Genomic DNA, 60,362 nt, shown 5'->3' with positions numbered 1-60,362 from the left:
TGGCTACATTCTGCCTGTGAGTCCATTCCTTCCTCATGTAGTGCATTTCCCTTGCTCGGCTATCCCACTCGCATAAGAAACACATGTATTTTGTATATCCTTGCTGCAGTCCCATTAAAAGGGCAACTACCTTCAAATCACCACAGAGGTGCCAGCTGTACTTGTTATACTCAATGGAATTCAGTAGCTGCCTTAAGTTATCGTATGTCTCTTTCATGTGGACAGCATACGCTACTGGAATAGATGGAAGAATGTTTCCATTGTGCAAAAGCACAGCCTTGAGACTCAGTTTCGAAGAGTCCACAAATAGTCTCCATTCTTGTGGGTCATGAGTGATTTTTAAAGCATTCATGAGGCCCTCAATATCGGAACAGAATATCAGATTACTTTCCTTTCTGAAGAAAGGCTCCAATTGCTGGTGGCGCTTTCGATATGCAGTAATTGTGACATCTTCTTCTAGAAGATTCCATTGTTGGAGTCTTGATCCTAGCAATTCTGCCTTGTTCTTTGATAAGTCCAAATCACGAATCAGGTCATTTAGTTCTTCCTGTGTTATTCTGTGTGGGGTTGATGATGCACCACAGTGAAAATCTGGATCACTGCATGCTGATGGACCAGGAGAAGAACAGGTCGACTCACCTTTGTCTTCGTCAGATGAATCAAGAGAATATTCTGCTGGAGGTTCTGGAATAGGAAGTCCCTCACCATGTGGAACTGGTCTCAATGCAGACGGAATGTTTGGGTAGACTATTCTCGACTTCTTTCGCTTCGTTATTCCGCCAGAAAGAGGAGGAACCAAGCAGAAGTAACAGTCATTTAGGTGGTTGCTTGGCTCTCTCCACACCATTGGGACTGCAAACGGCATTGATGACCTTTTGCAATTCAACCACTGTGAAAGCTGTGTTGTACATGTAGCACAGCATATATGCGGAGCCCAAGGCTTGTCTTGGTCACCAACCTTGCATCCGAAGTAAAGATGATATGCCTTCTTCACTTGAGAATTGATACTTTTCTTCTGGTTGGCAAATGTCACTTCCCCACAAATATAGCAAAAATTGTCCGCGGTATTAACACACTTTCGAGGCATTACTGTTCTTTATTGTACGTAAATGGATAAAATAATAAGTTTTATGTAACAGTAGCTTGAACTGTCTCGCACAACGTCTAAAATATTTTAAATGCTGAACCTATCTGATTGGGCTTTATATAGTACACTGCTTACGTCAGCTTCAGCAGCCGCCTGGCATTAGTATAATAGGCCTACACATGTATAGTACACTGCTGACGTCAACTTACTTCAGCAGCCGCATGGCATTAGTATTGCATTGCATCAGAAAATGATGCAATCAACTGTGGATGATGGTATTATGCAATGTTACATCATTATTCCGGATGTTGCTGCAGTCCTACTGGAGAAATTTACACAGTGAAACATAGAAAATGAGGTATATGAATATCTTCAAAACGAGAGCCAATACAAATTTTTCACGGTTATATTCGTGTTCGGCACACCAAAATACTACAGATTAGGGCCTTTTCAAGTCAGTAATGATTTCACTGTTGACCAGTGTAATTGGTGCTTGGAATTAGTATATATCACCTTTGATCTTCTATCAGATAAGGACAATAATAGTATACATCAACTTTAATCTTCTATCAGATAAGGACAATAATAGTATACATCAACTTTGATCTTCTATAAGATAAGGACAATAATAGTATACATCAACTTTGATCTTCTATCAGATAAGGATAATAATAGTATACATCAGCTTTGATCTTCTATCAGATAAGGACAATAATAGTATACATCAACTTTGGTCTTCTATAAGATAAGGACAATAATAGTATACATCAACTTTGATCTTCTATAAGATAAGGATAATTGGTGCTTGTAATTAGTGTACATGTATACCCATAATAATATTGATATTTTAGGTTTTGTTTTAGGGAATTATGCATCAAGACTGATAATGATTTTTAAAGGAAAAAATACCTTTGACCCATGTGAAATTTATTTGGAAGAAAACTATTTCTAGCTTGCATAGCTGTGAAATATATTTAAAAGAATGAAACTCAGAGCATTTAAAGCTGTAAAATTATTTGAAATATATACACTCCTGGCTTTTACAGCTTTGAAATTTATTTGGAAGAAAGAAGCTGAACAAATTGTACATGTTTTTAGATGATATCTGTATTTCCATTATCTGAAGTGGCCAAGTGTAATTAATAAAAAGCTGTATACATTTTTAAGGTAAAACTGGTAAAGAATCATTTTATATTTAAAACTCAAATAATATGTACAAATACAGTGCCAATTGAAGTCAAAACATCAGAAAATTAACTTATTTTTATTTTATCATGCAATTACATCATTTGTGCTATCATCTAAAAAAAATTCTCTTTTTTTATTTCAAGGATCTGTAATATCTATTTGTACACTTTAATTAATAAATGCTATGCTTACATGTAAACCATGCTAATTTCACTTATGGATTAATATTACTTCATGTGACATATAAACCATGCAAATAATACTTCTAGATCAATATTACTTCATGTCACATATAAACCATGCAAATAATACTTCTAGATCAATATTACTTCGTGTGACATGTAAACCATGGAAATAATACTTCTAGATCAATATTACTTCATGTCACATGTAAACCATGCAAATAATACTTCTCGATTAATATTACTTCATGTCACATGTAAACCATGCAAATAATACTTCTAGATCAATATTACTTCGTGTGACATGTAAACCATGGAAATAATACTTCTAGATCAATATTACTTCATGTCACATGTAAACCATGCAAATAATACTTCTAGATCAATATTACTTCATGTCACATGTAAACCATGGAAATAATACTTCTAGATCAATATTACTTCGTGTGACATGTAAACCATGGAAATAATACTTCTAGATCAATATTACTTCATGTCACATGTAAACCATGGAAATAATACTTCTAGATCAATATTACTTCGTGTGACATGTAAACCATGGAAATAATACTTCTAGATCAATATTACTTCATGTCACATGTAAACCATGGAAATAATACTTCTAGATCAATATTACTTCATGTCACATGTAAACCATGGAAATAATACTTCTAGATCAATATTACTTCGTATGACATGTAAACCATGGAAATAATACTTCTAGATCAATATTACTTCGTGTGACATGTAAACCATGGAAATAATACTTCTAGATCAATATTACTTCATGTCACATGTAAACCATGGAAATAATACTTCTAGATCAATATTACTTCATGTCACATGTAAACCATGCAAATAATACTTCTAAATCAGTATTACTGCATGTGACATGTAAACCATGCTAATAAAACTTAATGCATCAATGTAATTCATATTTTGCAGATTCAGATTCTAGATTGATATTATTTGGTTTAACATATATTCAGCTATTTTCAAAACATTAAAGTTGTCATGAAGGAGTTGAGATTTTTATTTCTACCTGACCATTTGTTTCTCAAGTGATTTTTCATGTGGTTTTTTTCCATAAATGATCATAATATTCTTTTTACAAATCATTCGTTTTTATACAGCAATGATCATGCCTTAATGGGACAGACATGTTAGTATAGATTCACTTAAAATGTGTTTTGCAATGCAGAGACTTTTACACAATTTTTAATGCTCTCAGTGATCTGTTTTGTATATTTACAAGATCAGAACTGATTCATCGGACTGATTTTAAGTGTACATTTTTGTAACATAACTTATACTCTGTTATCACAGTGTCAAGCATAGTGTCTTGTGCTGAGGAATGCAATATTATGGACAGTAAAGTACATTGTTTTCATATTTTTATTAAAAATTGGGAGTGGAACAAATGAAGTTCACAAGAGTGAAACACAACTTAGCATTATATTTTGCAATATATATGCCATTGATATACAGTGACAAATTACTCAGCTAATTTGACTGCCAATGAAATTAGTGTATTAGAGTTGCAAAAAGTAAGCAGTTACCCATAATTAAATGGTACAAGATATTACCTACAATTGGCACTTAACATTGTAAGATACTGATTACAATGGGCACTTGACATTGCAGGATATTGACTACAATGGACACTTACCATTGCAAGATATTGACTACAATGGACAATTACCATTGCAAGATATTGACTACAATAGACACTTAACATTGCAAGATATTGACCTTAATGGACACATACCATTGCAAGATATTGACTACAATGGACACATACCATTGCAAGATATTGACTACAATGGACACATACCATTGCAAGATATTGACTACAATGGACACTTACCATTGCAAGATATTGACCTTAATAGACACTTACCATTGCAAGATACTGACTACAATGGTCACTTGACATTGCAGGATATTGACTACAATAGACACATACCATTGCAAGATATTGACCTTAATGGACACATACCATTGCAAGATATTGACTACAATGGACACATACCATTGCAAGATATTGACCTTAATAGACACTTACCATTGCAAGATACTGACTACAATGGTCACTTGACATTGCAGGATATTGACTACAATAGACACTTACCATTGCAAGATATTGACTACAATGGGCACTTGACATTGCAGGATATTGACTACAATAGACACTTACCATTGCAAGATGTTGACTACAATGGACACATACCATTGCAAGATATTGACCTTAATGGACACTTACCATTGCAAGATATTGACTACAATGGTCACTTGACATTGCAAGATATTGACTACAATGGACACTTACCATTGCAAAATATTGATCTTAATGAACACTTACCATTGCAAGATATCGACTACAATGGACACAACATTGCAGGATATTGACTACAATGGACACTTGACATTGCAAGATATTGACTACAATGGGCACTTGACATTGCAGGATATTGACTACAATAGACACTTACCATTGCAAGATGTTGACTACAATGGACACAACATTGCAGGATATTGACTACAATAGACACTTACCATTGCAAGATATTGACTACAATGGGCACTTGACATTGCAGGATATTGACTACAATAGACACTTACCATTGCAAGATATTGACTACAATGGACACAACATTGCAGGATATTGACTACAATAGACACTTACCATTGCAAGATATCGACTACAATGGACACAACATTGCAGGATATTGACTACAATAGACACTTACCATTGCAAGATATTGACTACAATGGGCACTTGACATTGCAGGATATTGACTACAATAGACACTTACCATTGCAAGATGTTGACTACAATGGACACTTGACATTGCAAGATATTGACTACAATGGACACATACCATTGCAAGATATTGACCTTAATGGACACTTACCATTGCAAGATATTGACTACAATGGTCACTTGACATTGCAAGATATTGACTACAATGGACACTTACCATTGCAAAATATTGATCTTAATGAACACTTACCATTGCAAGATATCGACTACAATGGACACAACATTGCAGGATATTGACTACAATGGACACTTGACATTGCAAGATATTGACTACAATGGACACTTACCATTGCAAAATATTGATCTTAATGGACACTTACCATTGCAAAATATTGACTACAATGGACACTTACCATTGCAAGATATTGACTACAATGGACACTTACCATTGCAAGATATTGACTACAATGGACACTTAACATTGCAAGATATTGACTACAATGGTCACTTGACATTGCAAGATATTGACTACAATGGACACTTAACATTGCAAGATATTGACTACAAGTGGTACTTGACATTGCAAGATATTGACAGCAATGGACACTTAATGTTGAAAGATATTGACTACAGCTGACACTTAACATTGCAAGATACTGACTACAAGTGGCACTTGACATTGCAAGATATTGACTGCAATGGATACTTAATGTTGAAGGATACTGACTACAGCTGACACTTGACAATGCAAGATATTGACCACAGCTGACATTTAACATTGCAAGATATTGACTACAGCTGATACTTGACAATGCAAGATATTGACTACAATAGGCACTTAACATTGCAAGATATTGACTACAGTGGACATTTAACATTGCAAGATATTGACTACAATGGTCACTTGACATTGCAAGATATTGACTACAATGGGCACTTAACATTGCTTGTAAGATATTGGCTCCAGTTTGCACTTAACATTGCAAGATATTGGCTATAAGTTTGTGTTGGATAAAAGAGCACCTTGGGTATGCACCATGTGGTGGTCTCACATATCAGTGACACCTTACAACAGCCCTGGGTTTGCATGTAAACTTTAAAATGCTTTCATGTTTCATGTACTTTTCTTAATCTCACTGTTTATCCAGTCAGGCAGAAGCAATCAGGCAATATTCATTTCAGTTTCTAACTTAAGACTTAAGATTGTTATTCCATATCTGTCAGTCGTATCAATGACACCTTGCAAGAGTATGTATGTTATTCCATATCTGTCAGCCGTATCAATGACACCATGCAAGAGTATGCATGTTATTCCATATGTCAGCCGTATCAATGACACCTTGCAAGAGTATGCATGTTATTCCATATCTGTCACCTGTGTCAATGACACCTTGCAAGAGTATGCATGTTATTCCATATCTGTCGGCCGTATCAATGACACCTTGCAAGAGTATGCATGTTATTCCATATCTGCCAGCTGTATCAATGACACCTTGCAAGAGTATGCATGTTATTCCATATCTGTCAGCTGTATCAATGACATCTTGCAAGAGTATGCATGTTATTCCATATGTCAGCCGTATCAGTGACACCTTGCAAGAGTATGCATGTTATTCCATGTCAGCCGTATCAATGACACCTTGCAAGAGTATGCATGTTATTCCATATCTGTCAGCCGTATCAATGACACCTTGCAAGAGTATGCATGTTATTCCATATCTGTCAGCCGTATCAATGACACCTTGCAAGAGTATGCATGTTATTCCATATCTGTCAGCCGTATCAATGACACCTTGCAAGAATATGCATGTTATTCCATATCTGTCAGTCGTATCAATGACAACTTGCAAGAGTATGTATGTTATTCCATATCTGTCAGCCGTATCAATGACACCATGCAAGAGTATGCATGTTATTCCATATGTCACCCGTATCAATGACACCTTGCAAGAGTATGCATGTTATTCCATATCTGTCACCCGTATCAATGACACCTTGCAAGAGTATGCATGTTATTCCATATCTGTCACCCGTATCAATGACACCTTGCAAGAGTATGCATGTTATTCCATATCTGTCGGCCATATCAATGACACCTTGCAAGAGTATGCATGTTATTCCATATCTGCCAGCTGTATCAATGACACCTTGCAAGAGTATGCATGTTATTCCATATCTGTCAGCTGTATCAATGACATCTTGCAAGAGTATGCATGTTATTCCATATGTCAGCCGTATCAATGACACCTTGCAAGAGTATGCATGTTATTCCATGTCAGACGTATCAATGACACCTTGCAAGAGTATGCATGTTATTCCATATCTGTCAGCCGTATCAATGACACCTTGCAAGAGTATGCATGTTATTCCATAACTGTCAGCCGTATCAATGACACCTTGCAAGAATATGCATGTTATTCCATATCTGTCAAAAAGTTATTTAAATATAATACATTTTTAAGCACTTCCCAATAGTTGTCACTCAACTGAAATTAGTTGTATTCAATCATACCCGAAGGATTCAAAGGGAGATAATCCTAACAAGCATTTTGAGCCATGTATTTATACCGTTGCACTGAATATAAGGAACGTTTCATTTTAGGAGCTGATATTTATTCTGTCTGTGTAAATAGCCAACAGGTCAGGGTCAGTGTTATTAGTTCTTTTGATTATTCCTAACAATCTGCATATACCCAGATCTGCTTGCATTTGCAATTAAATATCAGGATCTATGTTGGTACATATTAGTCCTAACAAACTGCATATACCCAAATCTGCTGGTTCCTTATGCACTGGCAGATTTGGGTCCAAGCTCTTAGTTCTACTGGCTGCCTAGATCTACTGGCATATTAAGAATTACATATCAGAATCTGTATTGTTACAGATTAATCCTAAGAAACTGTATATACCAGGGGTGGGCAAAATACAGGCTGCATGCAGCCCGCCAAGGGCTTTCATGCGGCCCGCTAAGGGTTTTCATGCGGCCTAGGAACAAGTCATCATTCGCACTGACTCTGTTTATGTTACTCTGTTTATCAAATAAATGTGCTTCTTTTGAAGTTTAAGTTTTCAAATATTAACAACATATTAACAACTGAAAATTAAGTATGATGTTATTTAGAAAAACATTTTGTTTTTGCTATTTCAAATATTAATTATTTTACTTAAAGAACTATGCGGCCCGCGACAAGGTGTAAATTTGTGTACGAGGCACTTGCACTGGAAAGTTTGCCCACCTCTGGTATATACCCAAATCATCAGGCATATTAAGAATTACATATCAGGATCTGTATTGTGATAGATTAGTCATTAGAAACTGTTTATCCCCAAATCATCTGGCATATTATGCTGTGACTGATTTGGATTTATTGCACTTGGATCCGATTGACATTCAAATGTATGTGAAAGCTTCACCACTGATTTTACCTTATGGCTGAAATAGTTAATCATATCTCATCCCACCTTAAGGAGATAGATGTATTCCACCAAATCAGAAACTTTAGGTGGTTATCGATTACATAAGAATCAATGGTCACAATAAAGTAATGAATTAAAGAGAGAGAGATCTTCATTACATTATATTTAAGTTTACCTGTGAGATTAATTTGATTATACTTCATTGTCTTGGAAAAGATACGTTGCCATTACTCTAGTTCATGCACATATTTCTACACCTTTTATACCTTACCTGTGTATTTGATTTTTATATATGGTTTGATGTATTATTTGGTATAACTTGTCTTGCATTCCAGTGTGTTTTTTTTGTTTATGTCACTCAATATGAAATTGTTTTGTTTCTTTTAAACATTTACTATCATATTTAATTTTAAAAAATTGTACATTGAGTTAGAGGTTAACCATCTATGTTTAGAAGTTATTTTGTGGAACCTTATATCATTACGTGAAATTTGAACACATCATTCAGGTAGTGTTTCTTATTATAATTGAAGAAATAAAATTAACAGAATGCAATATACATAATAGTTACATCTGGTCATCATGTATTTAACAATGAGCCATGGCATCTCAGTTTGGTAGCGTGTTGGACATGGGTCACATTTTCAGTACCTGCCAGCTAGCTCCTTCAAAGAGTCCTTGCATAAGGCACTTAGCTCCATTTCTTTGGCACGATATCTAATGAATGCAGGGTTCCCACGCTTTTGGGAAAAAGTCGGGAAAAATGATAATTATTTTCCTGACAATGAAAAGTCCTTGCATTTCTCAAATATTGATGAAAGTCGGGGAAAAGCCCAGAAAGTTTCCGCCACCACTTGATGCCCAAAACAATCAAGTAATTGAGTCATATCTAAACTGATCGTGAATTAAATGTATCGAGTTCTAACCAGAATATTTGGAGAGTGTAGTATGAATCATTTAGTTGCTTTGCAATAAACATATATGCCGAGTTAATTCAAAAGCCCAGTGGAATCGATTCATCTTCAAAACTTTTATTGTTAAAATCAGCTCAATATCCATATCTTTCCTTACATGGAAGGTATGAAAACCAGTCTAGCATCACAAGAGGTCAACATGGTGGCAAAGCCTAGCCGCTCACCGCATGGCATCGCAAACTTTAAACATTATTAGATCGAGTGATGCATGCATGAAATCAATATTTTAATTACCTTTTTTTCAGAAATTGTGAGTATTAAAATTGTTATGTCTTTAATCTGCTGAAAGACAAAACTATGTTGTTGCTGAAATGTGACCTGGTACTCACGTTTTCCATTCCTAGTCACACGAGTACACAAATCTAACAACCCACATTTTCAAATGTTGTAGAGAAAAAGAAAAAAATTTTAAAAAATTAAATGAAAGTTGTATAACAGTTGTAGTAAAAATGCAAAAACAAAAAAGTTCTCCATATTTATATATTTCAAGAACAACTTCTGGAGTTTTGTTGTATCACGTGACTACCACATTGACATGTGGTCTCTGCTTGATAAATCAGACTGGCCAGATTGCTGGTTTTTACAAAAAGTATCTGACTTTCATTTAATATAATTGAATTTATGTAGAACAACATTATAAAGGAGTTTGTTGTTGATATAACTTGACTATTGGAATTCTGATGTTGTCATTTGAAATTCGTAAAGTCATGTGACTAGTAATGCAAATGCTGGGTCAGGTTTCAAATACGCCGTAGTTTCTTCTTGTCTGTCAGTGGATTAACGACATAACAATTATAATAGTTGCCATTTCTGGAAAATAAATCACTTTTTATCACTTTCATGCAGGTGTGAGTCGATATAAGTTTAAATTTTCTAGGCCCATTGTTAAGCGACTACCAGATGTCACTACCACAAGATGGCGGCAAATTCCAAATTTTCAATCCAGTTGCAATGACCCTACACCCCAACCTAAATGTCCAAATATGATAAATGGGGTGGGAATATTCAGAGGAAACTCGGATTAGAAAACGGATTGCTATTCATTTTAAGCCAAATTTATAGTCTAAATTGTTTGAAGTCTAAATTGTTTGAATCTTAGTGCTGAAATGAGATATTTTCATCCCTTGTGTTATATATTAAAAAACAATAGGATCCCTTGTATCAATACAGGTTTGGGGACTGGTTTAACAAATTACAAGAAGGCAAGGTGATTTTACAGAAAATTCAGTCCTTGTTTCTTCAACAGTGTATAAATTTTAAAGGTCTTTTTGTCAAAATTTAAATCAGCCCTTTTGAAAATGTTTTTTAAATGATGGATTTTTAACCAGATCGTCTTAAGGAGATTAGGTTGTTTGAAATATCTTGTTTGGGATTTTACTGGTACAGATAAATTCAGGGTTAAACTCTTTTTGTTACTAGACATGATTCTAATTATTTGCGTTTGTTTTTATTATATACTGTAAAAGGAAATATTACTTTCTATGAGACGCACATGTATATATATATTTATAGCTATAGAACTCTTTAGAATTAAAGGTATGAAAGGAAACAAAACATAATTTATGTTCATTATGTAGTTCCCACTTAGCAACATAATGCAGCAAAATAAAGACTTTTTATTCTGTACATTGAAATGACTTTACATGCTAATTTATAGGAATACAATCAAACTTGTTTTGTGTGATACATTTTGTGGTGTTGTACATAATCATCTTTTCTGGCTTCGAGGTTTTTGGAGAGTTTTGAAAGAGAAACATCTTTAGATTTAGAAAAAAAAAGTCTGTATTATAATCTAAAATGTTCTTTAAATCTATTCAGTAATGGTCATATGTGAACCTTGAAAAAAGTAATTTCAACAATATTAGATGAATATTCTTGACATTCTTTTACAACTGATATGTATTTGCCTCTGTTCATAAAGACTGTAAACAAAAGGGTAAAAATCTCTTATTTATTTTTTTATGTTCAAGTAAATATATTGCTTTGATCACAAAGTTGTGCATGTTAAAAATAATATTATCTTTAACTGCTTATACCATTGTGTCTATAGTTATTTGTTTGCTAGTTTATTTTTACAGCAAAAAAATTAAAAATCAAGTAAGACATGCATTTATTTATTTATTTATTCATTCATTTATACTCCGCATGATTCTCTATCATTGACCCAGAAATGACATTGTTATCTACAAAATTCACCTATGATCATTAAATAAAAGTAATGAAAAGCAAAGTGTGAAGCAATGGATGTACCCTGATGATGAAGTAATAAACTGATTATTTTATGCAATTTTTCATCCTATAAACAAAGGAAAAGAGGACTTCTGTGGAAATTGTTGCTGATTACTCCTGTAACCTATTTTCATAGATGCAGTGTTATGTTATACAACAGCTATGGTGAAGGAAAATATAAAGTTTTTTCTATAAGTCAGTTTCATCAGTATTTTAATTATGTAAATATATGTAAGAATAGATATTTAAAATGGCTATTTTTGACATTACAAATTACATGCTTTGAACACTCATAACTCCCAGTTTTTGCAATCTTTGAACAATTCTGACTTGAGAGAAAGAGAGAGATGAATTTGTCCAAATATTACAGTTCAGCATAACTTTAGAGTCCAGCATTGAACCTGCAGTACATATTAATTTCACAATACTTTGTTACAATGGTAAATATATTATCCCATTAGATCCTACTGTTTAATTTCTCATTTCTACCAATATCTTGCATGGTTACATGCATCTGTTATGATTTGAGTCCATCTTAATTTGGTGGTAGCAATTTCTGAGTCCAAAGGTACTAAATGGGAGTCTTGGTCCTCAGGCAAAAGATCAAGGAATATTTAGCCCCTGCAAGTTGTCCTATGATTCGATTTCTACTGTAATGGACCACTTGCATGAGGGATATCCACATAATCACAACTAAAATGGTGCTTTTTACAATATCTACTCACTTATAAACCTGGTCCAACTCAGAAAAATACATAGACCCTGACCTGGCGTTGCGTATTGTGCCGGCAGATTAGGGTCAGTGTATATATTCTTCTGATTACTCGTAACAAACTGAATAGATCCAGATTTGCTGCTTCATAAGTTTGCAGTTGGATTTGATCTATAAGTAAGTGTATATTGTACATTCCACCAGTTTCAGTTTAACATGCACCTTGTTATGAAAGCACTAACATGGTATTGTCTTTTATTCAAGCATTGTTATGCTGTCAACCTGAGCAAGATTGTGGGATGGTCTAAAATTGTACGATGATGAAATGTAAATTTTTCCAAGACAACTTAAAATATCTGCATACTGCTTTAACAGACACCGAATTTACTGACAGTAAATAACAATTTTCCCCATCCTTATAAAACTTTGTTTTTATAACCAAAGTATTTCTCATGTATATATGTATGTGGCAGAAATTTTAATGAACATTTTATACAAAGATAAATTATTGATTACTAATAAGAATGCATCTGTTTTCATTTTCAGTTTTTTGTAAGCTTAATTTGGGTATATAGCCATGTGTATAAACATGCTTGTGGGATGTAATGTTTTTAATAAGCTAAAGTTGAGTATTTAACCTTGTGTATTAATATGCTTGTGGGATCAAAAATAAAATACATGGTCACAATTATCACCTGGCTTTTCTTGTCATTTTCATGTCATGGAAGAAATCCTAAAAAGCAAATTTTTAAGTAAATTATTTTCTCTGAAAACACCTACCCAATCAATTTATGTTGGAACATTAACCAGCTACCTCACAAATCCAGCTCTATTAAAAGATGAAAAAAATCTTGTTCTGTCATCGAAATAGAGAAGGGGCAGTAACTCTTGCTCATTACTTCCCCTTGGCACATACAGATGATGTTTAAGTTTTTAGTTGAGCGAGATGCTAATGAGGTGGGGGGTGGGGTAAGTAATGTGACTGGATAAGTATTCTTGGAGAAACATATTTTACTTTAAAATTTGCTTCTCCTTCGAAGATGTTTCCCAATCACATTAAGTTAGAAGAGTAAGTAATATGAGGTATCGATGCTGTGTCAACCTCTACCTCAGGTATCCTTCTAGGGAAGAATAGCTGGATTTCCCATGTGAATGATAATCCGTTCTCCTAATTACATGAGCAACACAGCCTGGGGTCCCTTGACTATGGTTAAGAAGATGATATTGAAATCTTACCTACAAAATTTCACTGGTGAATCCAGCGAAGCTAAAGGATGTGCTGATCGATTTAGTCGAGTCTGGTGGCCATTTGTGCTCATGCCACTGACCTGACCAGATCCAAGGTTTGCCTCGGCAATGCTAAAACTCTGAGATAGAAACAGGGTTCCTCCCACAAATTCAGAAAAAGATTTAAGACCTTTTCCAGACCAAAAAACAAAAATTTCCAGACCTATAAATGCAACAAGTTTATTGACCTGCACAGCTGTCATGATGCTTTAGTCTTAAGTTTGGAAGGCCCTATCCAGGCTTTGAATTCATCAGCTTCTTCCCACAAGGGTTATAAACACAATGTCCAGGCATTCTTTAAATATCAGGTCCACAAAGGCACACAAAAAGATTGGTCCAAAAATGTCAAATCAAATAAAATCCAATGAAATTTAAATGAATACTCACTAGCAAAACACAAAACTTAATGAAATAATCCACAAAATAGGGTTAATACGTATCAGGAGAGCTGAAATTAAATGACTTTTCAATGACCAGTTTTCAGTGACTACTCGTGTTATCCAGCGTTTTGCTTCAGTTACTAATTTAAATAAAAGAAACAAATACAAAACCAATACAGAAATCAATAAATATGAAAGGGAAATGATATTTAAAAAGAAAGTCATTGTAACCCAGATGTTAACCACTGCCCTTTAGCTTCTATACTTTCTTCTTCAGCTGCAACTTGAATGCATTCACTTCGGAGATGCTGCCTGGAATTTATCTAAGGGGGGGGGGGGGCGGGTTACCCACTTACCAACTTGTTATTAAAATAAGGGGGAGGGTGTAGAACAAAAATGAGAGGAGGAAATGGCCATAGTTCAATATATTCCTAACAATACAATATCCATCTTTCTTCCAGCTATACTCTGTTAAGAATCCTAATGAAATCAAAATCTTTAAAAGATGTTACCTCTACTTGTAGTATATGCATTAATATGTTGATTTTTCTGTCAGAACTTAACATTTCCTCACCAGTGTATGAATACTGTAAGATGCTGAGACACCCCTGTTGATGGAGTATATACATAGCTAGTTTAGAAACTGTTTCTTATGTTCATTATATACATTTTTTCACTGTTCCTGATATTCATTATGTACATTTTTTCACTGCTCATGGGTAATGTCGTTTCTATACTTTAGCTGCAAAATAAGATTTTTAACCAACGTGAGCTCTACTTATGTTTCACTTTCTTGAATCACTTGTTCTGATTGTGGTCTTTTGATCAAATAAATATATTTACTTCATAACTTTATTTTTAGATTATTTATTAAACTGATCTGAACCCTTATAAGGCTATATGTAGCTATGCTCAATGTATTTTGAATCATGTATTTTTAAGGAGAACTGTTAACTTTTTTGGATATACCCTCATCATTAGATATTTATGTTTTCTTTTTTCACTCATAAACCTTAAGATATTATGCCAAAAACTGATTAAAAATTGAAAAAACAATTTTCCAGACTTTGGGAATTTGCAAACATGTTAAAAATATGAACAATTTTACTGTACACTAAATGAAAAAAATTTGTGATATACCTACATTTCTTCAAGTGAATTCAGAAGACACTGAAAACATATATCCCCATGTTATTCCTATCTAGGATAACTTGGCGGTTAATTGTCCCTGATTGTACATTAGAATTCACCTTGCAGTGATTTACGCAGAAAAAAAATATAATACATGTGAATCAAAGAATATAAATCTGTGTTACTATTCATTGTTTAAATTGCGCTCATTCTTCTACCTGTAAGCTGAGTAGTAAATAAAATATCCAAACAATACACTAAAACGCTCCTCAAAAATACGAAGGAGTTAATCCATGTTTATAAGTCCAGAGATATTTGCTAACACTCGCCAATGAATAATCCAGAAATTTACACCTCTTATGCTGGTGATCAAACCTATTAAAATTACATATCTAGTGTTTGAAAAGTAACCCGTTTTTGGCTACAAAGCATGGTTGTGTCAAGAGGACCAATGAACTATCCAATCTGAAATGAAGAAAGTTTGGGTTGACTGAAAGGGCATATAGATTGCTTACCCTGCAAGAGGAAGTTAAAGCTATCATGTCTTGTGTGATAGAAACTTCAGTTGAGTGTGGGCTAGAGGCTTGAATTTACTTGAATTGAGCCATATTAAAACATAGGACATGGTCCATTTTAGAAACAAGGTGAGGGATTTGGGTCGATTGAGATCAAAATTAGCTAAACGACCTGAAAAGTCTCCCTTATGACCAATGTTATATCTGCTGTGATGCCAGAATTTGTTCGATATCATAGAGTGGTAGCCTTTCATAGCGATGGGGGCCAGCTGTTTCTCCTCAAAGAGCCAAAGAAAAAAACTGGCCAGTTGAGGGTTTGAGGTACTCAAAAGGATGATGTGATTGGTCTGGCTACAGTCCCTGACACCACTTCCTCTTGTAAGCCTTCAGAGTGGAGGGCGTTCTTGCTCTTGAGATTCTCTCCACAATCAAAGGTTTAAACTGTTTTGCATAGGCTGTCCAGATAAGAGCCAAGTGTGCAGAAGACGATGGTCTGGATAGGAATGGAACACCCACAACCGTGGTTGCTTGAGAAGATTTCAGTTTGGCCAGGATCTTCCTGGGTAGATCTATCACTTGATGAGTGGATTGGTGACCCAGGGCTTTCCCATCTGAGAGACGCTATCAAAATCATATTGCAATTCTGACCCTGTAGTTTCTGGATTATTCTTAGTGGGAAGCTAGGCAAAGACCCACAACCCTTCCCAACTGATTGAGAACACATCAACAATCCAATCTTCTAGATCTGAAATGGATGACATGAAGGTGAGTAACTTTTGATTCCACCTTGTCACAAAAAAAGTTCATCAATGGACATCACCAGAGTGCACACACCTGAGTGAAGACCGATTCACTGAGAGACCATTCAATGTGAAGGGCATGACCTCTCCTGGGTAGAGTGTTAGCTAAAACATTGAGTTTGTTAGGAATGTGTCTGAATTATACAATGATATATTGTCACACCAAAACTGCTAAATCAGAACACACAGATCCAGCAATTTGGTGCCTCAAACATAAGTTGTCAGACATAATGAGAACAGTTTTCCCCAAGAGATCTTCCCCAAAATGATTCGCTTTGTTAACAGCATTGATTTTGAGGCTGTAGATGTGCAGAGGCCATACCCCTGGCTCCTATATGCCATTTACAGTAGTGAAGTCCGTCATCTGGTGGGCACCCCAACGATAAGCACCTAAATCGGTGCATGTCATTATTTCTGCTTAGTGCTTTTCCAGAGGCATTCTCATGGTCAACCAACCTGGGCTGCTCCACTTATGTAGGAATGATCAAATCTTGTAATGATCAAGATTGTTTCCGCGAGGGGAAAATGGGCGATATTGTGCAGACAACGTCATCTGTAATGGACACAATCCATAATCTGGGTAAAAGCTCAGGGGCTGATGTTGAAGCCAAAAGGAAAGAACAGCGAATTAATAAATGGTGTCACAGTAAGCAAAGAGGAGAAACTTTCAGGAGATAGAGTGGACAGAGACGTGAAAGTATGCATTAGATTGTTTATGTTGGGCCTTATTGTCGATGGAGTGAAGAAAACTTTATCTGGTTCTTTACTAAGTACAAAGGGGGCCCCCGAGTGGCCGATGGGTCTAAAGCGCTCTCCGTTACGGATCACTGCCATCTCACCTCTGTCTGCGTAGGTTCGAGTCTCAGATTTTGCCAATGTGGGTATGTGGGAAAGCTTGTCAGTAGCTTCTCGAGGGTCGATGGTTCTTTCCGGGGTTTTCCCAGGTTCTTCCTCCACCATTAATACTGGCCGCCATGTATAGCCTATCATGTGCTGAAAATGGCGTTAAACCCTACAACAACAACAACTAAGTAGAGAAACAACATTCCAAATAAAAGTAGTACAAAGACATTCCAAATGAAAGTCTGGGAGCTAATTATCATATAATTACTGTACTCTAAAAAAAATTTAACTGGTGTATTAAAAATTTTACAGGCAGGTCAGCTGATAGACATAGATAAATAGATAAATGTTTACAGATGGGCAGATAGATAAAGACTAAAATAGGGTACATTGATACATAAAGTTACAATCATGAAAAAAATGTTCATGTCACTGGACATCGAAGGTTATTTTATAAACACTGAAGAAAAATAATTCCTATGCAAACAAATCAATCAAAAACTCCCTTTTCTTACATTATGGCAAAAAATTACAATATCAAATGGGAGGATTCTGATTCTAGTGAAAAAAGAACTTTCTGGAAAATTAGTTTTTATTATAAAAATGAATAATTTCGCTAACATTCAAAGAATGCATCTACTTGTCAATGCTCTTTTCATCCAGTTCTTCCCCACATTCAACACGAACAAAGTCCCGAACTACAGCAGAATTATTTTCTAGGAATTCTTTTACAGTCATATCTGGGTCAATGACAAACTCCTGAAATAATAATTTGGTCTCATTGTCTTTATCCTCTTCTGGTTTGTCTTCTGAAGAACCGATTTTTCTAGGATTCGATCCAACTATATGTTGACAAACCTGCAAAGCTACAACATCCAAGGGCAGGCTACTCTCTCTAACTTCTCCTGCTTGTCCAACTTCTACTATGGCTCCATATCTACCCAGTTTACAATTGTCTACTTCAATTTTCTCTCCTGAAATTGAGTTTGAAAAAATGTATACATCACAATTTTAGTGTGTATTAAAACAGATATAAATGTGACAAAATCTTGTAAAATTAGTGTCTCCAACAATGCATACCAAAAGTTAGTGTCACAAATAATGCACGTCAAAATAATGGTGCACATTTAAATGATAGCAAAAAACAGAAATATGATACAGACGTCCCTGTTGTCAGGGAAGTGCAAAGTTTTAATTTAAAAATGGGGAACATAACGAGTCTATTCAAGACCACAACAATTCAGTGGAAATTGTCTCTAGTTGAAAAGAGAAGTGGGAATGGTGGATTTTCTCAATACAGGAGGGACTTAACAAAGAACAAGATAAAGGTCTTGTAAATACCATGCAATTTAAGAAAGAAATGGCAGTAGTTCTTGCAATTATGATATTTAACAAAGAATAAATGTAGGTCTTACATATATGATGAAATTTAATAAAGAAATAAAAGGAAGGTCTTGCAAATATGAAATTTAGCAAAGAAATGGATGTGGGTCTTGCAAATATGCTAAAATTTAACAAAGAAACAAGGTGGGTCTTGCAAATACGCTGACATTTAACAAAGAAATAAGGTAGGTTTTGTAAATACACTGAAATTTAACAAAGAAACAAGGTAGGTCTTGTAAATACACTGAAATTTAACAAAGAAACAAGGTAGGTCTTGTAAATACGCTGAAATTTAACAAAGAAACAAGGTAGGTCTTGTAAATATGCTGAAATTTAACAAAGAAAAAAGGTAGGTCTTGCAAATATGCTGTAATTTAAGAAAGGAAATGATGTGGATCTTAGATAACAATACACATTTTGTTATGCCTTGAACCAAAATTGTAACAAATCAGAGTGAAGCCTACAAAAAAGAAAAGACCTGGAATAATTTTCTTGAAAAAAGACAAAACTAAAACTTGGCCCATATCTTCTGAATGCAAAGCCAAATACAAACTTTGGTTTAATTCATAAAACAATTAAACAATTCATAAAACAATTAAAAATTATTATGTGGCATCTGATGGACAATGAAAATCATGACACATTTTTATGACATACATGGACCATAACTGACGGACAATGAAAATCATGAAAGAATTTTATGACATACATGGACCGTAACTGACGGACAATGAAAATCATGAAAGAATTTTATGACATACATGGACCGTAACTGCACCCTGCTGGAGAACTGTGAAAATCAAAGTTAACTTTGAGGTTCTTTTTCTTCAAACCCATAAAGTTCTTTAAAATTTATAACCATAAACAAAATTTAGAATATGATGCGACACTGCAGACATGCATAGGTAATACATTATGCCCCCTTTATAACAACACAATTCTTTCCAATAAGTGGATTATAAAACCACAGAAGTCTCTGAAGTCCATCAGAAAGTATCTAACTACACACTGACAGAATATTAATTTATACACGCTGATTAGTCAATAAAAACTGGCATTCTGTAATCAATTAATTTATTAGAGCAAACCTGGTTGAGTGCCTAGTGCATGCATTACATCAGGAGACTTGAATCCATTACCTCAGGGGTGTCCAAAGTCCGGCCCGTGGTAAGATTTCATATGGCCCGCAGCTTCGGTCATATAATGTATTATTTATGGCCCGCTAGCACGCGAACCCTTCTCCGCTCATTTCTGCCATGGCGACTGATGCACACTTATGCACTTGGACTTATGGCACTTATTTTATTAAACTCTTGAATTAGATTTGCTTATAACTGTTGATGTTATGTACCTGTATATGTGGCACAAACTATTTTTTTCTGAAAGATCTTTTAAAAGACAAAAGCAAAATTCACTTGTTTTAAACTTTAATGATAACAGAAAACTTTGCATTAGTTATAACTCCTGTTTGAAATGACCATGAGGCAAAGATATTTATCTAACTGAAGGAAATTTAAGGTATTACATACATTTTAATGTTATCTGACTCTCCAGATATGAATGAAAGGCAGAATTGTGTTTTTAGAATTGTTCATGTCTGCCTGAGTGGCTTATATTTAATTAGAATGCCATTTGAAAAATAAAGATAATTGTGACAATGAAAATTGTTTTATTTATTTATTGTTTATTTGTTTTTTATTTATTTACTGTTCTATAACAGTGAATATTTGCATGTAATGTTTGTGGTTAAAAACACATCAGAAGGAACTACTGCCCCCCGGGCATCTTCACTTTATAAAATCTGGCCCTCTCTGCAAAAAGTTTGGACACCCCTGCATTACCTCTTTATCTTAACTCTAGACTGCCCATCACTGGCCTACGCTGCCCTTAACTCTAGACTGCCCATCACTGGCCTATACTGCCCCTTAACTCTGAACTTCCCAACAACAGTCGATGCTGCCCCATAATTCTAGACTGCCCAGCAATGGCCTATGCCATCCCTTAACTCTAGACTGACCAAAAATGGCAAACACTGAAGGGCAAGTGAATTCACATACCCTAATTCTTATTGCTACAGCTCCAATACTCTTGACAAAGTGGAGTTATTTTTCAACTATTTCATTTAAATGACAAACAACAAGTATAAATAATTTTTGTTTTCACCAGCAAAACCAAGGCTATGAACAATTATAAACAATTCTCATGAACAGTCATTTTCTGAAACTAAGTATCGTTATTCCATTCCTCTTTTCAAAAAATAATTAAGTATTATGTGCAAAACTGTTCCTTTAAATAGAAAAATACAGCGAGCTTACACACTGTAGGCCTTTAAAAAAATTAAAACTTTTTCTGTGTTATTTCAGTGATTAACAAAAGCACCACGAATGGCACATCATGCACAAGCCATATTAAGTACACATAACATGCACAAGCTATTTTCTATATACACATCATGAATAAGCCGTTTTCAATACACATATCATGCACAAGCCATTTTCAATCCACACATGCACATGCTGTTGTCAATGCACAGATCACACATATGCCATTTTTAATGCATACATCATACACAAGCCCTGTTTTCAATACACACATCATGCACATGCTGTTCCAATCCACACATGATGCACATACCCTGTGTTCAATACACAATTGATGCACATTGTTCAATACACATCGTGCACATACCCTGTGTTCAATACACACATCATGTACATGCCCTGTTTCAATCCACACATCATGCACATACCCTGTGTTCAATACACACATCATGCACATACCTTGTGTTCAATACACACATCATGCACATGCCATGTGTTCAATACACACATCATGCGCATGGCTTGTGTTCAATACATACATTGTACACAAGCCCTCTTTTCAGCACACGCATCATGCACAAGCCCTGTTTTCATTACACACATCATGTGTGTGTGATTTAGATTTTTAACTTAGCTTTAACAATTTTTCAGTCATACTGCAACAATGTCTGCAGTGTGACAGTTTATGGTGATGTCTAGCACTGGATCATCACGCCGCAGACATGTAGCATGACGTCCCACCCAGTCACATTATCCTGACACCAGGCCGACCAGTCATAACTCTTAATTCTTAATGCTGAGCGCCAAGCGAGGCAGCTGTTAGTACCATTTTTGTATGTCTTTGGTATGACTCAACTGGGATTTGAACCCGCTGCATCCAAGGCGGATGCTCTAACCACTAGAGTGGTCTTCATACATCATACACATGCCTTGTTTCAATATGCACATCATGCACATACCCTGTGTTCAATACACACACCATGTACATGCCCTGCATTTCATAATCACATCATGCACATGCCCTGCATTTCATAATCACATCATGTGCATGCCCTGTTTCTTAGTCATATCATATGCATGCCCTGTGTTTATTACTCATATCATATGCATGCCCTATGTTTATTCGTCATATCATATGCATGCCCTGTGTTTATTGGTGATATCATATGCATGCCCTGTGTTTATTAGTCATATCATATGCATGCCCTATGTTTATTCATCATATCATATGTATGCCCTGTGTTTATTGGTCATATCATATGTATGCCCTGTGTTTATTAGTCATATCATATGCATGACCTGTGTTTATTAGTCATATCATATGCATGCCCTGTGTTTATTGGTCATATCATATGCCCTGTGTTTATTGGTCATATCATATGCATGCCCTGTGTTTATTGGTCACATCATATGTATGCCCTGTGTTTATTGGTCATATCATATGTATGCCCCGTGTTTATTAGTCATATCATATGCATGACCTGTGTTTATTAGTCCTCTGTAGGCACTAACAGAGTATGGTTGACTTTGGAGACTACTGACCAATGGGTCTCAATTACCTTGGCTTGCACTAGCCATTCATAAAGTTTGGTCAAAGTGTGTGCAGTAGAACTGCTGTTATTAGATGGAAACCTTTTTTCTTGCGTCAGTAACAGTGACCTTGTCCTTTGACCTTTTGACTCAAAAGTCAATAGAGTTATTTCTTACCCCAAATGCAAGCCATCCAAAGAGTTTGGTAACTGTGGATGATGGGAAATTCAGTTACTGTGCTGGAATTAAACTGGTAACAGATAGTTGAATGGATGGATGTACATCATCATAATATAATACCAAATATATTATGGCAGACCTAGAAAAACTAACTGAATGCTAGAGTAAAAGTAATCTTTGCATAGTTTTAGCAATTTGTTGAGTAAAATATTCTCATATTTTAAAACACTTACTGGTATATCTTCAAATAAGATGCCAAGTTTTTACTATCATGCAAAGGTTTCTTTCAATTTAAAAAAAAAAATCATCTCACAAAGACTTCATACCTGAGGAATGAACATAGGTGCCTATAATGGAAGAAGCATCTGCCCGTAAATATGATGCTCGTCGGAGTGCCATGTTTTCCCCAATGTTTCCTACATGTAAGGCCACAATATCTGCCAGAATCTTCCCTCCCTCAGCCGGAACACTGCTCAGTGCTGATGCATCCAAGCCAACCTGAAATTCAACAAAATGCCAAATTATCATGTCTACAATAATTTGTTAAGTATTGCAATATTGAATAATTACTGTAATTAAATGCAATATTGAATAATTACTGTAATTAAATGCAATATTGAATAATTACTGTAATCAAATGCAATATTGAATAATTACTGTAATTAAATGCAATATTGAATAATTACTGTAATCAAATGCAATATTGAATAATTAATTAAATGCAATATTGAATAATTACTGTAATTAAATGCAATATTGAATAATTACTGTAATTAAATGCAATACTGAATAATTAAATGCAATATTGAATAATTACTGTAATTAAATGCAATATTGAATAATTACTGTAATCAAATGCAATACTGAATAATTAAATGCAATATTGAATAATTACTGTAATTAAATGGAATATTGAATAATTACTGTAATTAAATTAATTTTATAGATTTGCAGAACCTTTAACTACAAAACCAAATTATCTCAAGTTCTTTTATTCTTCCTCATTGTTATCATCTTTTAGCTTTAACCCATCTCCCTTGACTAACCAACATACAGAAACATACTGGGTTGATCAAAGTATTAAATGGACTGTCCATGGATTTCATCAATCCTGATATATAAAAATTAGACAAATAAATGACCTGTCTACACATTATATATAACTGTGGACTGTGTGTTGACTAACCACTTCAAAAGTGCACTGTAATACATTTCTAGTGCTCAAATGACAGAAAAATGTTAACAACTCTTTTGTCATGGCTAGCGATAAAATGAAATGTTACTATGGTTATTTGTGTCAGTCCATCCTTGAAAACAATATTAGCATTTACCAATAACAAGAAGCATGTAAACAGATATTAATAGCTGGAAAATAGCCCATTTTATTATAGTCTGACAATACCAACCCATTTGTTTGTACCCCCCTACCGATTTAAATAATGGAAAACTTTAATGTGATAAGAAGTACAAGGAACTTAGTCAATTCATTCACTGATTTATAATTTCTAACATGACTGTAAGTAGAGTGGCCCTAACACCGTCATCATCTGCGCGTCATACTTAATGGAAGTTTTCAATATAATAGACAGACATGCTCGAGATCCATTTTCAGTTCCAGGACAAGTCCATTTTCAGCAAAGAGGTTTGTGCACAACTACAGATGTACATACACAAGTCGTCTGCTTCCGATATTTACAATGTCTAATCAAGCAAAGGAAAAGAATGTTCATATGTCAGCATGTATTAATATAATATAAGAATTATTTTATTAAGAGATGTCACTGAATCGATTATCTTATTTGTCCTGTTGATTATAAGATTTTGTAGTTCTCAACACAAATTCCATCAGTCTTATCTTTGTCTTATTTAAGAACCCATTCGGGTTAAGAAAGTCCAGTCAGGTAACAGACCATTATCACACTGGTATGATCAGTTGCATCAGAGACCTAGTTTTTTCTTTTAGTTTATTCCTTCTTCTCTTTATCCTATTTTTCTTTTCTTTGGTTTCCCTCAACTGTTCTATCATCTCTTTTCCACAAATAACGACTGAACACAAGGCAGCATCAGAGGATAGTAAATATTACCATTAATAACCTCCTCCTCTCGTCTGTCATCCATCTTTAATCCTTCTGCACTACTTCACAAATCTCACTATTGTCTAGTGACTGTGGGGAGAACAAGCAGATAAAAAACTGTAGTTCCAGGATATGTTTAACTGTAGAGCATCCTCCATGTCACAACTGTTTATTCTGGATTCAGTCTTGGTACAACTCTAGGATTTATAATAAAACACCTATAGTTGTTTTTTTCTCTCTCTGTCATACAGTAGTTCTAGAACTGTAGCACTATCCAAGTTCCTGCAAGAAGCACCATGCAGTCTTATCTATTCTATTCAGTCCCGTACTGGTTTGCCTCTTCGTCTCACCTTTCCTCGCACATTTCTTTCCCTGTTTTTAGGGCTGTGTGGCAGCCTACACTGGTGACCACATATCTTGTATGAATCACAGCAGTATGGTTCTCCTTCATGAAGAGCCATGGCATGTAACAATATAATAATTAAACAGTTCCAACTTCTAAGCTCTGTAGGTTTTAAAATGGATGTCCTGAGCAGGGATGGTCCTGGCTTTTAAAAAGCTGTCGCCAAAAAAATCGCCAACCTCAATATTTTGTCGCCAATTTTCAAAAAGTGTCGCCAGAACAAGTAGTGTACATTTTTTCAAGTGTTAATTTAGTCTATTAATGTAACAGGCAATGAAAATTACAAAAGATGGGTTAGTTAATACTCTAATTACAACAAGCATTAACAAAATGTTACAAAGTGTTACATGAAGATCCGTCGCGATTTTAGGGCTGCCCACTTGTTGAATGCAGTTTCAAAGTCTAATTTTTCACATCTGTACATTCTGATTCTCATTAAATTCTCGAGAGATGAGATGCAGAGTTTATTTCTGATGTCAGTTTTTATGAGGTTCATCTTACTGAATCCACATTCACAGTCTACAGTGCTGACAGGTGACACCAGTAGTCTCTCAGCAGCCACCCCCCCCCCTTTATGGCTAGCTTCACAAAGCTTGTAGTGGATTGCTTCCTAAATCCCAAGAATGATCACTGAATGCTGTATAAATTTTCTCGACAAGCAAAATAGGATCTCCATTCCCACGAATGAAACTTACATAAGTCAACACCTCGCAATATTGGACCGTATATATAAGCATAAATTCACACCCAATATAGGGATTCTTTCACTCCTGTATTTTGAGAAATAAATAATTATTATTAATTATGCAAAACTGTTTTTTTTGCTATTTTTTGTTGCGGAGTTTAAGTCTCTGCAGCCGTAACACGGATTGATGGCAAAAGGAAAAGATCAATGAGTAAAATGCTGCACTAGCGACAGATATAATTGTGATTGAGATTTTTTCCATTTGCTTTTTATTTATACGCAGTAGTCGGTACTTCAAAGTTATCAGTTTTCTATGAAGGTTCAACAAAATTATTGTATTGGTATATGTAAAAAAAAAAACAACAACAGAAGGATTAGCCATTCAATTAATTGTATCTGTTCTATTCGTGTCTTCAGAAGTCGGTCAGTTGTAAGTATAGTTCGGTAGCATGATTGACTGTAACACAGCATACAGTACTCAGCCCAGATGTCAGCATAAGCAGATTATGATGTAACAATGCACTGTAAAGATGGGGTTGTCAATACGAACAAAGGATCGTTTGTGTAACAGATTGATTCCAATGCATTGCTTAGTCAAGTTTGTGGCTTCCTTTCATTCTCCCTTTTAATTTATCCAGTCCAAATCCATGATTGTATGTACAAATTAAATAACCAAAAAGTCTGTCACCAAAAAAATCGCCAGATGGGATATTTTTGTCACCAATAAGAAAAAAAAAATCGCAAAGCCCAGGACGATCCCTGCCTGAGCCACTTTCCAGGGTCTATGATCAAAAACTTAAAGCCCTTTATGTGAGGACTCTCATGACTTTAAGCTCTGCATTTTTCTTTTACTAGACATACAGGATTTTCACGAGTTCCATTTTACACAGCATGTATATGGTAATAAAAATGCATTTTTAAATCATTCTGAATTTTAAAAAGCATTAAAATTAAGATGTCAGCAGAAGCAAAACTGCATACCTTTTTTTGGTCACCATTGCTGAAATTTTTATGTAGAATATGTGTCACTTGTGTAACTAGGGACTTGAATTTCTCATTTCTTGCCACAAAGTCTGTCTCACAGTTTACCTGCAGAAAAACAATGAAATAGTTAATCAAAGTGATGACTGTCTTGAAGCTATCAAGATGAAATACAGTATGACTGTCTTTAAGCTATCAACTGAAAATACAGTGTGACTGTCTTTAAGCTATCAACTGAAAATACAGTGTGACTGTCTTTAAGCTATCAACTGAAAACACAGTGATTGTCTTTAAGCCATCAAGTGCAAATACAGCGTGATTGTCTTTAAGCTATCAAAAGGAAATACAGTGTGATTGTCTTTAAGCTATCAAGTGAAAATACAGTGTGATTTTCTTTGAACTATCAGGTGGAAATACAGTATGATTGTCTTTAAGCTATCAAGTGGAAATACAGTGTGACTGTCTAAAGCTATCAAGCGAAAATACAGTGTGATAGTCTTTAAGCTATCAATTGAAAATACAGTGTGACTGTCTTTAAGCTATCAATTGAAAATACAGTGTGATTGTCTTTAAGTCATCAAGTGGAAATACAGTGTGAATGTCTTTAAGCTATCAAGTGGAAATACAGAGTGATTGTCTTTATGCTATCAAGTGGAAATAGTGTAATTGTCTTTAAGGTATCAAGTGGAAATACAGTGTGATTGTCTTTTAAGGTATCAAGTGGAAATACAGTGTGATTGTCTTTAAACTATCAAGTGGAAATAGTGTGATTGTCTTTAAGCTATGAAGTGAAAATACAGTGTGATTTTCTTTGAGCTATCAGGTGGAAATACAGTATGGTTGTCTTTAAGCTATCAAGTGGAAATACAGTGTGATTGTCTTTAAGCTATCAAGTGGAAATACAGTGAGATTGTCTTTAAGTTTGTAGGCTGAACCCCAGAGCATCATAATAGCTGCCTGAGTGAGAACTTCTTGAGTTATTTACATTTTCTGTATCAATTTTGTCCCATGCAAACTATGTAATTTAATGAAAAATAAAATTTTAAACACTTACCAATGTTTTGTGCCACTCATTTCCACCAACAAGTACATATAATCCACAGGAATCAATGTTTATATTCACATATTTATAATTAAAAAAATATATCTCAATATATCTGTGTTTAAAATGTATATTAGATTACTTTTCTCACCACTATTTTGCACACCAATGTGTCCACTATTTTATTGCAGATTTGGTAATTTTTTATGATACTGCCTGAAGCACATAAAAAGAAATCAATCTCCCTTGCATTTTCTTCTAAAATAAATGCAGGCCCTGAAACTGCTGTAAAGTCGCCCACATTTACCAGTCTCACATGTTCTGACCAGATTTGATTGTCTCGCATTTCATCCTCGGATTCAGATAAATCTGAAATGTCAGGTGCTGAAACAGGACTATACTAATGTCCAATCCTTCATCTTGAATCTGGTTAAAATCAATATCATCACTTTCAAATCCTTCAAAACTTCCACCAGAATCGTCGTCGGAATACATTAATGTTGACATTTTGTTTTACTGCCACCATTGACCTAGTTTTCAATAGAATTTCCTGCTTATATGTTGTAAAACTACTAATAGAATATGTTCATCATTTTATGTAAGGACTATTTTCATTGGCTAAATATTATAAAAGAGAACGGATGTTTGTAATTTCATCCAATACAAAGCTTTAATATGAAACGTGTATATGCGTATCTGGGGTTTACCAACCCTTGGCTGGAAATGCATGTATGAGCCAGCCGGGACAGAAAGAGTATTATTAGCAGCTTGTATATGCGTCTCTTGGGTTACAAGGCTATTTTTATGGTCGCATATATGCATTAGCAGTAGGTAAAGAGTTAAGCTATCAAGTGAAAATACAGTGTGATTGTCTTTAAGCTATCAAATGGATATACAGTGTGATTGTCTTTAAGCTATCAAGTGGAAATACAGTGTGATTGTCTTTAAGCTATCAAGTGGAAATACAGTGAGATTGTCTTTAAGTTTGTAGGCTGAACCCCAGAGCATCATAATAGCTGCCTGAGTGAGAACTTCTTGAGTTATTTACATTTTCTGTATCAATTTTGTCCCATGCAAACTATGTAATTTAATGAAAAATAAAATTTTAAACACTTACCAATGTTTTGTGCCACTCATTTCCACCAACAAGTACATATAATCCACAGGAATCAATGTTTATATTCACATATTTATAATTAAAAAAATATATCTCAATATATCTGTGTTTAAAATGTATATTAGATTACTTTTCTCACCACTATTTTGCACACCAATGTGTCCACTATTTTATTGCAGATTTGGTAATTTTTTATGATACTGCCTGAAGCACATAAAAAGAAATCAATCTCCCTTGCATTTTCTTCTAAAATAAATGCAGGCCCTGAAACTGCTGTAAAGTCGCCCACATTTACCAGTCTCACATGTTCTGACCAGATTTGATTGTCTCGCATTTCATCCTCGGATTCAGATAAATCTGAAATGTCAGGTGCTGAAACAGGACTATACTAATGTCCAATCCTTCATCTTGAATCTGGTTAAAATCAATATCATCACTTTCAAATCCTTCAAAACTTCCACCAGAATCGTCGTCGGAATACATTAATGTTGACATTTTGTTTTACTGCCACCATTGACCTAGTTTTCAATAGAATTTCCTGCTTATATGTTGTAAAACTACTAATAGAATATGTTCATCATTTTATGTAAGGACTATTTTCATTGGCTAAATATTATAAAAGAGAACGGATGTTTGTAATTTCATCCAATACAAAGCTTTAATATGAAACGTGTATATGCGTATCTGGGGTTTACCAACCCTTGGCTGGAAATGCATGTATGAGCCAGCCGGGACAGAAAGAGTATTATTAGCAGCTTGTATATGCGTCTCTTGGGTTACAAGGCTATTTTTATGGTCGCATATATGCATTAGCAGTAGGTAAAGAGTTAAGCTATCAAGTGAAAATACAGTGTGATTGTCTTTAAGCTATCAAATGGATATACAGTGTGATTGTCTTTAAGCTATCAAGTGGAAATACAGTGTGATTGTCTTTAAGCTATCAAGTGGAAATACAGTGAGATTGTCTTTAAGTTTGTAGGCTGAACCCCAGAGCATCATAATAGCTGCCTGAGTGAGAACTTCTTGAGTTATTTACATTTTCTGTATCAATTTTGTCCCATGCAAACTATGTAATTTAATGAAAAATAAAATTTTAAACACTTACCAATGTTTTGTGCCACTCATTTCCACCAACAAGTACATATAATCCACAGGAATCAATGTTTATATTCACATATTTATAATTAAAAAAATATATCTCAATATATCTGTGTTTAAAATGTATATTAGATTACTTTTCTCACCACTATTTTGCACACCAATGTGTCCACTATTTTATTGCAGATTTGGTAATTTTTTATGATACTGCCTGAAGCACATAAAAAGAAATCAATCTCCCTTGCATTTTCTTCTAAAATAAATGCAGGCCCTGAAACTGCTGTAAAGTCGCCCACATTTACCAGTCTCACATGTTCTGACCAGATTTGATTGTCTCGCATTTCATCCTCGGATTCAGATAAATCTGAAATGTCAGGTGCTGAAACAGGACTATACTAATGTCCAATCCTTCATCTTGAATCTGGTTAAAATCAATATCATCACTTTCAAATCCTTCAAAACTTCCACCAGAATCGTCGTCGGAATACATTAATGTTGACATTTTGTTTTACTGCCACCATTGACCTAGTTTTCAATAGAATTTCCTGCTTATATGTTGTAAAACTACTAATAGAATATGTTCATCATTTTATGTAAGGACTATTTTCATTGGCTAAATATTATAAAAGAGAACGGATGTTTGTAATTTCATCCAATACAAAGCTTTAATATGAAACGTGTATATGCGTATCTGGGGTTTACCAACCCTTGGCTGGAAATGCATGTATGAGCCAGCCGGGACAGAAAGAGTATTATTAGCAGCTTGTATATGCGTCTCTTGGGTTACAAGGCTATTTTTATGGTCGCATATATGCATTAGCAGTAGGTAAAGAGTTAAGCTATCAAGTGAAAATACAGTGTGATTGTCTTTAAGCTATCAAATGGATATACAGTGTGATTGTCTTTAAGCTATCAAGTGGAAATACAGTGTGATTGTCTTTAAGCTATCAAGTGGAAATAGTGTGATTGTCTTTAAGCTATCAAGTGGAAATAGTGTGATTGTCTTTAAACTGTCAAGAGGAAATAGTGTGATTGTCTTTATTAAGCTATCAAGTGAAAATACAATGTGATTTTCTTTGAGCTATCATGTGGAAATACAGTGTGATTGTCTTTAAGCTATCAAGTGGAAATACAGTGTGGCCATTTTTAAGCCATCAAGTGGATATACAGTGTGATGGTCTTTAAGCTGTCAAGTGGAAATAGTGTGATTGTCTTTAAGCTATCAAGTGAAAATACAGTGTGATTTTCTTTAAGCTATGAAGTGGAAATACAGTGTGATTGTCTTTAAACTATCAAGTGGAAATACAGTATGACTGTCTTTAAGTTATCAAGTGGAAATAGTGTAATTGTCTTTAAGCTATCAAGTGGAAATACAGCATGACTGTCTTTAATTATCAAGTGGAAATACAGTTAGAGAACTAACTACATCTAAAATTGTGGCTTAAACATAAAACACTGGATTCTGACCAGCCCTGTAAGTCTCTTCAAATCCATCTAGTGAGAACATAAAAAGGGAGATGGCCAGCCTTACATTTCTTGCCAATGTTTATGTCAAATGAGAATATTCCAGAAAGCTTACCTCTAAGAGTGTAGCTGATGATTTGTCATGAATTAGTCCTACAAGTCCCTGTGACATGGGCCGGCCCTGCAGTTTGCTGGCTTTTGCCCAGCCCTCTTTTTGAGCCAGCTCAGACAACCATTTCTCTGCCTGTCAAAATAAAGTTTATTTTAAAATAGGGCATACCATCATTTTTCAAATGAAAAGACAGGGTTATGCTATCCTGCATGGTGGGGGATATGTTATCCTGCTTGGTGGGGGCTGTGTTATCCTGCTTGGTGGGGGATATGTTATCCTGCTTGGTGGGGGTTATGTTATCCTGCTTGGTGTGGGATTATGTTATCCTGCTTGGTGGGGGTTATGTTATCCTGCTTGGTGGAGGATATGTTATCCTGTTTGGTGGAGGATATGTTATCCTGTTTGGTGGGGGTTATGTTATCCTGCTTGGTGGGGGATGTTATCCTGCTTGGTGAGGGATATGTTATCCTGCTTGGTGGGGGCTGTGTTATCCTGCTTGGTGGGGGATATGTTATCCTGCTTGGTGGGGGTTGTTATCCTGCTTGGTGTGGGATTATGTTATCCTGCTTGGTGGGGGTTATGTTATCCTGCTTGGTGGGGGTTATGTTATCCTGCTTGGTGGAGGATATGTTATCCTGTTTGGTGGAGGATATGTTATCCTGTTTGGTGGGAGTTATGTTATCCTGCTTGGTGGGGATGTTATCCTGCTTGGTGGGGGATGTTATCCTGCTTGGTGGGGGTTATGTTATCCTGCTTGGTGGGGGACATGTTATCCTGCTTGGTGGGGGTTATGTTATCCTGCTTGGTGGGGGTTATGTTATCCTGCTTGGTGGGGGATATGTTATCCTGCTTGGTGGGGGTTATGTTATCCTGCTTGGTGGGGGATATGTTATCCTGCTTGGTGGGAGTTATGTTATCCTGCTTGGTGGGGGATATGTTATCCTGCTTGTGGGGTTATATTATCCTGCTTGGTGGGGGATGTTATCCTGCTTGGTGGGGGATATGTTATCCTGCTTGGTGGGGGATATGTTATCCTGCTTGGTAGGGGTTATGTTATCCTGCTTGGTGGGGGTTATGTTATCTTGCTTGGTGGGGGATGTTATCCTGCTTGGTGTGGGATATGTTATCCTGCTTGGTGGGGGGATATGTTATCCTGCTTAGTGGGGGTTATGTTATCCTGCTTGGTGGGGGATATGTTATCCTGCCTGGTGGGGGTTATGTTATCCTGCATGAAATGGGTTTTGTTAATCCTGCAACCACATGTGATTTTATGCAACTTCCACACTAAGATTAAAGACTTTAAATGTTAGAATACAATTGGGGGTGGTCTGCAGATACCGCACTGCAAGTCCATTTCCAGTTTTAGTAGCCATGGGTGAGTTACTTTAAAATTGTTTTACCAATGTTAATCTGGTTGCTGAACTCTAATATCTGTTTGCCTTAGGCACAGAAAACAAACAAAACTCAGCTGAATGAGGAATTGATGGCAGAAAATGAAAAATGTTTTATTATTAAAGAGTAATTCTAAAAAGCTTAAGGTCATGTTTAATGGCATACAAAAATATGTTGCTTCAACCTCATGCCAGTCATTAAAATCCACTCCTTACAGTTCCCTATACGTCTAGACATACCAAGCCATTCGTTAAAACCCACTCCTTACAGTTCCCTATACATCTAGACATAACAAGCCATTCATTAAAATCCACTCCTTACAGTTCCATATACGTCTAGATATACAAAGCCATTCATTAAAATCCACTCCTTACAGTTCCCTATACGTCTAGACATATTCCTTAGAGTTCCATATACTATGTCTAAATATAATAAGCCATTCATTAAAACCCACTCCTTAGAGTTGCCTATACTATATCTATACATACCAAGTCAGTCATCAAAATCCACTCCTTACAGTTCCCTATACTATGTCTAGATGTACCAAGCCATTCATTAAAACCCACTCCTTAGAGTTCCGTATACTTTGTCTAGATATACCAAGCCAGTCATTAAAATCCACTCCTTAGAGTTCTGTAAACTATGTCTAGACATACCAAGCCATTCATTAAAACCCACTCCTTAGAGTTGCCTATACTATCTATACATACCAAGTCAGTCATTAAAATCCACTCCTTACAGTTCCCTATACTATGTCTACATGTACCAAGCCATTCATTAAAACCCACTCCTTAGAGTTCTGTATACTATGTCTAGATATGCCAAGCCAGTCCTTAAAATCCACTCCTTAGAGTTCTGTATACTATGTCTAGACATACCAAGCCATTCATTAAAACCCACTCCTTAGAGTTGCCTATACTATATCTATACATACAAAGTCAGTCATTAAAATCCACTCCTTAGAGTTGCCTTACCTATATATAGACACATCAAGCCAGTCATTAAAATCCACTCCTTAGAGTTCCCTATACTATATCTACATACACGCTAACCCATGGTGAGGAAAAAGTGTAAGCCACATATAACATGATAAAAATTCAATGTGCATATGTACAAAATGATTTATTTACACCTTCTGGACTGAAGTTTTTGTATATAACACTTTGAGCTTTAAAAAGCAACAGACTCTCACATTGCATTTCAAAACACTTTGTACCAGCTGAGACTATAAATGTTTTGCACACCAGTAAAGTACTAAGTGCTGTTACTGAGCCTGGAACTGAATTCAGTTTTACTTTGTTTGCAATGCTGAACAATCTCTCACAGTCAGCATTAGAATGGTAAAGAACCAATATTCATTTCATAACCTGACAAAGAAGAGGAAATTTATATCTTCCAGTTACTGTGTCTTTTGGCTGGGAAATAAGATGGAGAAAAAATAATCAACCCTGCCAGCATGAAGTACATTGTCAGGTAGAGTGCCAGCTTGGTACTTCAGGAGTTCTCCTTCTAATTTATCAGCAGTCTTTCCTGCAATTTGGTGCATCATATGACAGAGACAACCTGATATGTACAATGAAAGAGATGTTTTTCAAAATATAGAATGCAACTCCATTAAGAATTCCAGTCATCACTGATGCAGCATCAGCTGGAAACCTCGCACAGTTCTGCCAACATATATTTATTCAAAGCATTATCAAGCAAATAAAATATTGTTTTCTCCAGTGGAATCTACTGCTAATTCTGGTAATGAAAGAAAAGCACTCTGACTTTGCCCTTTTCATTGTCAAAGTCTCTTACACAGACTGGGTACAACGTTTTGTCATCATAATCACTACTCCTGTCTGTTGCAATACTAAATGGCCCAACTGTCATGGCTTCTGCAATTTTAAGTGAATATCTTCTGCTAAAAACCTAACACTATTAGATGATTTTGTTCTTGCACATGCATATTTTCTGCAACTTTGGAATCAGGAAATTTTCTCTGCATTTATAAAATTTGTGTCGACAATTTAGTTCTGCTGTAAAAAACAAAGAAGTTACCTTAGTATTGGAGTTAGTAAAACGAGCTAATTCAAAGTTTCTTTGTTTTACCACCATGACCAATATTAAAATTCTTTCCAAGCAGCCTGCAATGGGTGTGAAGCTGCCCTAGAATGGAATGCTGTATAATGAATTCATGTATTCATCTCTAAATCGATTTTTCTTCTTTTCTAATCCACCTGTGAAATTATTTGAAAAACATTTTTGCTCGAACACATGCATTGACTAGAATAAATCCAACTTGACTTTTAGCACCAAATACATACAGACTTGTTCTGTACCAAATATGAATTTGAACAAAGAATCTGTGAGCAAAGATTATAAGTTAGAAAACCAGCCTGTTCTCTCCTAACTTAGCCAAAAAGCTGCTATAAATAGAAAGCAAGGTCAAAAGTTTGAAAGCAGAACTAGCCTGTTTCTTGGAAATAGGGCAGCTGCTATAAATAGAACATAATACTGTTAGGAAAGTGCATAAGTCTACAGACAAGAGTACTCTTATGTTGTAGTTACACAGAAGCCGTCTTTTCTAGAATATGGTCTGTGGGATTAATGGGATGTTAATAAAAATGAGAAAACAAATTATTAATTTTGTTTGTAGGGGGATATAAGGAAAAAGTGTAATCCAAATACATTTATGCGTAAGGCGTAATTTAGTGAAAAAAAGCACAATGATTACGCCAAAAGCGTAACGGTTGGCATGTATGCATCTACTCATACCAAGCAGGTTATCAAAATCAACTCCTTCAAGTTCCCTATAATATGTCTAGATATACCAAGCCAGTCATTAACATCCACTCCTTACAGTTCCCTATACTATATCTAGACTTATAGAGCCAGTCATTAAAATCCACTCCTTAGAATTGCCTATACTATATCTATACATACCAAGCCAGTCATTAAAATCCACTCCTTAGAGTTCCTTATACTATATCTAGATACATCAAGTCAGTCATTAAAATTCAGTCCTTAGATTTCCCTATACTATATATAGACATTTCAAGCCAGTCATGAAAATCCACTCTTTAGAGTTGCCTATACTATATCTATAAATATCAAGCCAGTCACCAAAATCCACTCCTCAGAGTTCCTTTTACCATATCTAAACATTTTTCTTGGAATCATATTTTCTTACAAAGAGCTGTTGCTCATATGTGTCTATAATAATTCAAATGAAGTTAACATTACTGCCGTAACCTCATCCGAGTCTATGACAATTCAACTGAATGTTGTTGTTGTTGTAGAGTTTAATGCCATTTTTCAGCACACGATAGGCTATACATGGCGGCCAGTATTAATGGTGGAGGAAGAACCCGGGAAAAGCCTGGCAAGAACCACCGACCTACGAGAAGCTACTGGCAAGCTTTCTCACATACCCACATTGGCTGAATCCGAGACTTGAACCCACGCATACAGAGGTGAGATGGCAGTGATCCATAACGGAAAGCGCTTTAGACCACTCGGCCACTCAGGGCCCCTCAAGCGAATGTAACGTAATTCAGAATGTGTCTTTCTCATGATCATTCATACCCTAACTTGTCTATTCTAATACAAATATATGGAATCAAATATAAACAATGAATTTTACCAGTGCATGCTGTTTTAGTGCAATTACATCTGATGTTAAGTGAATACTGATGATCATGGAAATATTTAAAAATCCTTCTCAATTTGGGTTCCTATATTTTTTCAAACACAATCTCTTCTCCAAAATTAAATATGTTGTACAGATTATTTTTTGTACTTTGGAAAGAAATTAACATATGAAAAGTTAAATGACATTCCATATATACAATTCTTCAGAATACAAGACAAAGCCCAGATTTTCTGATAAGAAAAGTATCAACTTATAGGCCAGCAAATACAATAAACTATTCCTCTCCAATTATAACTGAGCACAACTAAAAGTTTGATATTAAGATATAAATCAGTGTATCCTCCAGTGGAGTAAAATTAAGGGTGTAAAAAAAAAAACTGGTGTCAGAACGGGGGGGGGGGGGGGTCAAATAAAAAATGTGGGGGTCAAAAATGTACTGACAAATTTTCATCTGACCCATACTTTTTCAGCTTCAAATAGGATACTACAACTTGTACAACATACTATCTTTCTCTCAAAACATAAAAATAAACAAAGAGGCACAATTAACAAACAAATGCATTGTCCATTCAAAGAATAATTATATTCATTTTTCGTTTAGTTTAAATTCATACATCTTTTGTAGCAATATTATTGACCAACACATTACATATAAGCCAATACAAAAAGACAAACAAATCTTTTCAACCAAATGACAGTTAATTTACTGCATGACATAAACAGTTAATTTACTGCATGACATAAACAGTTAATTTACTGCATGACATAAAACGTTTCCTATCATCGGTTTCACTGTACTTTGAACACATTTATCCAAAAATCAAAGAGGCTAATGATTCGTCTTCTCTTTCATAGGTTGAAGTTAAGATTTTTCTTTTATTGCAGCAAAGCTAAAAACCAACAAAATCTGCAATGACCCCCTGACTTTGTAGTCCAAATACCGCATTTGTCTCTGCAACTGTATTGATTTTTTTGTTGTGAAAGAATTTCTTGGGTGATAATGTTTTCTCCAGACATCTTGTGGCGAATGAGGGCAGATTTTTTAAATTTCTTAAACACCTGCCATGAAAGGATTATTCACTTTTGCAGTCTTTGCAATCACATGATTAGAAGTCACACTGGTAGTCCTAATGGATGTGCCGTATTCCAGTCAAGGGAATTATTTCCTCCATTTTTCATTAAAGTTAGATCCACAGTTACTCTTTTGTGTTCTGCTTCTTTCACTTTCTTCGCTAATGATTCTTAGTGCACACCGTTTTTATCTGGAGATCACTTTCTAGTGCAACAAGCATTGAGGTTAAACATCTGGATGACATCTTGAACAGCTTGATGGAAATCGTATGAGAGCTCACGAGATATAGGGAAGTTACTCCGTCATAACATTGCCTACGCTAGTCTGGTTCCTTTGTATGCTCCCTGCATTGCACTCTGCTATACGAATGAGTCTTTGCTTGATCTATATCCCATAGTCAACAAACACAAGTCACTAAAAAATTACTATGATATTGTCACCAGTAACACAAGGATGTAAAGTTGTTGCTTACATGTTATATATATGTACATGTACTTATACTGGCCTAGAATTTGGTAGAACTATTGTCTTGCTGAGGCTACTAAGGGGATGAGGCTATTCAGAGGGAAATTAAAAATGAACATAATAAAAATGTTCACAAACATTGTTGCAAGATGTCCCACCTTCAAATAACTTGGCGGCCATATATCTAGTTTCATAACATCATTAATTTAATTTGCATTTTATGCCCATGGTAGCCTTCAAAAGCATAAAGTTAAATTTCCCTTGCATAAAGGAAAATTTCACTTTGGAAAAAGCAACAATCGATCAGAGTACATTGCTTTTATTAAAGTTTGGTGTTGACTTCAATTGATGAAGGGTGCATGTGTTATTCAAGTCACCTCAAAAGGTCACCTTTGTATGTCTAAACAAATGCCTGTTTTGTGTGTGTGTGTGTGTGTGTGTCTGTGTGTGTGTGTATGATTCAAAATTTTAATGTAGCTTTAGCAATATTTCAGTCATATTGCTACAATGTCTGCTGTGTGGCAGTTTATAGTGATGTCTAGCACTGGGACATCATGCCACAGATGTAGCATGATGTCCCACCCAGTCACATTATCCTGACACCAGGCCAACTAGTCCTAACACTAACCTCTTAATGCTGAGCACCAAGCAAGGCAGCCATTAGTACCATTTTTATAAGTCTTTGGTATGACTCTGTCGGGGATCGAACCAAGCCTGTTTTGTAACTGCGACAGCAACATAAAGTAATTTTAGAACAAAGAAGTGGTTGGAAATTGCAGCTTGTCACATAAGCTATTAGAAAACATAGGATGCATTCACGTTGGGACCTTTTTATCTCAGCATCAACATAAGAATATGAAATTTGGTAGTAATAATATACCACTGGGCCAGGACATTGCATTTTTGTCAACATAAGTGATGTAAGTGGGTAAGACTGTGTACATAACAATGTTATTTATAAATCTGTCCCTAACTGAACTGCTTACTGAATTTTTAGGGGTATATGGCAACAATTTTTTTTCCGATTGTCTGGGTTTTGTTATTGTTTCTGTTGTAGGGTTTAATGCCATTTTTCAGCACACGATAGGCTATGCATGGCAGCCAGTATTAATGGTGGTGGAGGAAGAACCCGGGAAAACCCCGGAAAGAACCACCGACCCACGAGAAGCTACTGGCAAGCTTTCTCACATACCCACATTAGCCGAATCCGAGACTCGAACCCACGTAGACAGTTGTTGTTGTTGTTCTAGGGTTTAACGACATTTTTTCAGCATATATAGGCTATACATGGCGGCCAGTATAACTGGTGGAGGAAGAAACCTGGAAAACCCAGGGAAGAAGCACCGACCCACAAGAAGCTACTGGCAGGCTTTCCCACGTACCCACGCTAGCCGAAACTTGGACTCGAACCCATGTGAGATGGCAGTGATCCATAACGGAGAGCACTTTAGACCACTCAGGGCCCCTCTGGGTTTTGTCTTATACCCTGAATCAACCTGTATATGGATTAAGTCCAATTGCTTTACATACCAGTATTACAATGATTCTGAGATGCAATTGGCAAAATCAAAAATAGGTCACCCAGCTGTACCAATTGTAACTCAGTTACTATGTCAATAATTTGTTACAAACTAATACGACTCATTTAACAAATTTTAGCATTATTTTGTACGCATTTATACGTGCTGGTGTTTTCTGATTTCTTCAACATGAAATAAAAGAAAACAACTAAAGAGTTCACAACTCAAGATCCCCATAGTACTTACAGTCTAGACTATAGTGTCCTTGTGCAAAGCATATGATTTGTTCCTAAAATAAAAAAATGCATTTTTCTTTATTCATCCTTTTTTAACTATACCCATTCTTCCTGACCATATTTTGGCAATAGATTCCCTGACATCTGACATGCTTGAGCAATTTTCAAGGCTATAAGTAATCCTACAAAGGGAAGTAATCTACATTAGGAACTATATGTTTGATGGCTAGAGAATAAGCGCATAATTATCTTATATATTCACAATACTGTCACATACTAACGTCAGAATGCCCATAACATAGGTTAAAATTCAAAATGCAGATTGAATACTCATAGGTAATCATCAATCCATTCTTAGTTCTGCATTTCATAAAAAATATAATGTCAACACATTGTCTGTGTTCATGCTTAAGCTATTGTTTTGGCATCTCTCTCTGATCATGACTGATGGATTGGTCAGAGAACAATCCAAGCCAATTAACTGTTTATACCCTGATAGTGGCTTTGGATAAAAGACAACACCAGTACCCCTAATCCACAGCAATTACCAGTATAAATTTGTTGTTGTATTTCAGACACATATTAAAGAATTAAAAGAAACACACAGTATTTATTTATTGTATTTATGTGACATTTTAACTGTGTTCCATCCTTATCATTAATATTCTTTACATTTCCAATTTCCCTACTGGTAGCCTCACTAATTTGATCCCATATGTCAAATCTTGCCCACAAACAGGTGTAACCTGGACAAATAAATAAATATCACTGCATGGCCATGTGGTATTAATTTATAATGAAATATAATAGTGTCCTTGTACATGAGGAAGATGACATTGGAATAAGTGACTGCACACTGACTTGTAGACCAAAAAATACCCTAAGTGACAAATATAAGATATACAAACCTGGTCAATATTATTTTCAAATTTTTCCAGCGCCTTCTTACAGTTCATCAAGGAATAGCCTGTCTTTTTCCTTAACTTACTCAGTAAACTTTTGTCAGCTGCAAGTGTCATTTGTCGGCAGGTCATTTTCAGACCCTCCATCAGACGAGGGCGAAATACCACTGTAATTAGAAGACTGTAATTGAATATTCAATGTTTGCATAGATAAATGGTTGTTGACAAATGAAGTTTTCTTTATGATAGCTGATAGTAAGACATACAAACCCTGAAAATGAGTAAAGAATTCAAATGAAATAATAAAAAAATTTGGTGGATTGCAAAAAAACACCACATGCTTTTAAAAGCCAAATGTTCTACAGAACTTACACGGAACAAATTCCTATGCATAAACACTGCCACATGATTTCGCAGCAGCCTTTGTTATGAGGAAGGTGCCTCAACTGTGGCCAATAAAATGGCTCAAATGACAGTTTTCAGATAAACAGTCATTTCCATCTTTTGCCATATTATGCTATTTTAAATAACCAAGGCAAAAAGAGCTGCAGCTTTAATTTGATTGGTCAAAGTAAAACATTTTGATTGGTTCACACTGCATATACATATGGAATGGTAAGCCCCAATGAACTCTTGGTTAAGCAAAGATGATAAATATAAATCAAAGTTCTCCTATTTCTGCCACTCAATAGCAACATATTGACAAAACTTCTACCTATCCTTAGCAACAAATAAGTTTCTACTGCTCCTTTGAAACATATTGACTAAGACTTCTACCACTCCTTAGCAACATGCATGTATTAGGTTTCTACTGCTCCTTAGCAACATATTGACCACTTCTACATATCCTTAGCAACATACATGTAACAAGTTTCTACCACTCCTTAGCAACATATTGACTAGACTTCTACCACTCCTTAGCAACATATTGACTAGATTTCTACCACTCCTTAGCAACATATTGACTAGATTTCTACCACTCCTTAGCAACATATTGACTAGACTTCTACCACTCCTTAGCAACATATTGACTAGACTTCTACCACTCCTTAGCAACATATTGACTAGACTTCTATGACTCCTTAGCAACATATTGACTAGACTTCTACCACTCCTTAGCAACATATTGACTAGACTTCTACCACTCCTTAATAAATGCAGTATATCAACATCTTAAAACTATAAGAAATGACAGTAGTAAAGGCTTATTGATCAGGGTCAGCCCTAGATGGACATCCACCCATAACAACTGTGACCTACTTACTTTCAGAATTAACTAAAGAAATGCCTCTGCAAGCTTAGTCCTAGATGGACATCCACCCATAACAACTGTGACCTACTTACTTTCAGAATTACCAAAGAAGCTAACTTTCAAACTTGCCATAGAGATGCCTTTGCAGGGTCAACCCTAGATGGACAGCCACCAATAACAACTATTACCTAAAATAATCCAAAACTTAACTAACAGTTTGTTTCTACACAAAACAGCTATTCCACAAGGCCTACACACCAGTTAGGCATACATACCATTACCAACCAGACATACATACCAACAAGACTACATACCAACTAGGGCATACATTAATGACACCTGGCTAAAAATAATACAATTATACAAAATCACTATATGATCACATATTATGGCCAATCATACAAAATAACTGCGTGATCACTTAATATGGTCAATAATACAAATATGCTGTGTGCTCAAATGGTGTGGCCAATCATACAAAATCACTGTGTGATCACATAGTGTGGCCAATCATACAAAATCACTGTGTGCTCACATAGTGTGGCCAATCATACAAAATCACTGTGTGATCACATAGTGTGGCCAATCATACAAAATCACTGTGTGCTCACATAGTGTGGCCAATCATACAAAATCACTGTGTGATCACATAGTGTGGCCAATCATACAAAATCACCGTGTGCTCACATAGTGTGGCCAATCATACAAAATCACCGTGTGATCACATAGTGTGGCCAATCATACAAAATCACTGTGTGATCACATAGTGTGGCCAATCATACAAAATCACCGTGTGCTCACATAGTGTGGCCAATCATACAAAATCACCGTGTGATCACATAGTGTGACCAATCATACAAAATCACTGTGTGATCACTTAGTGTGACCAATCATACAAAATCACAGTGTGCTCACATAGTGTGGCCAATAATACAAAATCACTGTGTAATCACATAGTGTGGCCAATCATACAAAATCACTGTGTAATCACATAGTGTGGCCAATCATACAACATCACTGTGTAATCACATAGTGTGGCCAATCATACAAAATCACTGTGTAATCACATAGTGTGGCCAATCATACAAAATCACTGTGTGATCACTTAGTGTGACCAATCATACAAAATCACTGTGTAATCACTTAGTATGGTCAATAATACAATGATACTGTGTGATTCATAGGGGTGAAATGATTCATCAATACATGTATATGGATGCATCAACACTTTTGCTGCAGTGATACACATATCAATAAAAGAGCTGGAGAATCAATACAAAATTATACTTACCTTATGCAAGTTATCTTATTCTACAGAGTCATGAATAATTATTATTAGCTTGCCTTATTTGTATTCTTATAATACAGAATTCACTTGAAACAGCATCTGCAGTCAGAGGCACTGTTTTTATTAGTAAAAACGAAAATGACTATTGAGAATACTCACTCGCCATCTATAACACGAAGTGACATGGTTTGCAGTTTGCCCCCACTACCCTTATTACATGCTAATTATCTTAACCAAGCAGCAGGTACAGGATATACTATACTCCATATATGTTGCACGTGTATAATTAAGTATTTTACTCATCATTTAATAACCACTTTTACATGAAGTTTCTATGTTTAATTGTATTATGTCTACTTTGGTCAGTTTGAAAGCTACACTGCTGGTGTGTCACACGGTGAAACATTTTACACGGAATTCTCATTGGTGGCTATTGCTTGTTCCAGTCCAGGTGAAACAATAACCACCAATCAAATTAATGTAGCTTATTCCCTGTGTGACAAACAGGAAGTATTGGCAAAACAACAGAGAAACTTTGCACAGAAGTCATTAATTGATTTGTAGAGAAGTCATTCACTGATCTGCATAGTCATTCACTGATTTGCACAGAAGTCATTCAGTGATATGAACAGAAGTCATTAATTAATATGCAAAGAGATGTTGTCAGAGTGTGCAATTGCATGAATCATGCAAACTTTGTATGAATTTGCAAACATGGAGAACAGTAATGTGTGAGAACTATCCCACACATTAATTAAAAGTCCTGCATATGAAAATGTGCGAGGTGAAGTATACAATTTTTATTTAATTGCAACATCTGCCTTTGGGGTAGGTAAAATTTTATTTAATTATTGTTGCAATATCTGCCTTTGGGGTAGGTAACCTTTTGACACATCTGGGTTCGTCCTGCATGACACAAATGGTTGTTGTATTATTATGGCATAGTTTAAATCTTCCATGAAGGAAGTTTTACCAATGCATTTTTAAAATACAGGTTACCTAGAAAACCCAAAATGTATGATTCCCATCATGGTTCATTATGATTTTGTTTGGTAAATACAATAATTATTACAGTTATGAAGTATATCAGACTAATGAAGCTGGGAAAGTGTTAATGGAAATACCAGTGAGTGATTGTGATCATGCGAATGGTGTTAAATATAAGTCAGATGTACATGATGGATGGACCGAAATAGACTGCATGAGGTCAAGCTCCCCGTAGTGGTATTTGAAATTAAATGCAGAAAGGGCAGAATACTGAGCCTAACTCAAAATACAGACAATTTATAAGTATAAAGCAATTTTCATTTTTCTTTTATTAATCAATTTAGCTACAAAAACATATGACAGCTTTTAATGTTGTTGATTTCAGTAGAGCTCTAAGAAAGTGGAGCAGGAAGAGAGACAGATATTGAAGTGATAAGTAAATATGGAACTATGGCCATTTCTTTCTCCCACTCCCCCTTGTTTCTTTGACAAAGGGGAGGTCTCCCTTAAGATAAAATCCTGACAGTATCTCTCCTTAAACTGTACATGTGGAACAAATTTTAAATTTCTCTTTTTGTGCAGAGATATTTAACAAGTGAATGTAAGCACTGATGGAATAAATAAAAGTAGTACAGAATCAGTGATGGGGCAGATTTCAAACCGCTCAAGGTTATCACCATGTGTATGTAAAAATTTATATTATTGGACTGAGTGTAGTCAACAGTTATCCTTCTTTACTAACAGATACAAGTACTTGTGGCTGCAGCAGCCTTTTGCATCTGCAGGATGTACAATGAGATAGATATTGTTGGTATTCATCTTCAATCCCATACCTGGATGTATTCTAGATAAGATTTTCCTTGTGTGAGGAAAGTGCATTATTTCTTTTGTTTTGATGATAACATCGAAATGTCTTCCAAGTTTCAGTGAGGCATGAAATTGGTAATAAGATGTCTTCAAAGCATTGAGACTGTGCAAAACTGCTGGCTAAAGCAAGTCAAATGGAGTCACCATTAAATGGCCCAAAACATTTAATAAAACTACCTGACAACCAAAAGGTAGTCTGTTTGAATTTTTTTTGTTATCTGTCATCAATGAGAACAGCATATAAATATATGATTCAGGGCTTCCATTAGCATGCTATTTTATGGAGTCCTGAGGACCCAAACATCTGAATTGTATACCGTCCTTACAAGATGTTAACAGGTCCCACTTTGAGGTTTCTACAGTAAGACCAGACAGCAATGAGCTCTTTCATCAACACACTCCCAGTAAATGAGTTCAGATTCTACTTAAAATGCATGCAAGCATCTGTGATAAGTTTATCCTGGTCAAAGTCAGGGAGCCTGCTTTCAGCCATGATGAACATTGTATTTTCAACTGAGTGTACTCTGAAGTCTCACTAGGATTAAAACTAGGAGGTAAAAAACAGAAGCACCACCAGCCAAAAGTGCAGTCTCCACCCAGTAGCATGTTTTGCACTCTAGTTAACTGCCACAAAGATAGTTGTGAACATTTTTTTAAATTTGTTCATGTCTTTATTTCCCTATGAACCGCCTCATACTCTTGGTACCCTCAGCTAACCTTCATAATTTTCTCACACAGACCAAAATCTAGGCCAGTTTAAATACATGTACATGTGTCATGTAAATGACAATTATTTATTTACGTGTTGCTGGCAACAATGAATATGGTAGTGAATTATTTAGTGAACAAGTCTGTCAACAATGAAATATAGATCAAACAAGGACTAGCATTTTTTCACATCAGTTATTTATGTTTTCATATGGAGATGAACACCATGCAGAATGAATGAGCATGACCTCAAGTTCTGCTGATTGCATAATCTGAATTAACATTGTAATTTTAGCAGACAGAGAAAGCCATATGCATTATTTTTAATTTTTTAATTTCATTTTTTTATATATTTTAATTTCATGGTGTTTGCTTTTTGTAATAATATCATTATATATGTTTTTATGTTATAGGTGTTGTCTAATGTTGTAAAGCGCTTAGAGCTTCTAAAGATTAGGCGCTATACAAAGTCCTCATTATTATTATTATTATACATGTATTGGAATGTAACTGTTAATGTAGTGTTTCAAAATGAGGGTACACATGGAGGACTCCAATGTATGTGATTTTCTGTGTCCCTGATAAAAGAAATTGCATCCAAATAGGCGTGATTAAGCATTTCAGAGACTGCTCTATACCTGTCGTGGGGTGCAAAGCAGGAACAATATGAAATAGGGAACTATACAACATTATGAAGACACAAGGCGCTGCTTGTTCAAGAAACCTGGACCTTTTCCATAAGCTGGAAATCAACTTAGGCCAAAAATTTTTAATGCTTCCAAAAGGACTCTAAAGATGGGGTTTTAATGCGTCATTTGTACTTTTATTGCATCAGGGATGCACATTTGTGCGTTATCGGAAGCCTTGTGATAACTATATGTCTATCTATAATCTGCACACTGGAAATAGAACCAAGAATATTAACATTTATAATAAAGCATCACCTACCTTCCATCCAGTTCTTTTGCATCTCAATATGTATCATAACGCAGGCTTTGTATCATGAATCGTACAGATACATGGCACAATTGTATCTTTTCACCCCTAGTGATCACAAAGTATGGCCAATCATGCTTTACTATTACATTATTCAAATACACAAGAATTATTAATTCATGTAACAGGATGCCATTTTGCGTTTTACAGGGCTGTCAACAGTGTTTCAGATTAAGGACTTGTGGACTCTTCACTCATGCAACTCTTCCAATATCTGAATTTTACATAGCAACACTGAGTATATTTATTCCCCATCATTCACATCAGCATCTCTATCTTACATTGTAGGACTAGAGTATATTTATGCTCCATCATGCATATTGGCATCGCTATCTTACATTGTACAACTAGAGTATATTTATTCCCCATCATGCATATCACTATTGATTTCTTACATTTTAGCAGTAGAGTAATACTCATAAACTGTCAGCCATTTTGTAAACCAGGCATGGGAACTTAGGGGACAAAGACTGGGTATTTTAAATCCTGTGATGTAAATTAACTGACAAAACCAGGTCATGAACTGGATCCTAAAGGCCAAATCCATGGACTCCCGCATCTAATGACACCACTGATTTGGATGTCAAACATTTTGAGTATTTTTTTAATAATTCTGACCAATTTTCAGCACCATTATAAAGTTCATTATGCTCTGAAATCAGAGAGAGAAGGAGAGATACCAAGAAATATTTATCATTATGTTGTATATTTTAACAAAGAGTTATGCAACAGATTGAATGTCCACTCTTTATAATGTCAATTTCCAACAAATGACATAAATAGGTTTCTTTCCTTCAAAATAGTTTAATTTTACATACTTTTTGCCCATACAAAACATTACAATATTAAATACCAATATCTCTAGATATCACTGGTCATTTGTAATGTCCGAGTCTCATCTCAAAAGACATTACATATAAAAAAAATTCCAAAACGATACATCTAGTATAATGAATGACATCACCTTTGTATAATTTTATTCCCTGATATATCGTAAGTGTCTGCTATAACTAAAATTGTGTGTTTTTAACAATTTATGTTGTACTGTTGCCATTGTTTATATTTTTTAAGTACCCAATTTACCATTCTTGCTGGCATGAGGGAACTTTTATAAAAGACATAATTGTTTTTGTTTTAAATGCAAATATTCTCACACATTATAGCATTATTTTCGGAATATCAATACACAAAAGGGCCCAATGTCATATACATTAAATATAGACAGTTGACTTTTCAACCATGAATACATTCAGGTACAATAATGTTGGCATTTTATAAATGAAATCAGAGAAAGTTCCAGGGATAAAAAAATTGCCATTTTAAGAAAATCTTAGCATTTATCGCCTGGGCCCTCTAAAAACACCACCAATTGATACAAACAATAAAGAAGCTCACATTACCATCGTAATCTGCCACTTTCAAACTCTTAATCCACTTTAGCTAGCCAACTCATCTGATCATAAAATAAATCATGGTCATCAATTTGGGTGACAATACTGGAGTTTTCACCGAAGAGATTCCTATCTATCTAATCTAATCTACCTATCTATCTATCTAAATATGTTGATGAAGTCACACTTGACTGTTATGCAATGGGTGGTGAGTGGTCAAGAATATAAGAAAGAGAGTAGAGATATAACAGACAGAAGTAAGTGAAAGAGTGTCAGTCCCTTTATACTCAGACCAGTACCATAGTGGAGACAAGACAGATAATCCTCGACCAGCCCTGAGAATGTACATCAAATAAACAACTTTAGCTTTCGTTATTGTGTTCATTTCCGAATGTAGCGGAATAAGCAGTGCACGTGACCGCCAGAATCAAGACATGTTGAGACTTGGACAAAATGCCATTCTTAAGCGTGTGTCAAGTCACCTAAAAATGTAAACTTTGCCTTCTTCTGTAAGGACAGTGAAAACTACTTCGTCCTGTGATCATTTAAGAGATACATTGACTCACAGGTGCTCGACGCGAGCTTGATGGCGAGAAAAAAAATAATCTGAAGGGGAAAAATATCAAATAGAGTGAAAAAAATACCTTAGATTACACCAATGACCCATTCTAACATAGGACCCTCTCTGTCATATATTATATATTATGATAGAGAGGCTCCTATGTCAGAATGGGTCATGGCGGTAATCTAAGGTATTTTTGTCACTCTATATGATTTTTTCCTTTAGATTATTGTTTTTTTTTCCCCTCAACATCAAGCTTCCATCGAGCACCTGTGCATTGACTGACCATTCCATATTTTTTTTTACTGTCCCTCACCTTAGCCCGGTTAGTTCTGTTGTAGCGAAATGTATTCATAAAGGCATCAATAGCAAGGCCTAGTTTTTATATCAATTACGTTGACAAACAAACTCTTGCCCATTCACAAGCATTATGTTTTGATAGCTGATTGACCATTAACCCTTTTCCAAGTAAGGTAGCAAATATCAATTTTCTGCATGCTATCCTTTGATGATAAAACATACAAACTTGTGTTTTAAGGTCAGAATCGGTGATCTGGATATATATATTAACTGCCTTTTATACACTATTTCATCATAAAATTAATTTGAAACTGTAAGTGAACCAGTAGGCCTAATGGGAAATAATGGCGGAATGTACAATTCGGAATAATGTTGTTAGTCTTTTGTTCTTTAAGAAACCTGTTTGAGCTAATCTTTCATCTTACTGGGACATCTTCAATCATTCATCGGATTGTAATTTTTAGTGTTCTATTCTGGACAAAATATATGCCAAATTAACTGGGGTACTAAGCATGCATACATATATTTGATTATTTAAATAATTAAATCAGTTTTAAAACACAGAAGTAAATATTTGTAAAATGCAGTGCAAAGTTAAATTATCCTCTCTTGCTCTCTCTCTCTATCTGCATGATTATTTTGTGCATTATATTTAGAAGGATAACAAAATAAAACAGTTTATGCCAAAAAATGAAAACAAATTTTAACTTGCCATGAAAAAATATTAATATTTATACTTAGTTGAAAACATAGAGAATTTCAAGTATGCCACTAACTTGTTAGTTTCTTGTGATCGGTGAAAGTGTCCAAAACTTTGCACAAGTAAGTTAATGTGGCTGGCAGTGCACCCCAAAATGGCTTGGCTGTCGTATAGTATACCATGATCAACACCTTTAAACTCACGCAAGAAAAATTGAAATTAACACCAGTATTGGTCCTTGGGGAAGAGAAACTAAATCAAGCAACACTGTTTTATCTGCATTCAACCCTGTTTAAAAAAGATCGCATAATTTCTGGTTGCTTTGATAGAATAAACATTTGTAACAATGTGTGCAGCCACAATTTTCAGCCGATTTTTGCAAGCTTTATGAAAAAAGAAAGGACTTATTACGTTAATTAAACTTGGCCAAAGTTTTGTTTCTCTTTTTAATGGCAATGTGAATTTTTAAAATTCTTTATAGCACAAAAGATGCTATTATACAGTGAAAACAATACAATTACTGCAATTATTTGCGTTTGGTTAATTTTTTGCCCTGATATGCTTTGCTCGTGCAATTTTTAAGGTAGGAAAAAGATTAAGCCTAGAGAGGGAGAGGTAAATATGACAATACAGTATATTTGACCTTGTAAATTAATGGGTACAAAACGACGACCACCTTGGGTACGAAACGACTAGCACCCCGGGTATGAAACGACTAGCACATCGGGTACGAAACGACCAGCACCTTGGGTACGAAACGACCAATTTCCACCGAGTACGAAACGATTTGGGTACGGATTGAACATGAGCCGGACTAAGTCCGCATCTGCCAATATTCCCCAAATACAGAAGTCGGGATCCTAAAGATAGAATGTTTTTTATCTGTATCTGATTCGGGGAAGGAGGGAGGGCCTAGTTTCATGATACCATCACTTCATTCACCTGTGAAAAGCATTTTTAAGTTATTAAATCTTCCTGCCTGAGGATGGATACCACATGGGTAACAAGTACCGGAAGTCGAAAGTTCAACTACACTAACCGGAACATCCTGTGCCTTACTTATAGACTGGTCCCCTACATATATTTAGATAGTAACAGAAGCTTCAAAACAATCGGGAACCAGGCTACCTTTTCCGCAGCTTGCTCAAACTTAACTAGTTCTTCTGTCTTTCAAACCAATCACTTTTCATTAGTATTACGACTATATGGTCTTCAAATAAGAAATAGACAAGCTTTGTGAAATTCAACAAATAATGTATTTCCCAAGAATACAAGGCGAAAGTTTACAACAAAAATGACTTACCGTATTGTGAATAAAATCCCAAATAAACTTTGTTGGATATGCAAATTAAATCCAACGCTGGAATTATTGACGTGTCTGTGGTCTCCCATGTAGTGCAGATGTGTCAACGGTTTCTTGTTGGATCACAATAATATAATCCAAGAATATGTCCTCATTTGATATTTCATTATAAAATCAAGTCTCTATTTCCAAGAGTGTTATTTTTAAAGAGCACTTTGTACTTCCAGTGAAGAATTCCTCGAATTAAATAATTCGAATAAATAAATTCCTACCCAAATGAACTATTGGACATAAAGATAACACACATTGATTCTTTTTTGTCTTCTTGAATCGGTACTACACCAACACCAATATAACTTGCATCAACAAACTTTTTTACTGAAATTTGGAGCTGCACTTTTAAGTAAGGCCTTTAACTTGCCAATGAAACCTTGGAACAAAATTTCCAATAGTATCCAGCCATACCCCAAAATCGCATCAGTTGCATTTTACTGATAGGCACATGTAAGTCAGAGATAGCCTTGACTTATCTTCGATACGTTTAACTTGTCCATGTCAAACGGTACGTCCTAGTAATCTGATACAAAACCCACTTTTGTTTAAATTAATTTTTTCAAATTTGCTTAAATGAATCTATCAAAGAATTTCTGAACTGTCTGTAAGTGATCTTTCCAGATGTTTTAGATAATGATATCATCAATGTAAGCAAAGCAGTTATCTTCAATAAACATCGAAAGGTACAAGGCAAACCATTCATCCCAAACGGCATCACTTTTTATAATGGTAAAGTCCATCTGGAGTCACTGACAAAATGTCAGGGAAATTTCCCAGAACCTTTTCAAAAGGTAAAATTTGGTGAAGTACTTTGCGTTTCCAATTTTATCAATGCTGTCATCTATTTTTGACAGCGGAAATGAATGTTTTACTCACACTGTTCCACTATCCATATTCAGTGTACAACTATCCATATTCAGTGCACATGCGGAAAGTATTATTTGGTTTCGGTTCAAGTAATCATGGTGAAATCCAATCACGTTTACTCAGTTCTGTGAAATCATTCTCCAGACAATAATGATATTATTTTAAACATCACTCTCTGAGAAGGTTCATCTTGTGCGGATACTGTTTCACAGCTGTTGGATTTACAATGTCAACGTCATGGTAGATTTTATTTGTTAGCGTAGGAACACCAGGAAACAAGTGTTCATATTCATATCATAGCTGTTTTAGTTCATAATTTTCTTGTTGCTGCAGATAGGAATGTTTCTGGCCCAGATTATTCATAATTTCTGAATTCAGAAGATTGTTTATAACAAAGTCACTGCAGTCCGATTGCATTTCATCTCCTAAATCCTTATTGTGAGAGATAGGTTCAGTGAAATTGAATGTATGGTTGACCTGGTTATATAAATCAACATACTAGTACTCATTTATTAAGTCTACATCTCAATATTGTATTTATTTTCTTTCTATGTGAGGACCATAATACCTAATCTGAAGAAAACTTTGAAGAATGAATAATAGAGACAAAACTATCACCAGAATGAAACGTTCTCTCCATTACAGTTTTATTGTACCTTAATTTCATTTTTCACTTGAATTGATTGATTCATTGACAACTTATTAGACAGCCATACAATTTGATACTTGATCAGACTGGAAAAATTTGTGAAGTCAAATTGTGAAGAAAAAAATTTTTCAAAGCATTTACAACTGTTTTAGTTTTAATATTCCTCAAATGAATTGTATATGGGAATCTTGTGGACGCAAACATTATAGTCAACACTTATTGCTTTTCTGACTTAGTCGTAGATAAAGGACGGACACATTCCACCATTATACTGCTAAATGGTTTTTCAAATGCGGGAATCGGTTGTAGATGAGCCTTAGGTAACTTCTGATTGCATTTTACTACAATTTGACAAGTGTGAAATGATATGCAGACCTTACAAACACCACTTTTAATTTTCGGCCAATGAAAGTGATTTAAGATCTTGTGAGAATTCTTACTTATCCCTAAATGACCAGCCAAAGGAGTTTTATGGGCCAGACTAAGAATCTCCTGCCTATACTACTTTAGAACTACAATCACTGACCACTCGTCACCAGCAAGTACCTCAAATGGTCTCCGTTTTCTCATAAGGACCCCATTTCGAAAAAAATAACAGAGGTATTTCTGTGTATCAGTTTCGTTAATAACAATCAGAAACAAACGAGATAACTCAGGATCTTATTCCTGTTGACGACAAATGATTGCTGTTTTTTTTAAAATCCTGATTACAATAAGAATAATGAGTAGTTAAAAGAGGATCACTGTGATCAATATCCTTTGATTGAGCGAAACGAGTAGTAAAAGTGACTTCATCTAAAACCAGACCAATAAATGCGTCAGTTAAAGGAATAATTGCTTTATAAACATTATTCTCAAGAGCTTTTTCATGCCGAAGATCTAGTAACTGCACAAGCTGGGTATAATTCAGGGATTTTATTTTCCATTTGATCGATTTTTTTGATAAAGCATGGCTTGCCAGTTACAAGTGGATTAACCGCAACCTTATCTCCAGCTAGGTCTTAGCCTAGCAAACAATGAATACCCTCGATGGGTACAAATTTCACTTTTCCGACTGTCACGGGTCCTGAGACTAAGTCTGATGATTGATTTACACGGTGGAGAGGAACATTAACAAAGTTGCAATCAACTTCCTGAATAAGAACAATCTTCTCATTAGAAGAAGAGGTCTCAGAAAAAGGCAAAGTACCTGATAATAAAATACTCTGAGAAGCTCCTGTGTCCCTTAACATTTTAATATGAATAGGAGTGACAGAAAGACTAATAAATGATATTGAACTGTTCGACATGAATGGTTCATAATTCTCAGTAGCAAAATCAGACTGGGGTTTGTTTGACCCAACAAATGTATTGCTTTCAATATATAACTATGACATTGACCTCTTAGAAATAAAAGCATTTGCAATAGGTCTGTCTTTATTATGTTGATTATTTTTCAATTGGTAACTATCAGAATTAACATGCTCTTTCTTCTGGCAATAGGTGCACGTAAGAAGAGACAATGGTTTCTGATCAATCTTATCAGAAACTTGATTCCTAAAATTGTGCCAGATTGAGATTTGGATGTGCTCGTATTAGACTGAAATAATTTAGTTTTTTTTTTACCAGAAAAGACTGATGCGTGGACAAAAGTAACTTTATGAGCAAAGGAATATTCGTCAACTGTACGAGCAACATTTTCTGAAGTTTCGATCTTGTGTTCATTAGTGTAAATCTTAACATCACCGTAGACGCAATGCTTGAACTCTTCACCTAATATGAGTTGTCTGAGACTTTTTGTAATCTTGCCCAACTGTCCTGCTAAGCACCGCCTATCAAATCATTGCTCATTTTTCCTTGCTAATTCAACATGGGTTTGACAAATTCTTTTTCATAATTCCTAAACTTTTGCCATTAAGCCTCAGGTACCAACCCACGACCCTTCAAGACACATTGTTAAACCAAATCATGATAAGCACTTTGCTGTATTGACGAAGAAATGTAGATGCCACGAGCTTTGCCAAAAAGTACATATTGTAATAATAGAGTCCAATGCTCTCAAGGCCATACAAATTTTCAGCAATTACTTTCAAAATGAGGAAAATATTTATCTGCTTCTTTTTCTTTAAAGACAAAAGGTACTAACCTACTATTTTAGTAATAGCAAATCTTGAATTTTTTTTAACGTGGATATGTGCTTTTCACTTGGCAACTGCAATTAGTTCAATCTAAGTTAAAATTCCCTTTATTCTTTTTCTCTTTCTCTCTTCATTTCTCTTTTCTTTTTCAAGTTGCATCTTTATTTGCCTTAACCTATCTTTTCTTTCTATATCTCTATTTCCTCTTTCTGTAGCTGCAGTTGTATTTGTCTGTCTCTCCTTTATCTGCAATTGCATTTTTTTTTTACTTTTGTCTGTAACTGGATTGGTCGTTCTCTTCTTATCTTGTCTCCTCTTATGAAGCACAAGCTTTCTTAAATCGATTTCATCCTTGTTTAATTTCAATTCCATAACTTGCAAGTTATCGCCAGACGGGGACTTACTAATTAAATCCAACGCACTGTTATCAAAGAAAATATTTCCTGCCAAATACTGCACCAAAATATGTTTTGTTTCTTGCTTCCTTTAGGAAGCCTTCACATCATAAAGAACTTATTTTCTGGCAATCTGGAGCAATTCATCCTTTTTCAACAAGTTTAATTAACCACTACTAGGTAGGATTTGAACAAAGCTGTTCACTCTGAATAACTGTATAAAAGCCTGTTTGTTTCAATAAAGATTTCTAAAACATGAAATAATACCTGGAACTTAGAAAACTCCAAAAGGGGATGAATTGTAATTTTGTTTTTAAAATAAAAAAATAAATAAAAAACAAAGCTCACGGAAATATTTTAGATACATTTGTAGCCCGGAGGAGCGCTCAGTTTTCTGTTACGTATCTACGGTCTTGTATAATTTAACAAATAATTCATTTTCTTACAATACAAAGTAAACATGTTTTAAAAAATTGGGTATTGCGAAATAATCCCAAATAATCATAGAATTACAGACACAAGTCCTAATTATTAAGGTTTTGAATAAACTTTAGTGGAAATCAAAAATTATATCAAACGCTGAAGATGTTCATGTGTGTGTTTTGGCCCGTGTTGTGGTGATGTGTCAAGGGTGTTGTTGTTGTTGAGTTTAACTATAGTGGCGTGCGCACAATTGTGCATGTGCCACATTTTTCTGACTGCACCGCAGCCTGCTAGTTGTTCCTGGGGAAGGGAATGGTGCCACCTCCCCCAGGCTTTTATGGATTCAAGGGTGTTTTGCTGAATCTCAATAATGCAATCCAAGAATATGTCTTTATTTGAAATTTCACTATAAATTCAAGTCTCTATTTCCATGGATGTTAATTTTTATAAGCACTTTGTATCTCCAGTGAAAAAAATAATTTGCACAAATAAAATACCAGCCCAAATGAACTAATAGATACAATACTAATTAACATTTTATAATAAAATCTTTTACCTAACGCAAAATAACCTTTCGGAAGGTTCCTAATGTTTGCAGGATAGATATAATTAGAAAACAAAATGTTGTAAACGCAATATCCTTGACTCGGGCAAACAAAATAATCTTAATAGTTGAACCGTACTCATAAGGAAGTTCTTTAGCCATGTAGTCGTTGTTTACAGAAAAATAAACCAATGCTTAAAGTCAAGTAGAAAATGAACTTGATTTTGGGCAAGGTCAAGGGTTAAGTCCAACATACAATGATACATTAGCAATATCATATAATACATCGAAAATAATAATAAACTTACTAACAAACACTGCCAATTAAATGTACATAATACTGTACAGAAGTTTTGTGTTGTTTTATGTGTATTTTGTGATATTCACAGGACCTCTTCCCGTGTAATTTTAATTATTTTATCATGATCTGTATATTTGACTATTATGTGAATGAAATCTGTACTGTTTCTTTCTTTTTTATGAGGTGAAGTTTATATATATATATATATATATATATATATATATATATATATATATATATATATATATATATATATATATATATATATAGTATGTATTATGTTCTTGATGACGTTTGTGTATGATTGGGGATAGAGTTTTAGTGAGTACCTGATTTTTTTGTCTTGTTTGTACATTATACATGCATGTTTTTGGTTTGAGTTCAACACTTGGTCTTGATTATGACCTTAGAAGGTTATAGAAACGAACTGGTTTACAGTATGGGATAATTTTCCATTTTTTTTAGAAAACTTTTATTCGACATAATTCAAGCGATATATATATATATATATATATATATATATATATATATATATATATATATATATATATATCAGGTTTAGATCACCAAGATTATTCATTCCTCTTTTATTTTCAGTCAATACAAGTATTTACTGCTGTGTTCGGATATAATTTGAGACGAATAGTTTATTGAAAGCTATTCCTTTCCAATTACAAAGTGTTCATTAATATTCTGGGGAAAAAATAATATTTTGGGATTATCGTGAATTCATTCAAGAAAATTGTTTTATTTCACTGCGATGTATCATGACTATTGGTTCATCACTATATTCAATACTATTGCTACATCAGCACCGTCAATAAATGAGTTTAGTCGAAACAATCCAGGAATTCATTCGCAACACTCAGTACCTTTGGACTTGTGTTATTAACTGTAGTATTATTTGGAATTTAATTCACAATACGGTAAGTTCCTTTTAAAGTTTCATTTAAAACTTAGAGAATTAAATCATTTGTTGAATTGTACTAAATGTGTTGGATATGTTTTTCTCGTACTTAGTTAAAGACTATAGAAACGCAATAAATACGATACCTAATGGATGGATGAATAGCTGCATGTTTCTACTTAAAGTTTTCTGGTTAATCCAAATTGTTTTAATAGATCGTGTAGTTTCACTCATAACCGTTGTGGTGTAGAAAGTATATCAGTCATTAGTGCAATGATATTATTTATGCTTCCTCCGTGGAGGGTCATACTGACATAGGGGTTTTGCCAAAGTACTTGTGATAATATTTAATAATAATCATATTGCCAAGCTGGTATCCAACATGGCCACCAAACTGGCATCCGACATGGTCACCAAGATGGCATCTGACAGGGCCACCAAGATGGAATCCGACAGGGCCAACAAGATGGCATCCGACATGGCCACCAAGATGGCATCAGACAGGGCCACCAAGATGGCATCCGACATGGCCACCAAGATGGCATCTGACAGGGCCACCAAGATGGCATCTGACAGGGCCACCAAGACGGCATCCGACAGGGACACCAAGATGGCATCCGAAAGGGACACCAAGATGGCATCTGACATGGCCACCAAGATTTCGTCCGACAGGGCCACCATGATGGCATCCGACATGGCCACCAAGATGGCATAATACAGGGCCACCAAGATGGCATCTGACAGGGCCACCAAGATGGCATCCGACATGGCCACCAAGATGACCATGTTGAAAATGTTTACTATTGCTACTTGTCCTACGTTGATAACCCTATTAAGATTTGAATGAATGACGTTTCTAAGGTATGTTGATTCAAAATGGCTGATCTGCCATAATGTCCAGCATAAGGCTGTTTATTCTAACAGACGAGTGTATTGACTTTCTGCTAAACCCATTCTTAACAGACGAGTGTATTGACTTTCTGCTAAACCCATTCCTAACAGACGAGTGTATTGACTTTCTGCTAAACCCATTCGTAACAGACGAGTGTATTGACTTTCTGCTAAACCCATTCCTAACATGCTTTATCTGAGTGGCACGTGTATTTGACAACATTAACAAGAATAAATGGATTTGCATGTTACCTTCTTTGTGGACATATCTGAAAAATAATTAGAACGTATTACTTCTCAGGTTGTATACAAATGCTTTATTTGTGTGCATTATGTTATTGCATAGGATATCCGTCAATCTACGTTCTAGACACAGAAATACGTCTACCTAAATTTTACATTCTAGATACAAAAATAGTTATAAAATTACAATATTCTTTCAAGCTTACAAACTTCATGCAGTTGTGGGATTTGTGTCTTTTAGAATATAATGAAAAATGATTAAATATCGAATAAATTAACGAGAGCAGACATGCTTACAAATTAATTAAATCAGACTAATACAACAACGTTTAGGTAAAAAAGTATTTTACTAAATGTTTGACCTAAAATACCAAGAATATTATGCTCTATAACTTAAATAATATTTTATTTCTAAATTAATTATTACTGTGCATGACGATGGTAGCGAATTCGTTTTTACAATAGTCATTTCTATGATTACAAATAAATACAAATTCTTAATACAATATAACTTTCCAATACATGATTATATATACTGAGGGATGGAACTGGCTTGCCTTTAATATGAAATCATCTACTTCATTTCTATATCATCGATAAAGCGTACCCACTGGTATGGTGTAAGCTCAACCAATGCTAATATTTGACCCTCCAGTTTTCCCATACAAATATTAGCACACGAAGGGGCCATTTGTGTGCTGATTGCGGTTTCATTGATATGGAGGTAGTTTTCTTCATTAAATCCAAAGTTATTGACTTTTAGGACAAGCTCCAGGAGTTGGACTTGGAAGTGAGTGTATGGATTGTCTACAGTTCTAGTTTCCCGTGCTTCCCTGCACGCCTATATCCCTTCCTTGTGCGGTGTTATCATACAAAGATACCATATGATTGGTATTCTTAATAGTATCAACCTCGTATGGCACGATCTACCTTTGGTGTGATCTGACACCGTTTCAGTTCTGTATTTTATAACTGTGCGCTTTTTCAATCTCCATCTGACGTATTGTTCATAACCTTTATAACCTGTTCCATGGGTTAGAATACCGTATTACATAAACGTTTGCTACAACAGCTGTTTTACACGAAGAAAATGTACTTCACTGACACCGTCTGCAGAATGGAATTTCGCTTGCGCAAGCAATCCTTGCATCAATGTTACTGGATCTAAATTTACTTACTACGGATATAGGAATACATGTGTATAGCGTTTAGACAATACGCGTGTTTGTACATTCCCCACATAAAAACCACAGTCGTTATTTAAATAATACATATCTGCATTACAAGATTTTAAAAACATGATCTTAGTAAATTTGCTATGGTATTATTACTATCATTGTTCATATTATTAAAGTAATATTTAACTATTCTTATCAGAGAGAGGATAGTTAGCCATCCCATTACTACATGGGATCAAGATCTTTAACTATTCTTACAAAGTTGTTTATATATTTCTACAAGGGAGACGAGATATTTAAGTATTCTTACAATGT

General features: G+C 35.1%; 1 protein-coding gene and 1 pseudogene across 2 annotated transcripts; both read right to left on the bottom strand.

The window, feature by feature from the left end:
- Window positions 1-18,083: 18,083 nt before the first annotated feature.
- On the bottom strand, window positions 18,084-51,222 carry LOC149790221 (elongation factor Ts, mitochondrial-like). Of its 2 annotated transcripts, none has more exons than XM_089972241.1 (6): window positions 51,118-51,222; window positions 41,131-41,291; window positions 31,904-32,032; window positions 27,068-27,175; window positions 23,250-23,421; window positions 18,084-18,483 (listed from the first exon to the last, which is right to left on the bottom strand). In XM_089972241.1, exons 1-6 carry the CDS (start codon window positions 51,128-51,130, stop codon window positions 18,146-18,148), a joined length of 921 nt encoding a protein of 306 aa, XP_089828367.1. In that variant the 5' UTR covers window positions 51,131-51,222; the 3' UTR covers window positions 18,084-18,145. The 2 variants fall into 2 exon arrangements, with proteins under 2 accessions (XP_089828367.1, XP_089828368.1); XM_089972242.1 differs by lacking the exon at window positions 51,118-51,222 and adding an exon at window positions 50,819-51,069.
- On the bottom strand, window positions 32,125-32,974 carry LOC149790222 (uncharacterized; annotated as a pseudogene).
- Window positions 51,223-60,362: the final 9,140 nt, after the last annotated feature.

This window comes from Sinohyriopsis cumingii, chromosome 10 (assembly GCF_028554795.1).
Source record: "Sinohyriopsis cumingii isolate HCF-2022 chromosome 10, ASM2855479v2, whole genome shotgun sequence".
Lineage (NCBI taxonomy): Eukaryota > Metazoa > Mollusca > Bivalvia > Unionida > Unionidae > Sinohyriopsis > Sinohyriopsis cumingii.
Note: the sequence above shows the minus strand (reverse complement) of the source record. Positions and strands in the feature narration are given on the sequence as shown.

Coding starts and splice junctions, on each gene's coding strand:
- LOC149790221 (XM_089972241.1), bottom strand. Junction 27,176..31,903: donor CATCAGCTACACTCTTAGAG/GTAAGCTTTCTG, acceptor GTTTTTCTGCAG/GTAAACTGTGAGACAGACTT. Junction 18,484..23,249: donor CACCTATGTTCATTCCTCAG/GTATGAAGTCTT, acceptor ACTCAATTTCAG/GAGAGAAAATTGAAGTAGAC.